Source organism: Hyperolius riggenbachi, chromosome 2 (assembly GCF_040937935.1).
Source record: "Hyperolius riggenbachi isolate aHypRig1 chromosome 2, aHypRig1.pri, whole genome shotgun sequence".
In the NCBI taxonomy this organism is placed as follows: Eukaryota; Metazoa; Chordata; class Amphibia; order Anura; family Hyperoliidae; genus Hyperolius; species Hyperolius riggenbachi.
In genome coordinates, this window is record NC_090647.1 from 557,153,505 (window position 1) to 557,214,452 (window position 60,948).

The window sequence follows — 60,948 nt, forward strand, 5'->3', positions numbered from 1 at the left end:
GTTAAACTGCAGAAATTGTACCATATATGGGGCACCATTACCCAGACATTTTATCATCAGTACACACCTTTATTCTGGCACTTAAAGAGACACTGAAGCGAAAAAAAAATGATGATATTATGATTTGTATGTGTAGTACAGCTAAGAAATAAAACATTAAGATCAGATACATCAGTCTAATTGTTTCCAGTACAGGAAGAGTTGAGAAACTCCAGTTGTTATCTCTATGCAAAAAAGCTATTGGAGAGGGCTGTTATCTGACTTTTATTATCTCAACTGTAATTGAACTGTTTACTTTTCCTCTGCTAGAGGAGAGGTCATTACTTCACAGACTGCTCTGAAAGACTCATTTTGAATGCTGAGTGTTGTGTAATCTGCACATATTATAGAATGATGCAATGTTAGAAAAAACACTATATACCTGAAAATAAAAGTATGAGAATATTTTCTTTGCTGCTAATCTTCTAGTAATTATTCATAGTACACAACCAATTCATTATATCATTTTTTTTTTCGCTTCAGTGTCTCTTTAAACACTGACATCTGCATATAGCAATGAACACACCTGCAAATGTGGCCACAGCAGCAGAGGTGTAGGGAGTGGGGGTGCAGAGTTGGCTGCAGGAGGCAGTATAGAGTGGCAAAGCACTTGGGGAGTGTATTTAACTCCCTTTTCTAGGCATTTCTATCATCTTCCCTCTCGCAGGGTTCCCCAGCCCCTCATCAATGTTTGTGGTGACTGGATAGTGTAACTTCTGCCCTAATCAGTGAGAGCTCTACAGTGGAACTTGAGTAGCCAACTACTGTACTTTTTGACAACTACATGGGAAAAAAGTAATGTTACATGCATTGTACTACTCCAGGACAAATGTACACCTTACTATATAGTATGTGTACTTCACATTTTTAGAGGGGGGGGGTTATAGCGGTCCTTTACATAAGAAAAGCACAGCTGAATCAGGTGCAGATTGATTTTGGGATGTATTGAGTGGGGACCATGCAGGGGCGTGGCTACAACCTACCACACCCCTCAGCAGACATCTTCCGGCCCCCCTCCCCGGGGCCCACTTCTGTCAGCAAATGCAGAGTTAAAGGCAGAGCGGCAGCAGTGAAGCATCAAACAATACCTGCTCCCATCGGTGGGACAGGTCATCTTTACTTTCCTCTTCTGTTTAGCTCTGCACTGTTCAGCCAATCACCATGCGGCTCCTGTCATGTTACAGGCATCCTAAAGCCCTATGGTGATTGGCTGCTAGGAGCACAGAAGAGGAGTGAGGAGGACCTGTCATGCTGCCAGAAGCAGGTAATATATAAAGCTCCCCTGCTCTGCATTTGCTGGCAGGAGTGGGCCCCCCGGCAATGGCAGAGGTTGCAGGGGCGATTGTCACACCCCTGTCACCGAGCAGGTGTGGTCCTACCCAGGCAGAAGAGACCTGAGGAGCCTTCAGGGCAGTCATGTTGTTGTTATTTCTCTGTTAATAATGTTATATGAGGATATTTATTTTAACAATCTTACATGGGACAGAACAGCTGAGTCAGTGAGATCACTGAAGATGCTGTAAGATCTCTGTGATGAACAGCTGAGCTAATAAGGCTTGCTGGGACTTGCAGACTTTCTAGAGATGAAATGTGACTTCTCTATAATGAATCATCTTTGAACTGTTTTTATTTAGGCCAGAAACATCTGTGGGTTTTTCAGAACTTTTAGACACATACGATCGTGTTGTGTGTGTGTGTGTGTGGGGGGGGGGGGGGGGCGGGACTAGCAGATTGCAGAGCCTCTGAGTCCCACATGATATAAACTGATCCGGAGCTGCGTGACATCTGCCGGGCTATTATTATTATCAATTCATATAACAGATCAAAACATTCTGTCTCTATGGAAAAGGGTAGGGAGTAAGGCATACATCCAAAAACGGCGCCGGGAAATTTGGGCAAAGGGTGAAACCGAAAAATGTCTCACCCCGCTTCTGCAAAAGTCCCGGTGGTGTTCATTTTCCCCCTCCAGACCACCATTGCAAAGATGCGATTCGGCTGCTGGCTGTTGCTGGTGGCCGAATAGCACTGTTTTTTTTTTCCAGAATTTAGGCTCTGTCTTTTGCCCGCGCCCAAATTACCCTTTGAGCTTCGCTATAGCTGTAGTTCACATTACAGCCTATGGTGGCGCCCAAATGTCTGTCTTGAGGAGAGAGATGGCGTTGGGCGTAGCGGAGTGGTTTTGCTGGGTGTTGTAAAAGAAAAATGGATTCAGCTGCCAGTTATTACTAAAAGTTCTGTCTTGCTCGATCAGGACCTTGCACCTTATTGGCCGAGCCATCAAAGGTATCGGTGGCTGCTGTGCACAGGCTAGATTCTTAGCAGAGGCTGTTGTTATCAGTGAGCATGTGTACAAGGCCTTAGGGGTGTCTACACTCATCATGTTTTGATTGGTCAATGACTGGACAATTTTGGCACCTCCATGTAGTATGACGGTGAACAGATTTTGAATACCATATAAACTCAAGTATAAGCCGACCAACTTTTCCCTCCCCTAAATATAGGGAAAAATTGATTGACTCAAATATAAGCCAAGGGTAGGGAAGTGGTAGCCTGGGGGTTTCTTGGGTGTGGATGGCAAATGCCTTCTTTGGCCTTTGGCCTTAGATCAGGGCAGCACGGTGGCATAGTGGTTAGCGCTATCGCCATGCAGTTCGAATCCCAGCCAGGTCAACATCTGCAAGGAGTTTGTATGTTCTCCCTGTGTCTGTGTGGGTTTCCTCCAGGCACTCTGGTTTCATCCCACATCCCAAAAACATACAGATAAGTTAATTGGCTTCCCCCTAAAATTGGCCCTAGACTATAATACATGCACAATACTTACATATACTGAGTGTATTAAATGATAAAGATGCTAATCCTGCAATGAAAACTTTCAAAAAAAATTCTGCTGTTATGGTTTGAAATTATTACATACCTGAGGAGCACTGCCCTTTAATAGCCATTGCCATTCAGTTGCATGGTTATTTTTTATTTAAAATCTATAATACAGGTAGTGTCCAACTTACAAATGCCCAGCTGATACGAATGACATGGATTCTGTGTTTCCATGGGAACAAGTCAAAAAAACATTTTTAAATTGGACTTGCAGTTTGATTTGTAGAAAATCGATTTTAAAAAATGTAAAGAAAAAATGGCTTTTAAACTTGTATAAGCAGTTACAGGGGACAGAGGTGACACAGAGGGGGACACCGGAGGCACAGGGGGGCACAGAGGAGGTACAGGGGACAGAGATGGCACAGAGGGGGACACCGGAGGCACAGGGGGGCACAGAGGAGGTACAGGGGACAGAGGTGACACAGAGGGGGACACCGGAGGCAAAGGGGGGCACAGAGGAGGTACAGGGGACAGAGATGGCACAGAGGGGGACACCGGAGGCACAGGGGGGCACAGAGGAGGTACAGGGGACAGAGATGGCACAGAGGGGGACACCGGAGGCACAGGGGGGCACAGAGGAGGTACAGGGGACAGAGGTGACACAGAGGGGGACACCGGAGGCACAGGGGAGCACAGAGGAGGTACAGGGGACAGAGGTGACACAGAGGGGGACACCGGAGACACAGGGGGGCACAGAGGAGGTACAGGGGACAGAGATGGCACAGAGGGGGACACTGGAGGCACAGGGGGGCACAGAGGAGGTACAGAGGACAGTGGTGACACAGAGGGGGACACTAAAGGCACAGGGGGGCACAGAGGAGGTACAGGGGACAGAGGTGACACAGAGGGGGACACCGGAGGCACAGGGGGGCACAGAGGAGGTACAGGGGACAGAGATGGCACAATGTTCTGACTTAAGAACCGTTTCAGTTTAAGAACGAACCTACAGTCCCTATATCATTCGTGAACCGGGGACTTCCTGTATATTCCTCCTCTTCCCTTTATTTCCCTGCCTAGCTGCCTAGCTGAAACATGATCCCCTGCTCACTTGTGTTAACAAGCAAGGCTGAGGTGACTCAGCGTAGAGGGGACAAGAAAAAAAAGTTAAGGGAAGAAATGAAATCAGTATTTAGCCCCAAACTACGGGAAAAACACATGGTTCCCACCAGGAACAGGATTCTCTTCATTTACTATATAAAATTTGCTGAAATCAAAACGTGGACAGTACAATACATGTGTTATGTAAGTAGATCAAGTATTTATCTACTTATATATGTGTTTTTTTCCCTGGCATAGTATGGCTGATCCTCCTGCTTTAAAGAGGAACTCCAGTGAAAATAATGTAATAAAAAAAGTGCTTCATTTTTACAATAATTATGTATAAATGATTTAGTCAGTGTTTGCCCATTGTAAAATCTTTCCTCTCCCTGATTTACATTCTGACATTTATCACATGGTGACATTTTTACTGCTGGCAGGTGATGTAGCTGCTGCTTGCTTTTTTCGCATTTGGAAACAGCTGTAAGCAGCTATTTCCCACAATGCAACAAGGATCACAGACCGGAAACTGCCAGGAGTACCATGGTCCTCAGAGTTTCCTGTGGGAGGGGTTTCACCACAATATCAGCCTTACAGCGCCCCCTGATGATCCGTTTGTGAAAAGGAATAGATTTCTCATGGGGAAGGGGGTATCCGCCACTGATTGGGAGGAAGTTCAATTCTTGGTCACAGTTTCTCTTTAAGTAATAGCTGCCCAATCAGGTGGAGCTGCCCCCTCTGTCACTGCTGATAAAGTGCTGGGATAGATCACTGCAAGCGCTCTGACCTCATATTGCCATGTAATGCCATAAATGTCTAATTAGGCAGGATGTCACAGAATACCCCATTAACAATGTGTTGTTCTTTTTAAGGAAGTATTGGTATTTTTTTCGGAAGCTACCCTCCTTTAAAACAATCATTTTACAGCCCCGCTGGGAGGTTGTTATTAAAGAGAGTTCCCATCACTAAACAATGTAACATCTGTCCTCACATTGCAGTTCACACAACACCTTCATGTCATAAGCTGCAGCTCTGAAACTCATAGCAACCTAGCAACCACTCAACGTTCATTGCACATGCTTTATGCAAATGCAAGCAGCAACTGCTATGAAGGAGGCTACATGTGCTGTCCTATGGAGAGGAGAGGCAGGAGGCTGCATGTACTGTCCTATGGAGAGGGAAGGCAGGAGGCTACATGTACTGTCCTATGGAGAGGGGAGGAGAGGCAGGAGGCTGCATGTACTGTCCTATGGGGAGGGGAGGAGAGGCAGGAGGCTGCATGTACTGTCCTATGGAGAGGGGAGGAGAGGCAGGAGGCTGCATGTACTGTCCTATGGAGAGGGGAGGAGAAGCAGGAGGATAAATGTAGTGTCCTATGAAGAGGGGAGGCAGGAGGCTGCATGTACTGTCCTATGGAGAGTGGAGGAGAGGCAGGAGGCTGCATGTAGTGTCCTATGGAGAGGGGAGGCAGGAGGCTGCATGTACTGTCCTATGGAGAGTGGAGGAGAGGCAGGAGGCTGCATGTACTGTCCTATGGAGAGGGGAGGAGAAGCAGGAGGATGCATGTAGTGTCCTATGGAGAGGGGAGGCAGGAGGCTGCATGCACTGTCCTATGGAGAGGGGAGGAGAGGCAGGAGGCTGCATGTACTGTCCTATAGAGAGGGGAGGAGAGGCAGGAGGCTGCATGTACTGTCCTATGGAGAGGGGAGGCAGGAGGCTGCATGTGCTGTCCTATGGAGAGGGGAGGCAGGAGGCTGCATGTACTGTCCTATGGAGAGGGGAGGAGAGGCAGGCAGCTGCATGTACTGTCCTATGGAGAGGGGAGGAGAGGCAGGAGGCTGCATGTACTGTCCTATGGAGAGGGGAGACAGGAGGCTGCATGCACTGTCCTATGGAGAGGGGAGGAGAGGCAGGAGGCTGCATGTACTGTTCTATGGAGAGGGGAGGAGAGGCAGGAGGCTGCATGTACTGTCCTATGGAGAGGGGAGGAGAGGCAGGAGGCTGCGTGTACTGTCCTATGGAGAGGGGAGGAGAGGCAGGAGGCTGCATGTACTGTCCTATGGAGAGGGGAGGAGAGGCAGGAGGCTGCATGTACTGTCCTATGGAGAGGGGAGGAGAGGCAGGAGGCTGCATGTACTGTCCTATGGAGAGGGAAGGGGAGGCAGGAGGCTGCATGTACTGTCCTATGGAGAGGGGAGGAGGCTGCATGTACTGTCCTATGGAGAGGGGAGGAGAGGCAGGAGGCTGCATGTACTGTCCTATGGAGAGGGGAAGAGAGGCAGGAGGCTGCATGTACTGTCCTGTGGAGAGGGGAGGAGAGGCAGGAGAATGCATATACTGTCCTATGGAGAGGGGAGGAGAGGCAGGAGGCTGCATGTACTGTCCTATGGAGAGGAGAGGAGAGGCAGGAGGCTGCATGTACTGTCCTATGGAGAGGGGAGGCAGGAGGCTGCATGTACTGTCCTATGGAGAGGGGAGGAGAGTCAGGAGGCTGCATGTACTGTCCTATGGAGAGGAGAGGCAGGAGGCTGCATGTACTGTCCTATGGAGAGGGGAGGCAGGAGGCTGCATGTACTGTACTATGGAGAGGGGATAAGAGGCAGGAGGCTGCATGTACTGTCCTATGGAGAGGGGAGGCAGGAGGCTGCATGTACTGTCCTATGGAGAGGGGAGGAGAGGCAGGAGGCTCTATGTACTGTCCTATGGAGAGGAGAGGCAGGAGGCTGCATGTACTGTCAAATGGAGAGGGGAGGAGAGGCAGGAGGCTGCATGTACTGTCCTATGGAGAGGGGAGGAGAGGCAGGAGGCTGCATGTACTGTCCTATAGAGAGGGGAGGCAGGAGGCTGCATGTACTGTACTATGGAGAGGGGAGAAGAGGCAGGAGGCTGCATGTACTGTCCTATGGAGAGGGGAGGGGAGGCAGGAGGCTGCATGTACTGTCCTGTGGAGAGGGGAGAAGAGGCAGGAGGCTGCATGGACTGTCCTATGGAGAGGCAGGAGGCTGCATGTACTGTCCTATGGAGAGGGGAGGAGAGGCAGGAGGCTGCATGTACTGTCCTATGGAGAGGGGAGGAGAGGCAGCATGTACTGTCCTATGGAGAGGGGAGGAGAGGCAGGAGGCTGCATGTACTGTCCTATGGAGAGGAGAGGCAGGAGGCTGCATGTACTGTCCTATGGAGAGGGGAGGCAGGAGGCTGCATGTACTGTCCTATGGAGAGGAGAGGCAGGAGGCTGCATGTACTGTCCTATGGAGAGGGGAGGAGAGGCAGCATGTACTGTCCTATGGAGAGGGGAGGAGAGGCAGGCGGCTGCATGTACTGTCCTATGGAGAGGGGAGGCAGGAGGCTGCATGTACTGTCCTATGGAGAGGGGAGGAGAGGCAGCATGTACTGTCCTATGGAGAGGGGAGGAGAGGCAGGAGGCTGCATGTACTGTCCTATGGAGAGGAGAGGCAGGAGGCTGCATGTACTGTCCTATGGAGAGGGGAAGAGAGGCAGGAGGCTGCATATACTGTCCTATGGAGAGGGAAGGAGAGGCAGGAGGGTGCATATACTGTCCTATGGAGAGGGGAGGGGAGGCTGCATGTACTGTCCTATGGAGAGGGGAGGCTGCATGTACTGTCCTATGGAGAGGGGAGGCAGGAGGCTGCATGTACTGTCCTGAGGAAGAGCGAGTAGCTTGAAAACAATTGTGTACAGTATAAGGTATATTGCCAAGCAAGAGTGGTTCCCTCATCTGTTTGTTACAGTCCAGTGAACGTTGTGATGTCCTTCTTTAAAATATATACCATACATTGTAGCTGTGCAATATAACCACACCCATATTCTGACCATGCCATAAACATGCCCTCCTCCAATAGGAGGAGATCACAGCGAAGCATCGTCAGAAACTAGCACTTTTGCAGTAGTACTTGTAGGTCCCCTATAATTGTGCTACGATGTATGTTGTTATTGATACGTTTTGCTGATGTGTTTCTCTTCTTCTTCTCTCCTTTGTTGACACCACAATTGTAGGTGAGAAGCCCCACCAGTGCAGCATCTGCTGGAGGTCCTTTTCCTTAAAGGATTACCTAATCAAACACATGGTGACGCACACGGGCGTCAGGGCGTACCAATGCAGCATCTGCAACAAGCGCTTCACCCAAAAGAGTTCCCTCAATGTGCACATGCGCCTGCACCGCGGGGAAAAGTCTTACGAGTGCTACATCTGCAAGAAGAAATTCTCTCACAAGACACTGCTGGAGCGACACGTGGCCCTTCACAGCGCCACCAATGGCACTGCCAGCATCCCAATCCCCGTTCCACCTACAAATTCCGCTCCGGGATCAGTGCACGTTCCCGCCACCACTCTGGGACAACCGTTGCCTCTGCCTCCCTCTATGGCTCCAGCACCGGGCTTGCCTCCAACTCCCGTTTTGACGCCTGCTCCAGTTTTGGCTCCAACCCCAGCCTTAGTTCCAGCTCCAATTTTGGTCTCTGCCTTAGCACCAACACCGTCACTGGCTCCACCCCCCAGCATTACTCCCGGCCCGGTTCTAGTCCCTCGTCCTGGCCCTCCAAACAGCGTGGGCCCAGTGTGCTCTGAGGGCACAACATATGTTTGCTCAGTCTGTCCAGCTAAATTTGACCAAATCGAGCAGTTCAACGACCACATGAGAATGCACGTCTCGGATGGATAGAAAAAAAAAACATTCATTCTTACGAACAAAAAATTTTTTAAAAGCTATGGCACTAGAATTTAAGAGTTTTCTTTTTATTTTTAGGTTTTATTTTGTTTTGGGACATTTTGTACTACATGAAGAACTTTATTGCCTGCTGGTACATTACATTTCCGGAGAGTGGGTGAATATATATATCTCTATATATCAAGATATATAACCTGCGTATATATTTTATCCAGTCTCCCCCAGATGGTGGCCTTAAGGCCTGGTAGATTGACCTGAATTCCACTGGTTGGAATTCACACTACTGGCCTCTAAATATACAACCCTTCTTTAAAAAAAAAAGCAAGAAAAAAATTACAAAAAGTTGTAAAAAAAAAAGTTAAAAAGTTCATGAAAAAAAATCTACAAACGTTAAAAATAACTGAACCATTTTCCACTTGCGTAGAGCACTACAAAGAAAAAAAATAATATAACGAGATATTACAAAAGGCCTACTGTCTCAACATGCCGCCTACAGTGTTTTTATTTCTTTATTCGTGACTTTTTAACTTCACATCGGTAGACATTATTTTCCGCATCTAACTACTCAGATTTCACGGTATCTGGAGGATAAAAAACTGAGCACTTCTCTATGTTTCTCTGTTGGCTTCTGCGGCATTACTCATCTATCATAGCTTTTTTTTTCCCTTCAGTTATTTTTTTGTTTTTTGTTTTTTTTTAGGGGGGGTTCAATGGGCAATGGATCCTGGCAGATGTACTTAAATCATAGCTGAGGACCCAGGCAGGAAATAGCACAGGCAATGAGCAGTCTCCCAGTCTGGGTTCGCCATGGTCCAACATTTTGCCTCCTCTGCCTGGATTCCCATAACCTCCCTCTCTTGGCCCTCCTACCCGTCCATGAATTTCATCTGCAGCTTTGAGGACAAGAAGGAACTTACATAGCAACATTAAAACACATAAGGGCAAAATACATGGGTGTTATTTTTTTCTTTTATTATTCTTATTATTTTTTCAAAAATAAGCAACTTTACAGTGACAGAATCAGCACTTCGATACTCCTGTCTACACACGTCATTTCTGGAGTTCCTGATGCAGAACAGGACAAGGACTGAAAACTGGGCACAGCCCACATATACTCTGTCTATGGAACCAACTTCACAGACTAGCAATTGAGGTATAGAATACAAAAATATCCTTTGAATTTGATACTACACGATAACATCAAAGGTGCACTATGGCGCCTTCAACTGGTGCAGGTCTTCAGTGAAGTACAAGAGGGAAAACCAAACGGGGGGTTGGGGGTTGTGTTGTCTCCTTGTGATGATGTAACCATGCTGATGTCATTCAAAGCAGACTGTCTCCTCTTACCGGTCATAGGCTACATTTGAATGTTTTTCATGTGGCGTTTCTGAGAACATTTCTGTCCACGTCCCTCACAGTTTCACGTACAGCATTAATTTTTTCATTGATACCTGTCTACCCGTTATATATGAAGTAGGAACAGTCTGCTTTCCTTCACATGAATGGTTATACAATTTTCATATTTGTTGCAGGTTCCAAAATAGTTTTTATTTACATGATTGAGGATTATGGTTTCCTAAGATTTTCTATACCTATACTACAAAGCCCCCTCAAGTCTCATCAGCAGATGTCTCTGTAGAAACCCAAATATCATTCAAAAAATTATTAGAATGAATGAACTGCGGTTTGTTCAACAAGTAGAAAAGCAGTGACTCCTAAACACCAAAGTGCCGTCCACGGGATGGTCTTCAGGATAAAAAAAAAATCTCCATGTAACATAGAACACTATCTACAAGACCAAGCTCCAAAATTAAGACCAATGTTTCTTAACCTCAAACAATGGGGTGAACTTCTGTCCTATCACCTGCACGCCAGGATATCTTGCTGTTCTTTGGGGTATTTAGTATGTGTTTAGAAAACTTTATGCTATTATTTCGACCGAAAACAAAATGCCATAAAGTAGGACTTGAAAATACGAATGAAGATCATTCTCAATGATGTCTGTAGCAATCAGATTTCTGTAAAAAGTGAGAGCTGGAAGTCTAGTGTTTGCTACAGACGGCACCAAACTTTTCCATTGAGATTGTTCTACTTAGTCTGTCCCACTGTCTCTACGAACATGTCTAAGAGTTTAACGGTTTTATCGCGTGATTGTCCTCATAGATGGAGGGGGTTACCTGTAAGGGTTAAATGACTGAATTGGAATTTAAGATGGATCTGCTAGGCCAGACTTAAACTGAATGTACAGTGGCACATCGTGGATTGGGGTCTATGGGAGGTCATTGTAGTTGATTGTACATCTCCTTAGCAAGACAGGAATACGTAAGTGAGTAAAAAATTCAGACTGATCATTTATACTGAAATCCAGATGCTGCTTTATGATGTTTTTGTTGTTGTTGTTGTAGTGTTTGAAGCTTAAGAGAGCAGTGCTATGTATGAACTCCATGCCTGGGTTACCAGTGCTCACAGTCGCCGCTGTTCAATGTTTCTATATTCAAATGTGATCGCAAACCTTCAACACTCTTCTCATTTCTTCTTTCCCGCAGGGAATCAAACTACTCGCAGAGTCAGAATGACCAAGGATGGTGCCCAATGGATGATAGGCATTTAGGAATCCTAGTTCATATGTAATCCTAGATGTTCCAAATCTTAGCTTAAAGGATACCCGAAGTGACATTTGACATGATGAGATAGACATGGGTATGTAGAGTGCCTAGCACACAAATAACTAGGCTGTGTTCCTTTTTTTTCTATCTCTACCTGAAAGAGTTAAATATCAGGTATGTAAGTGGCTGACTCAGACAATAAGGGACTACAGTGTGACCCTCACTGATAAGAAATTCCTCTTTTTATCTTTTTCCTGCTCTCAGAACCCATTTTCTGCTAGGAAAGTGTTTTATAGTTGAAATGTCTTATCACTGAGGGTCACACTGTAGTAATTTCCTGTCAGGACTGAGCGAGCCACTTACATACCTGATATTTAACTCTTTCAGGCAGAGAAAGAAAAAAAGGAACACAGCCTAGTTATTTGTGTGCTAGGCACTGTACATACCCATGTCTATCTCATCATGTCACATGTCAGTTCAGGTATCCTTCAATTTGTTTCAGTTTTGATATAAGACTGCCTGTTTTCCTTATTTTATCTAACGGTAGTTTCTTGAAGAATTAGTTCTTGTGAGTACTATTTCCCTCCATCAAATGCATCAGTATACTGATGTATCTTCCAAACTTATATCACATAATAAACTAATGCAAAATTTTGCTCCATGATCAATTTTTTAGAGGAGTTATGGAATGAAGCCAAAGGGTCAAGAGAAAATGGTCATAAAAGTGTGGGTTAGTGATTTTGAAAGTTTTGAGTGCAGTTTCTCTTACAATGAGTAAGACTATCATGCTGAGTTAAAAAGTTTTACTTTCTTGAATGGTTCTGAAATCACGACTGAAAACTTTTGACGCTGTTCCTGTTTCTCTTTCAGGAAGGTAGACATTGGAATGTTGTGCTGGTGTTTGTGAATGCCTCACATCAACATATTCGAACTGGCTGTTGGGTCTCTTTATACTTTATCATGACTGGAAGCATCTTGTATATGGTATCATAGCAGATGCAAACAAACAGTGTTAAGCTTGTAACTTTCCCCTAACACACTTGTTCTATATGCTTGCCGTAACGCTTTAAGAGTTTCATTACGCCTCACAAGTTTAATGCAAGCTCCAATCACACATCTCTGCCATACTGTCACATGACCATCGTCATCTACCATGGAAGTGCGTATGAGGTGCTCACACTTCTTGTGAAACTAGCTTTAGACGCATCTACGTATGACATTCACAAACACCAGCACTGTATTCCCACGTCTACCTCCCACAAAGAGAAACATGCCCAGTTTCATGGCTTTCCAATCAGCTCTTGAAGGAATTTCAGACACTGCTACAAGTGTTACTTCCAATCTACACTGGAGAAACATCAAAGAAATCACAAAAGAGAATGAACTTATATAGACACGCTATAACCGAATACAGGGAGAGATCTAGTCAATCCTGTGTTTCCCAGAGCGTGGACATCTGAATGTTATAATTTTTAGGCTGAAGCGAAAAAAATGATGATCTAATGAATTGGTTGTGTAGTACAGATAATTACTAGAACATTAGTAGCAAAGAAAATATTCTCATATTTTTATTTTTAGTTACATAGTGTTTTTAATAACATTGCATCATTCTCTAATATTTGCAGTTTACACACTACTCAGCATTCTAAATGTTTTTACAGAGCTGGCTAGTGAACTATTGACCTGTTCTCTGGAGAGAAAAAGAAACTTGAGATAACAAGCTTCAGAAGACAGAGCTCTCTTTGACTTTGAAAGTCGTGGAACTCAATGGCTCTTTTGCATAGATAACAACTGGAGTTTCTTAACGCTTCCTGTACTGGAAACTCATGTCTCTGCTCCTAATGTTTTATTTCTTAGCTGTACTACACATGCAAATCATTATATCATCATTTTTTTTTTTCGCTTCAGTGTCTCTTTAAGAAAATTCAAGAAGATAAAACCTTTGACTTAGGATAATAGTCTCAATATTGATGAAGTGGGAATGATCTTTTCAATTCACTATCTGATGCTTCTGTGATCACTTTCACTTCCATCTCTGCCTACATTGACATTATTACATACAGTGCACAACCTTTCTCTTGATGTTATGCACTAGTATATCTGAAAAAACTCATTTATATTATTTATATTGGTGCTGTTTGGTCACTGGCTCCAGTAAGTTACCTGCTAGATGCTTCATTGAAAACACAGTGGGTACTGGACTGTTTAATTAATTTGCTGTTAAAAAATGCACACGCACAAAAAATGAAAGCCAACAGGAGTGGTCGTGATATCAATGAAGCATCTGGCAGTAGGAGGTGCCAACAACATCAGTACTTCCCAAGGAGGATTCTAGTGAGAAAAACATCCCACCCCATTACCAGCCTGAAGCAGATGCAGGGCCAGTCTATTGGCTGCGTTCACAGTCCACCTACATCATCCACAATTCCTCGCTGCGCTCTCCTTTGAGTGACTAATCATGAGTGTATATGTACTTTTAGGGGTAGGGCAAGGGAAGGGATTGGGTACATAAATCCACCTCTTTCCTAACATAGGGAATACCCATCTACCCTGTGGGTCAGTGTGGCATCCCATCATGTTTGGTAGATGCCAACAAGGGAAGAATAAGTGACACCAGAAGCTGCTGAAAATAGAGATACCCTAAGTGGTGTCACCTTCCTCTCCTCATTGACTTTACAGACATTACCTGGGTTTGGACAATGCTTTAAAGGACTGCTGTAGGGGGGGAGGGGGAAAAAGAGTTGAACTAACCCGGGGCTTCTAATAGTCCCCTGCAGACGTCCTGTGCCCACGCAGCCACTCACCAATGCTCCGGCCCAGCCTCCGGTTCACACTTCTGGAGTTGACTCCTTTAAAGTCGGAAAAACCCCTGCACCTGGGCAGCCACGCCCTCGCTCCTGCTGATGTCACCAGGAGTGTATTGCGCAGGTCCAGTACGGTCTGCGCCTGCAGAGCACGCTCCTGGTGACATCAGCAGGAGCGAGGACACACCCGTGCAGATGCAGTGATTTTCCAACTTTAAAGTCGGAAATTCCAGAAGTGAACCAGAGGTGGGGCTGGAGCATCGGTGAGTGGCTGCGTGGGCACAGGATGTCTGCGGGGGACCATTAAAAGTCCCAGGTAAATTCAACTCTTTTTCCCCTTCCCCTACAGTATTCCTTTAAGTGTAGAGGGCAATTTCATCCCTTTAGCGCACTGAAGTGTCTGTTTATTTCGCTGAATACCTATCATCCATTGGCCATTTTTCCTTTCAAGGCTAAAAGAAAGAAATGTTTAAATTCCACTAATACCGTAGTGGTTAAGTGGGGGATAACCTGAAAACCTGCGGCATTGTGCGCGATTTCTCTCCTGTTCTGTCTTGACTGCTGGTCTCTTGGCTGTATCGGAATATTAGTAAATCCCCATTTATATCATTTTATAGAGAGGTAAGGGATCTTACTATACTATATGTTTTTTTGTGTCTACATTTCAATTCTGAAACTTTATTCAGTAGAGGTAAGACACTCTGGAGAGACCTGGGCAGTGGGTGGTCTGCTGTTCACTACTAAAATCATGTTTTTGGAAATTTTTTGAACTCTAGATACCAATTTTTTTGTACTGCTGCCCTTACAGGCTACTTACAAAGCATGGGTCCCCGTTGATTTGATCTGGTGCCCAGTGGTTGATTGGGTAGTAGAGATTACTGTACCACTTTGTCCCACTTGTTTGAGCTTGACGGACGATTTACAATCTATTGAGCAGCCTCTGGGATATCGTTATAATAATGACAACATTTTATGGTAAACCTTTTTTTTACGTATAGATAGAGTCCAGAGCTCTATTTTTTTTCCCCTGCTGGGAAATGTAATTATGCATCAAAATCTGCATCCACTGCAAGTGGGAAGAAATATGCATTTTGTAAGCATGATAAACGTGACAAGTCAAACTCTAGAAGTCTGTAAAGGTTCCTCCATTCAGGTGATCAGATTATTCTCCTAACGAGCAAATCTCCACTAAACCAATAACACAATCAACAGAAGCATCCAAAGCTGCATAGGTGCTGGTTAACCAACCAGCTTCCAGCCAGATTGGATGTTGTTGGGTGTGGCTGGCTGAGATTTTTTTTGACAAGTTAGGAGAATTGTTAGTTCATCATTAGTCTTTTTTTTAGATTCCCAAGGAACATGGAGGCTGTTATATCTCGCCCTCCTGACATATGGTGGTTACCTGGTTATCATGGCTTTAATACTAGTATATTGCTAACTTATTATGCAGATCAGATGCTCTGATGCTCCTAAGCTGCCTACCTGCTACAGGCGAGTGATTCACCAACTACGATCAATGGAAAATCAGCAAGTAGCATTTTAAAAAAAAAGTAAGTCAGAAATGGCATCCACCATGTTCTAGTAGGCTCACTTTAAACCTTGAACGTTTTTGTTTCTGTTCAGAAGTGATTCTTCTTCTTTGCACTTTTTATTTTTAAGTTGACAGTCAAGTTCACCAATTCACCTGTGGCAAAGTTTGAAAGTGCCACTGGAAAAAAAATAACAACGTGTCAGTCCTTGCTAGAGTACAGATCGAGTAACGAGCCCACCGATGCTTTCATACAACTAGCCAAGCGGTAGCCAAAGCTCTCTCAAGATGAGATCGATGAGAAATTTAACACACACACACACCCCCCCCCCCCCCCCCCCCCCAACAACAACAAAAATGTGTGTGGATGAAATTGTCATTTGTCTCTGGAAACTCTCAACGCCAAAAGTAGCTGCTGGAAAATGGGCAGCTTTGTTGTAGTCTGAGCATGAGTGAGGGGACAGTGGGATAGTATCACCCGTGAATCATCAAGTCATTTAGCCTTTTTGGTCTTTTGAAGCTGTATTAAAAGGGATATCCCGTTGCGCTCTTATAAAGCTGTGTTCACTGGGATCTTCCAGTCCTCTTTCAGAAAAATGCAGCCTTTTCAGTTCAGCTGTATACTAACATTGTTTCAGCTTACTTATGTGCCTATAAAACACAACTATCCCACATTGGCCTTAATTCACTAAGCAGTTTAGACTAGTCTACTGATGGTTTTTAGTCTACTGATGGTTTTTAGTCTACTGATGGTGTGGTGTAATCTTTCAGACCTGTTTTTAGACTTTAGTCTAAAACATTCGGTAATTAGGTCGGTAAAGCAGGGAAAATGATCAAAAGGTGCAATTCACAAAGGCAAACAAGGGTAACCATGTCACTTTTTTTTTAAAGAGATTAGACCAGCTGATTTCTGTCAGTCATAGCTACTCGTTTGTGAATTGTATCTTTTGATCATTTCCCCTGCTATACTGACCTAATTACAGAATGTTTTTAGACCAGGTCTAAAACATTTGGTAATTATTAGTGAATTCCCTTTTGATGCAGCTGATTTACACCAAACCATCAGTGGACTAGTCTAAACTGCATAGTGAATTGACGCCAATGTTTCTAACATAAACTGGTGCATAGGAATGTCAACATTGTCTGCCAGTCTGTGGGTTCTTGCAAATAGTGATGGTCATGTCCAGGAGAAATCATGGAGAAGCATGTGTTCACTTTGGTCAGGTGATAGCTATGCAGGTTTCTGATTTGCTAGTTATGATCATGTGCTAAAAGCAGGATGCGATCGCAGTAAATCAGAGCTGATCAAACAAATCACATGCTTCTCTATGAGTTCTCCTGGACGTGACCATCACTGCTTGCAAGTATTTAAAAGAGTAGTAATTTATCCACCTATATTCACCAAACTTATTATGCAGTATGGTGGAAGTTTATGCGCAGTCTGTTGTTCCAAACAGACCACTGTTGCTATGGTGGCAAAAAAAGGTGTAATTTGGCCTCCCAGTTTTTGGAAATTCTTTGTTGGGCGCAAACATTAAAATGAAAAACAAAATAATATTTAATACAGTAGTTTTAATAGACAAAAATGTGCATGCATCACCAGCCATGGCAGCTTTATAGTGAAAGTGGGGTTTCCCTTTAAATGTGTGTCCTTAAAGGAATATGGAGGCTGCCATATGTATTATATGTAGTACCTGTTAAGCAATACCAGTTGCTGTCCTGCTACTCCTTGTCCTCTAATGCTTTTAGCTATAGACCCTGAACAAGCATACAGCAGATCAGGTGTGTCCAATTGCTTGTTTCTGGTGTGATTCAGACACTACTGCAGCCAAGTAGACCAGCAGGGCTGCCAGGCAACTGGTATTGTCTAACAGGAAATAAATATGGCAGCCTCCATATTCTTCTCACTTCAGTTGTCCTTTAAAATAGACATTAGCCAATGGCATCAGCAACTGATACCCAAAGTTGACACGCACTGCCTTCTCATTTTTCCCCACTAGATGTCTCTGCCTTTCTCAGACCTCCAACACGGCAGCTTCCCCATAATTTGCTTGCATGATAAAATAATGTGTTTTGAACTGCTGCCTGTTGGGCAATCGCCCAGCATCGTTATCCTTTAAAATTTGCTGGCAAAGTGCAGATTAGCTTTGAAGAAGCTATAGAGCGGGCCAGAAATAATGATGGGTGCTTCAGTGTGACATATTTCAGAAAGTGATAGAACGATGTAGCACAAATCAGCCTAGACAGGCCCATCCGCTCCTGCACTTGGTATTATTACATTAGGGTTAATTTAAAGCTATAGCACATCTCCCGCCACAAATCTAATCAGCGTGGTCAGAGCCTTGTGCAACTAGAACTGCAACTGGCAGGAAGTGAATTTGATTGGCCCAATCCCCAGCTGCATACACTTTGCATTAAATATGCATGCAAGCCAGACTTGTGATGATCTTATTGTTCCATCTCTAAAGGTGCCTACTAATGATACAATCTTTATCTTGATTGTATAATCTTACCATATCTACATAGTAAAAGAGTAACCTGAGGGAATATACTTCTAGTTCACACTTGGGGCATTTTCGGCCTTTTTTCAAGGGCAGGCGATTTTTGGAATCACCCACAAAACGCTTGTGCAGTAAATCTTTATGAGAAGGTTCATATCAGCGCTGTTCCTGCGCTGTGTGTCCAGCAAAGCGCTGCCTGGACCATTTTTGGGGCGATTTTGCCATAATGGAAGGTATAGGAAAAACGCTCACAAAATTGCTTTGTGCAGCGATTGCGTTCGTGTCTTTAAGAATAAATACATTGTATTTATTATTTTCCGGGTCAAAGAGTTCACTTCCTGACTTGCATCAGGAAGTGAAGTAAAAAACGCTCAGGAAAAGCGCTTAGAAAAGCGCTTTTCACAAAAATGCAATGCCCACCCAAGCACCGGGAATCGAAAAAAAAATTGCAGCAAAAAAAGCCCAACGCGAATGCTAATGCGAGCGGAACGCAATGTGAATGAGCCCTCAGTGGATACTTTAAGAAGTCCCTGATGTGCAGGGACGCAATTTTTACGTTTGTAAGTAATCAGAAGATAATTCGATTGTTCCCATAAGCGGGTCGAATAGGGCATTTTCTCTCTTCCGATTCGATCGTAAAATCCAAAATTCAGATTGATTGAATTTTCTGTTCCAATCAACCATAGAATCGTTTTACATCAGTTTTCACCACACACTGCTTAGTTTTCTGTACAATTCGATCATAAACATTGCATTGAAAGATCGCATCTGATAAAAAAAATTGTACCGTTAATGAGCACTTAAAGCGAAGTGGTAAGATTGTACAATGAAGATTGTAGCATAGGTAGGCACCTTAATGATACCTAGGAGAAAAAAAGTGAATTGAATAAGGGCCTTTGTGTCCCGAAGTTGTGGATGCTAGATCGGGATCAGGTGAATACTGTATCCTACGAAGGCACGCTAACAAGGTGTAGAGGTTGATGTCCCCACTTATGCTCAGAATACATCTCTCTGTTGACTTCTGTAAGTCGTATTTGGTCCTCTTTTGAGATTTGGGTTTTCAGAAGAAATGGCCATAGACACAGAGATGACAATCCTGAGAGCCATCTGATTATTGTTAGTCTGTAGAAGGCTTGTGTTTGTAGAGGTGATAGACAACCCCCCCACACACCCTCTGCTGGTCCAATCTCTACACAAAAATTGGTCTTGGCCAGCTGTACTCTGTGGACTGGAGCCACTTAAACGTACGTGCCATTAAAATATGTTAAAACGAGCCCTGTTCATTAGTGAAGCATGCCAGCATTATTTTAACAGACAAGGCCTTCATTCCTACTATTTACAGTACAATTACTCTTTACCTAGCCCTGCTCAGTGTGTGCTGAAGTGCTGATAACAGCCTACATAAGAATGATAAGGAGTGCAGAGGGACTACTTACATAATCAGTGATAACATTCTAGAAACACAGGTTTGACGCAGGGTTCAGCACTCAATGTAGCTAGTTTACGATCAGTATAGGCACAGTAAAAAAAAACATTTTTGACTATGCATTGAGGTACTATACTGGAGTGTCATGATGCCAGTGTCCCGACATAGAGCCAATAGTCAATAATGCAAGTATGTGAAGTAATGAATCAGGACACCATTTTAAGACATACTTAAAGTGGCCATTTCCTCTTTGTTCTAAACTATTTACAGCATAAAATCTACTACCATTAAAAAAATTGTAGCAGAACAACAATCAAACTGTTAAACACAGCACTTTGTTCTTCAGTGGAACGTTTCTGACCCCATCCAAATAGGTGAAAACATTATCTTATGTTTACATTCCTTTGTCAGATACATTTAGTAAATATTCGCAAACTGCCGTAACGAAGGTGTACTGAGCTGAGAAGTGATCACTAGATAGATTTTAATATATAAAAATAAAGCAGTTTTACAATAAAATGCAATGGCAGCTTTCAGAACAGATAAACTGTACTTTGGGAATTTGTAATTTGTAGACAGACAATATAACTTGTGCACAAAAGCAAATATAATAACTGTATGGTTAAAATTAGGAAAACACTTTTTTATTGAATGTTATGTCAGAGTTTTATCCCACTTCAAGTATGAGTAAAATAGTACTTTTAAATGCCCCTATAGCTATAGTTAAAGCGTTAAAATGTAATAATCCCTTGAACCTTGGGTCACATGATCCTTGGCTGCAACTTCCTGAAAAGAAAAAAAATGTAACTTTGGACACTGACTCAGAGAAGAGCATATTTAGTAGAGTGTTTGGGCGGGGCAGAAACCCTGTGCAGAAGCTGCTCAGCTCATTCACTGGTTCTCCATACAGGAAATCAGAACGAAGGAGATTTTACTAAGCCCTGTTTTCATTCACTTTGTGGAAATTCTGGCAGGTATAAAAAAAAAAATCCAAAAACATAAAATAGACTCCATCTATAAGAAGCCGTCAGAGCTCCTATGCAAAGCTTATTTGAGTGTACCTGGTAGTCAGTTCGCAAAGGGCTAGGCAGTCTAGTCTGCACAAATATGGCTGGCTTCTCACTAGCATCAGAGGGCTCTGTCTCTGCCACGCTAATCCCATGCCACTGTTATTAAACGCATAGGATCTCATCTTTCTAGAGAGCTTGGCATTTGAAACTCATTTGAATAGAAACAAATCCCTTTGAGATGTGTTTCGCGTCTTCCACTGTGGAGCAGGTGTGGGCTTCGTAGCAGACCTTTATCTCGGCATTAAATGTGACAGTTCAGACTGAATGATTCCATTGTCTCGTATTACAATGAGAAGAGAGGAAAATTCATTTCTGACACATGAGCGCACCACGTTATCAGCTCCAATCCACCCCCACACACCGACGTCTCTATCCTTTCCCTGCCTAGATTGTCTTTCCGCGTCTAGCCTGGTCTAACCCGAGAGAGCAATACGTAACGTCACTTATTTGTGGTGTCTCAAGAAGTATTTTGCACTAAAGTTCCTAGATGGCCTCAATTCACCCAGCGTACAGCAGAAGCAGACGTCCCTGTAACGTTAACATTTCACAACACCCATCGAGAACTACGCCCTGATTTATGCCTTGATATTCTATATGTTCCAGGGAGGTTCTTTTCACCTGAAAGGTTTAAGTCCAGCTCCAGCTGGAAAGGGCTAGAACCTCTTTCAGGTTTCACATTTCCTGTCCTTGCGACTGCCAGTGTCCATGTTAGCCCTCCTAGGAAGTCCTGGTTCATCATGAGCTTGCTGGGTACTCTGTAAAATTCCATAGCATTTTAGTAAGAGGGCTTTTTGGTCCTTTGTCGCCCCTTACACACTCCTAGGAGTTCTGGTTCGCCGTGAGCTTGATGGGTACTCTGTAACTCAGAAAGCGTAGGAGACCCAAAGCAGTAAAAAAAAATATCTTACAGACCATCCTATTCTTCCCCACATTTGGCAAGAAGACATTGAGGACACAACAATTTGTTTCTCAGTTCACAAGCCATGTCCCACCAAGATCCAGTTTAATCACCTGACCTTATCTTTAGCAATAGTATTTTAAAAGAAGAAAACTTGAGTTAAAAAAAATGAAAAAAAAAATTGTAGAATAGTATTTCTGCAATTATTAAATTGCTTCCTATACGTACGACCCCATTGCTCTTAGAAGAGAGCAGGAGGAAAACTGTCCCAAGCACAGTTGTAGTGATCACTGTCCCTCGTTTAAGTCAACTTTAATGGTTATCTGAGAGGCTGGGCACGGAACATAAACTGGTGTCGTTTTGTGCTGCAGGTGTGGAGATATTGGGGGAGGGGAGGGGGGCTTGTGATTTATGTTTGAAGTATTTTTTATGGTTTCGTTGGCGGACCTTCTTCCGTTGGTCTCCTCTGGTGTGTGAGTCTTTGCCTTCGTTGTTTTGTGTTGTTAATTATTGCACTAAGTTTGACTGCACTGCATTGCACTACTGACAAGTCATTGCACAGGCCGAGAGTTAAGAGAGCAGAACCAAGTTCAATAGTGATGAACACTAGCTAAAAGCTGGAATGGGTCTAACCCACTGAAATAAGTTGATCTTCCTAGATGTAACCACAGACGATTGCCTTCCTTCTCTTCTCCCTAAGTGTAAACCTGCACTTGTCTATAAATGATAAAGTTACCCCAGTCTTTCTGCATCGTGTCCTAAGAGGGTGTTAAGTAAGGTGCCACGCCACTAAGACCTGAAAGAAACCGTGTACAATATACTTACCTGTCTGACTTCACCAAACTCTTCAAATGTTGACTGAATTTTACTAAGTAGTATTCTGTTATACAAAAACTGAAGTTGTGCTTCCTGATAAAAGACATGACTTAGTCGATGACAAACCTTGTCTGATTCTGTAATTCAAATGGTTGATTGGATTAGGGTGGGGGTGAAAACGAGACTAGCATCCAGTATTAAACGTTGCCTGGTGTGGTTGGAGAAGTGATCCCTCAGTGTGAGCTTCTAGTAAATATACGCACTTGTTTTTGTGATCTTCGGTCATCTTTTTCACAATGTAGTTGTGTTTGTGAAAGAGAAATTGTTTCTCGTCTTTTTAGTCAATTAACTCCAGATGTCCTGGAAAAGCAACATTTTGATGAACGAGTTGGTCCTTGAACAGAAAACTAGATATATTCAATGATAGGGCAGTAAATTAAATTGTGGTCTCAGCCTTATGCTTTTCTTGGACTATAACGCTCACCTATTCAGTTATTCAATGCCTGCTTGCTGCAATATCCTACTGAAATTCAGGCCTAAGTGTTCTAGCCTGGAAAAGTGGGATTACACGCCCGCAATGCTGTGATTAGTTTATATTTGCACTAGACTGAAAAAAAAATTACTTTTGCCTGGAGCTGGCAACTATGACATCACGCACAAATTGGATTGAGTGGCAAAGCGGTACATGTTGGTAATGCTTTGGTGACATGTCCTGACTTAAGCCACATCCCCAGGATTTATATTCCACATTGCACCCACCGACTGGCCAGTATCTGACTAAAACCCGGATAATCACACTAAATATACACACACAGCTCCAATTACTGCTTGCTGTCGTTTACAACTTCCCCATCTCGGTCTTGGTGTGATGGGGAGGCCTTTCTTGATGTGATTTTATCGGCTTGTTGGCGTCTCCTTTTCTTTGTGTGCTAATAATGAGGCATTGCACTTTTCCCCCTTGTAAAACATGGGGAATATGTAGTTATTTGTTTCTTGCAACAAATAGTAAAAAAAATAAAAATAAAAAAATGAAATAATAACTAAGCAGTTTGGAAGTTGACCAAATCAGCAGTTCACAGTAAAATTTTGGCAACTTACCATCTGGTGCTGGTCTTTATAGGGAGTGTCATTAGCTACTAGTTCTTTGAACCCATTCAGCCCCTATTTTGGGCAACTTAGCTGATGTCTATATTGTTGTAGACTGTCGATTCTGTTCACAAAAAATTAACACCTTTCTGCCTTTGTCGTAAGCGTCATGAAACATTGTAAATCCACCGGTTTCGCCAGACATTTTGGCTTGACCAAAAAAAAGACCAAAATACTTGCTGGTCCCCTAGTTGGTGTTTCTCTTTGTATTGTATGTTTGTCGGTAATATATTTTTGATTAGGTATAAAACAACACGAGCTAAAAACATAACCCCTTCCCTTCCCCCGTGCATCACTGTCCTCAGCACTAATTCACTAAATATTAGATATCAATAGAGCAGATTTTATTTTAAACATTTTATTAACCTTTTTTTAAAATTACTAACACCGTTCCTTGTATTTAATCTTTGCAAGCAGTATCAAAACTTTCATGTGAAAAGCAATGAATTAAAAAGAAAAAAATGTTCTATATTATTAGATTTTTTTTTAAACAATAAAAAATAAATAAAAGGTTTTCATTTGTATTTTTTTTTGTTGTTTTATCTTTCATATTGTTGATATGTATTTCTACTGTAGACCAAATATTAGAATGAAGGCTTAATTTCAGGCAAAGGCAAAACAGCATGTAAAGGTGCAAAAAGCAAAACGCGCCAAGAGCATTTCTGTGCTTAGCGTATCATAAGAAGCCTTACTTCTTTCTTCACTTGGGCTCACCAGGCGGGCTTACTGTTGGGTGTGCCCATCCGGTGGTCGGAGTGACAAGACAGCCCTTATCGTTGATAGGGAACGTTCTTAGCAAAACACTATTTCATGTTTTATTTTTCTTTATATAATCACATCGTTATGTTTTTGTAAATTCCTTCATTACTAAGACGGCGAAACATTGCAGGTCGTAGTGAGTTAAGGGGTTGAATATATCGTAGAGAGCCTTTTTGTGTTTTTTAGAAACCACCTTGACTTTTACTTCTATTGTACATATTTCTACAGTATATATATTCTAGCTTTTTTATATAATTCTAGTAGGAAAGAAGAAGCTATTTTGTTGAATGTTCAATGTGCACTAGAGGGTGTACCTGGTACCATACTCTGGTGGTGAAGGTCTACAGGGTGTAGCAGATACGCAGTAGTTGGCTGAGATGTTGTGCCAGGTACAACACAATACTGTGGTTATGTCTGTAGAGAAAACTGGCTTCGGCAACATAGCTGCGCATAGAGAATGTGCTGGTACTGCACTGTGGCTTCGTCTGCAGGTCATACTAGCATTCATACCTTAGATACCGAATGTCAGCAGTGTGTACTGTGGTCACCTCTGCAGTACATATCGGCTTCAATGGCTAAATGCAGACAATGTGCTAGGTACTGTTATGTGATTAAGTCTTGAGGGTGTACTTGTAACCATGTTATGGTCAAAAATATTCCCATTGTAAACTTTTTTTTTACAAAGTTCTAAAATATAAATAGAAGGAAGTAGCTTCAGGCTGTGAAAAATGACCCATAGTTCACTTTTAAAATGCACATTGGGGCTAAGTAACCCATACAGTAGGTTTCCTCTTAATAACTTTTAATGTTTTAGCAGTTTCAAAGGTCGCTGTTATTTGTCATGACTAAATATTGTTCCCAAACAACGCATACAAAATTACTGCAAATCTGAACATCGAAAAAGAGATATTTGTAAGTGATTTGTAATCTGGACCTACTCACTTCAGTCACTGAATCTGAAAATTAAAATTTTCTTAAATTAGGTACAAATTTATAAAGGCACCTACCACTTTTTATAAATTAACAATTATATGGAAATACATTCAATGAGAACTATTACGTGGGTGTGTTTTTCTAATCACAATGTACTTAAAGGTAATATAGTGAGTTTTTGATTTTATCTATCTATATAATGTGTTACTAAACAAGTAATTTTTTTTCTTTAATTCAGAAGTCTTGAAAAATAGAAATCAAACTGACTGTTAACGCTACTTTCATAATTTATTTCCAGCGGGGTTCTACTTGCTGGTTAGATTAGCAAAGTTTTGCTTTGTTGCTGCCACTGTGTTGCAAAGCAACTCTTAAAGTGTACCGGATGAGACATGCCACAGGATGAGATAAACATGTGTATGTATAGTGCAAAACAAATTAATAATTAGGTTGTTTTACTTGCTGTATTATGCTGCCTGAAAGAGTTAATTTTTTAACATGGAAGTGACAGCTTCTGTCTTGTCGCTACTTTATCAGGAATATAGTAAACATCACTGATAAGCAAATTACAGCCATAAACGTTTTCCGTTGCAGAATACAACTTCTGAGGGCAGGGAGAGATAAGAAACATGAACTATCAACTTTTTTCTAACTCTGGGACATTTATTAGGCTGCCACTGAGCACAGGCAACAAAACATTCAATCTAGTTTGTAAATGTTTAAATGTAAAATAAAACCATGAGATATCTAAAAAAAAAAAAAAAAAAAAAAGGTAATCTTGAGGAGTAGAAGCGTAAATACAATTGTATATCTCATCAGTTGATTGACTTTAAGCAAAAATATACTTACGAGATAAATGATTGTATCTTATAACTTATCTTGCATAGAACATTCCTAGAGTCTCATATTCATAATTTTGGTTTGAAAGGCCTAAATGCTAGGACATCAGTTTGAATAATATATAACATCACACTGACAGGGGCTGTTGTTTATTTAGCTTCTGTTCAGATGATGACCCACAGAACTTTTCACCACTGTCCTACGATCATAATTGTTTGTACAGCCACACAAAAGTTTTATGACCCCTTATTAGTTTTCAGGAGAGCTGCAACTGCAGTCTTTACCCACTGCAGAGTTAAGTCATTAAATTATTAACCTTTGCAATGAAGGAAGACAAAAAAGTAGGATTGGTACTATATGTACATGTTTATCTCATCGTGTCACATTTCACTTCAATCAATATAAAAACATTGAGGCTCTTAACTATTAATCATCAACTAAGGAAATTTGGCTTCTGCGTTCTCAGTGAAACCAAACACAGCAGTAAAAGCAAAATTCATCAATTTGTAATCATTTTATGCCTTCGTTATTTTAGCACACGTCAAAAAGTACTATAAATTTCCTTTAAGTATGTTTAGAGTTTTACCATAGTTGAAAAAAAAAAATAAAGCTTTGATCCGAATTTCTGTCTCGCAGTGTTCTTTGTCATAATGTTTCTCCAGTGTTGAGAAATATGACAAAAATATGAATTGAAATATTTGGTATTTTATGCAGCCTGTAAGCCTACTTCTAGATAATAATTTTTGGTTATTCAATTTATTGTGTTTAATTTTAACTATTTAACCCTTCTCTGGCTGCAGAGCCTGCAATGCATCAATAGGGTCACTAAACCATGAAAAATAGAAAAATATTTGTACATTGTGTGCCCTTGACTAAAATTGTCTTGCAATGAGAAGTAAATGTCAATTTTTTTTTTTTCAAAGTCTTTGGAAAAGAAGGATACTTGGTTGTGTAATATTTTCTATTTTCCAACACATTTTATTGGTATGAGACTGTTTTAGTTTGTTTTATTTCTCTTTTGGTGAAGGCATTAATTACAAAAATTGTAAAAAAAAAATAAAAAAAGTCTAATTAATGGAGAGACAATTTGAAACAATCTTAGATTGCCCTTATGGATATGCTGCAGTTCTGAAACGTTAAAGCTGATTTGTCAATGAGTGTTAAAGATGGATAAGATTTTTTTGTACTTGTTAAGATATTTGTATCCACTGCTGTTTATTTTGTGTTGAAAGGACATAGAAAAGGGATTGTTGTGTTTTCAATTTAAATTTTTTTATTGAGAAAAATATTATTTATGAGATGTCAAAAACACTGGACTTGGAGTTTAAGTGTAGAAAGAAGAAAAAAAGAAAAATATATATATATGTATTTCCAGTCACACATTGCTAAACGGTGTTCCCTTATATCTCAGTTTCACACCTTTCTACCTAACCAGTATCACATGCCCTTCTTCACAGGTCATTATTTATCAACCATCATTTCTTCAGCATAGTTAATAAATCATTTTCTAGGGCGCCCAGTTTGGTTGAACAGTAAAATTCCCACATTTGGACAAAACGTGTTGAGATAATTTTTTCAGTTAAAAAAAAAAAAAAAGAATTAGTGACTATGAGTCAACAATATAAATTTAATTCAGCAAATCTAAATTTATTCAAGACAAAATTTTAAAATCTTTGCTGCTTCCCTGTTTAAAAAAGGCAAATCTGTTTTATTTTTGTTTTTCAGCCCTTATTTGTATTGGATTATTAGGGTCATAAGAGTTTTATAAAAAAAAAAAAAATTACACCACAAAAGTGAAGGGCATGTATACCACATTAACTAGCTTTGGATGACCCACCCAGTCTGGATGACGCACAAAACTCCACACAAAAAAATAAAATTTCCAGAGCTGGGTTGGGGTTATTTTTTTATACAGCCACATTAGGGAACATCCTTAAAACCCAGTAAACGATACTTCCTGTTGAACAAGAAGGAAAGGAGGAAAGGGGACACCGTTTGACTAACACAAATATCACTACTATCTACTGGTTTTGAGCTGCGGAAATCCATAAACCATCTCTGGTCTTTCTCCATCCCGAGCTTTAATTTCAACCAAATTCTGAGTCACTTGGGACTGAAACCGAGAGGTCTGTTCTTCCCCGTTCATTGTGAGCACAAAAGAGCGCTTTACGTGAATATTGAGTATGGGCCCCTCCCCTTCCATTTTTTTCTGGTATCTTCCTTGAGCAGTCATACAGTTTCTAGTATGTGCCTTCTTTTCTGCCTAAATGGAGCCTCACTGCCCACCATTTCATAGTATGTCTTCTCTGAATCAGCACAATCAGTCCATATTGAAGCCGTGCTATGTAGCTGTGCATATTCTGCATGTCTAAAGTCCTGGCTTATCTAGAGATCTGTCACTACCGTGATAACCCATTTGTCACAACCATGAGGTTTTTAAAAAAAATAAAAAAATTAGAGTGTGGCCTTAAGCTCATTTTAAATTCCTGTGACCTAATTTACATTTATCCTTTTTTTCCATCAATTTCGGACCCAGGGTGTAATCGATTTTATCAGAGAGTTGTTGCTGACAGATCCAGCCGATTCCATAGACAGCTTTTAGTGCTTCCTACCGCAGGTGTGGTCCCACATATAACCTGTTGCGTTCCAGTGGGCCTGTAGCCACATGTTAAAATGTTTCCCCGTACTTGAGGATTGAGACTTCATCACTGCCAGATAAGTGTGTATCTTTCACTGTGAAAACTGCCTCCTTAAAGACTTGAATATATTGTCTTTTAATTTCAGACATCTTCTCATTTCTACCCTTCTCTGGATTCATCCCAAGTGACGTTTTTCCATTCAAAACCAAATACAGGATGGAAAAAGTTTTATCGTTACGTCATAAAGAACATAGTCTGTGCATGCCTGTAGTGTAACCTTATCGTTATGGTTGGTCATTTGCCAACCGAGAACTCTTCAGTTTTTACAAACAAGCAAATCCTTTCATCCTGGACCCGTAGACATTGCTCCAAAAATAATTTCTCTATGTCAACTGAATTAAGGCCTAAACTCCGTAGTGCGGAAAAGAGGCAGATCCTGTTTTATGTTTTTATTGCAGCTTTTTGTCATTGGGTTGCAGAATATCCAGGTAGCTTAGGGTGATCCAGAACCACTAGTAAAGTATAAAGGGCTAAAAGAGACCAAAAAGCCCTCTGTTTTAATATGGCAAATTCAATTTAGCTTTGATTTTTAACAGACGGTATTTGCAATTATTCAGCTTTAAAGTGAACCTGAGATGAGCAAAGTAAAGAATCGATACCTACCTGGGGCTTCCTCCAGCCCCATGAGGAGGCAACAGAGTTCATGGAGCTGGAGGAAGTTGTTTTTTTCCCATGCATAGCTCCCAAATTCTCCTTTGTCCTAATATTAATAAGTGAGACAATCTTCCCAAAATGAACAGACAGAGAAAAAAAAAAAAAAACATTGTTTTTTTATTTTGCTAGAACTAGAAAAGTTAAAATCTCTGTCACATTTTATTACCATACCTTAGTTCCTGGTGTCCACCAGGATGCACATTTATGCCAAGATAGCGACTAGATCAGGAAGCGATTGGCATTTTAATATCTGGGGTGCAAAACCAGGTATATTTTTGAATATATGTGCAATATAGAGTTAGAACTCCTATTGGCACCTTATCTACTTAAAAAAAAAAGTAATTTAGCTACATTAAGAGCACAATGAATTTAAAAAAAAATGGCTACATTGATGAACAACGACAGATTGAAATCGTAGAATATTAGGAAAAATAAATTAGGAATAATAACTGGATAAAGTTCCTATAAACAATTTGTGGATGAAAGGACTTGTGAACAACCACCGATGAGGGCTACAGAGCATACAGATGTCTAATTCCGCCTACTCAATTCCTTCCAAAACCAAGCTTAACTAACCCATGTATTACAGACTCCTTCACAAAGCAGTCCAGGCAGAGGTCACACAACCTCCAATACCGGATCACTCACTCGGAAAAAAAATAAATTGCACCATAACAGAGCAGCAAAGCAGAGCTAACTAGTCATCTACACACAGTGAACAGCTATCATTTCCAACCGGATCGTTGCATTAATATTTTTTTGTTGAAAGAAGATTTCAGGAGGAATAGGAGAAGTTGTATTTTTTTTTAAATGGGCAATGCATTACATAGCAAGACCGCCGCATCATTTCACTAACTTTTTTTCGGTACTGTTCAATTTTCTTCCTCTTTACAAGTGGGTGTTAATGCAGTATCTGTGTATATATATAGACTTAGATATATACATATATACTGTATGTACTTTGTCGTTCTATAAACATTTATGTATTCTATATGTGCGAGTTGACATGTATATATTTGTATTTAACAGAAAACTATGACAATTGGTTATGAAGAATCCAGTTGCCGGTGTTTTGTTTAACCGGTAACAGTACACTATCCCTCGTGTAAATGGCAAATACGTGGAACACCAGGAATTGTTGGCCTGCCTTTCGTACATTGATTTCATGTCTTTGATTTAACGTTCAAGGTGTGGTGAAGGGTGTACGCTAGTGGTCTTAAAATAATAACGAAACCTTCTCAATGCACCTTAACTTGGCACCCAACGTGTTGTTATTACACTGAGCACCTTATGCACGTGGTAATGCCAAAGTGTCACACTCGTGTTTTGTAGAATGGGTCCCTTTTCTGATTTCTGTTGTTATGTCAGCTTTCTCGGTCATTCCAATAGTTTCTTTATAATTATTTAAGTATTTTTTTTAATTTAGTGTCCAATGAAAGTCCATTCTGGACATTGTGTATGAAAACGCAGTTGTATTTTTGGATGACACTTGTACTCATGAGAAGCCAGACTTTTTTTTTACAAAAACATTGTGCCTCGTCACTCAGTTTTGTCTCTAGTTCCAGTGGAGCAAGTAACCTGACATAAAATTCCATCTCTAGTCATCCAATGACTTTGCACTTAGAACACAGAAGCACTTACTTATTTAAAAAAAAAAAAAAAAGTCAGGTTGACATTTTTGTTTTCCATTTTCCCATCAAAAAAGTATGAAAATGGTCAGAATATTTTATCTTTATTCATCTTCTCCCAAAAAGTCCATCACTGTTTCAAAATCAGCCATTATATCGTAACAGCCTAGTCATTTTTGCTGTTTCCACGTTAGTGGACATTGTCTAAGTACAGCTGTATACGCCAACACATTTCATTGTCAACCAAAGGCAGGCCAACAGTTCTGATTGTAGTTGGTGAAATGTTTATTGTCACTTCTCTCTTGTAATTGTTTTTTTTTTTTTTTTTTAGTTTCTCACTTTCGTTCAATAACATCCATCAGTTATAATAAAAATAAAAAATAAAAAAACATAGCTGAACAGAAAAAAATATAGACATTTAACAGTAAAAAACAAAACAAAAAAATATACATACGCCTTTTTTATCAAGTGCTTTAAAATATAGAATAACTACTCACATCTCGACAGCTTCTTTTTTTTCTTTCCAACAGTAAGGCAGCACCCTTAAGGCCATCTATAACTAGCCTCTTCTCTTTCTCACCTATATTTACCTGTGATTTGTATTGTTATTTAAACAGGACGAAAAAAAAAAAAAAAAAACACAATAAAAAAAGAACATAATTGTAGCGCTTCAATATTCTATTATATTACTATTGTGACATTTTTTGAATACTGTGAAAGTTTATCTCTTGCATATACTTTATACAGAAGTATTACGCCTTAAATACGAAAAAAAAAAAACTTTTACAAGTTTTCTGTTCTGTGTGGAAGAGTTATTGATGTTGCTAAAGGATGATGTTTTTTTGTTTAATTTTTTTTTAAATGTTACCAGCACTTTTTTGTAAGTTTCACTTTCTGAGGTATTGTAAATTCACACTGTTTGTGAAGTTTGAATATGAAGGAATAATAAAAAAAAAAATATGAAAGCATTTTTGTGTTGTTTTGTTTGTAAATGATTTGGTTTATGTTATCTTTTCAGTAGACTATAGCAACAAACAGCTAAACAAAGGGGATTCATTTGGTAAATTTATGGAAAATGTCCCATTCCCCTGATTTTCATGTTTACAAACTTTTAGGGCTGAAAAATCTTCCCCTATACAGATGTATTTTAAACGTTGAAAATTTTAGAAACCTATTTAAAACGAAGCAGTAATCTGTCTTTATTTACCTATTTTTAAAAAAATAGATTGAACTTCATCCCAATCAGTAGCTGATACCCCCTTTCCTATGATAAATATTTACCGTATATACTCTAATACAAGTCGACCCCGTGTATAAGTCAACTCCAATATTCAACCCTCTTAAGCTGGAATTTGTTATTGACTCAAGTATAAGTCTACCCAGCAAAGCTAATGCCTGCACTTGGGGCTCAGGAGGGGTTAATGACTGCACTGCATACAGTATTGCAGCCATTAACCCCTCCTGTCCCTTAAGTGCAGCCAATGCCTCCTTCAGGCTACTCAAGTGCGGAAATTATTCACTCCCTTTTATGCAGCCCAGTATTTCCCCCTGACTCTTTCCTTGTTAATTGTTGTGGCCAGAACTTTCAGACCTGTGTTTTCTTGGCATTTCCTTTCCTCAAAGTATCACTTACCACAGGGTAAATTGCTGCAAATTGGAACCGTAGTACCGTAGTACACGCATTACTCAGTAGTATTGCCTGTGATTCCTGTATAAGTCGACACTTACACTTTTATGAAGTGAATCTGAACTAAACTTCTAGACTTATACTCGAGTATATACAGTAACTTTTTTGGATAGATCATCGGGGAAGGGGTCTGTGTGGAGTTTTTCAGCCTATCGCATTGTTAGAGGGTGTGGTTATAGATCATGACAGTTGGTGCTGTCTAGTTTTTTTTCTTGTCTGCAAGTAGTAAATATGATGATGTGCAGGCTCATTGTGAATCAAATAACATGAACAAATTAAATGGTGAATATCAATAATGTCTTAATCTATCTTCTATTTTTTGAACGCCTCACTCTGCAATGTATTCATTTCTTTTTTCCCACCTACTACTCTTTCTGGGTAAAGTTCCTCTTTAAGATCACCTTTATAAATAAGAATATTATAAAGCATAACCCTTTTTTTTATTGTTTTATACATTGACCTTTGATTTAATACATCATTACCCTAATGTACCTATCTACCTCTCTATGCACTTGAATAGAGTCTTAGATCGCATTTTGCAAATGATCAAAAGGGCGAATTTATGGCTGCAAGTTGCCCTTCACTGTGTGCCATGTTCTTAGGAGCATCTTAACCATTTCTGCAGATGGGACGTGAGCTTTGCGTCCGAAGCTGCTACAGCCGCAGGGAGGCGCTAGCCAGGTCCATGCAGTTTGGGGTTCTGTGCAGGCAGATGCCCATGATCGTGATGTTGCCGGGAGCAGGGGGGAGGGGGGGGGTTGGCTGCAGGGGACAAAAGTCCCCTGAGCCAATCCGTACATGTCCGCCGAGAATGAACACTGTTTTAGTTCAAAAACAGTGTTCATTCTGAAATAGAGCCGCCGTGCTTCCTCCCTGCCACTGATTAACGCTCCTTACCGCTGTCGATCATTAAATTTATGAATGGGAACAATTTATATTTTCCCATGTAAAAAAATTAGTTGTTTTTGGCTCCGCCCACTATTTCTAACCTTGACATACAGTCACTCAATGACCAAGTTTATGAGCTTTGGGGTCCTTGGCATCAATAAGTTGCATTTTCCCATTGAAATTAAACAAATCTGATTGGCTGTAGCTTTCTGAATTTGAACCTCAGTCACCCAGTCATCAATTGTACCAGGTTTGAGGCCTCTGCTATTAACCGTGTAAGAATGGCAGCAATTTAAATATTCCCCTTGAAAATCAACAGGTCAATTTTTATTGGCTGGTTTAGGCTCCACCCATTTTCCTGAATATTAATCCCAGTCACCCAGTGACCAACTGTGCAAAGTTTGAGAACCCTACCATTAACGGTGTGAGAATGGCTGCAGTTTTCCCAGTAAAATTTGGTTTTGGCTCTGCCCACTTTTTGTAACCTGTACACACAATCACTCAATGAGCAAGTTTGTGAGCTTTCAGGTCCTTGACATCAAAAATGTGTGAATGGAAGCAGTTAATCCACCAAGGAAATCTGATTGGCTGTTTGTGGCCCTTTAATGAATTTGGACCCCAGTCACCCAATGACCGACTGTAGCAAGTTTGAAGCCTCTGCCATTAACAGTGTAAGAATAGCAGCAGTTTAAATATTCCCCCTGAAAATCAATAGGTGGATTTTGATTGGCTGTTGTAGGCTCCACCCACTTTTCTGAATCTTAATCTCATTCACCAACTGACCAACTGTGGCAAGTTTTAAAACCCTGCGATTAACAGTGTAAGAATGGCTGCAGTTTACAGTTTCCAATTTAAAATGAATGGCTGAAATTTGATTGGCTGTTTTATGCTCCGCCCACTTTTCCTTGCTTTGTAACCTTAGTTACCAAGTGACCAACTGTGCCAGGTATGAGGACTCTGGCTTAAAGAGGAGCTGTTAGGTATAAGGTCTCAGAGAAAATAAACACATATATCAGTAGCTAAAGATTGGCTGTACTTACATTACATATGCATTTCACTGTCCACGTTTGTACTTCACAGAATTTGTATATAGTATATGCAGAGATTGATGCTCCTGACAGCTCATGGCAGGCTCCATGTTTGTCTGTCTCCTATGAAGTCAAATGTGTCGTCATGTCCTGCCTGCTTCCTGATCACAGAAAAGCTTGTACTGAATAACACTAGTGTGCAGTGAATATTAATTAGCCATGTGGCTAGGAACAATAGCGGACTCCTGCAGTGTACTCTGCCCAGAGATGTATCTGTGCTGTGGCTGGACTGAGTTAGAAGCTGCTGAAACTTGATCCTGTCTTCTCCTTAGCAGCCGAGGGGAGGGCCCCAGAATGCTTTGCAGTATGGTATGCGGCTTGCGTCCTCTTGGGTCTAACAGCTTTGCTGATAAGCACACATCAAATGTAAGAGAGATTTTTATCTTCACTATTGCCTTTTTGGCTTCCGTCTAAACTGTTTAACACAGGAGAATAGAGGTTTAAATTAGCTTCTGCAGCCTGACAGTTACTCTTTAATTACTGTGAGAATGGCAGCCTTTTCCATTTTTCCCATTGACATGAATGGGTGAAATCTGATTTGCTGTTTGTAGCTCAGCCCAGGTGTGCAGGGGGGCTGCGAGACCCCCAGAAACTATCATCCCAGGTAGTAAGGGATCTGTGTACCAAGTTTCGTTCAAATCGGTCAAGCCGTTTTCGAGTGATCGCGGCACGCACGCACGCACACACACACACTTACTTTTATATGTATAGATAGATAGATCTTAAAATCTCCTACTGAGCTATGCTGAACTGTGTGCTGGTTTCAGGGTTGGATTTGTACATTTCATCACCCAAGGCCCACTGTCATTAACTGCCCTGGCTTGTGCTCCCCCATCCTATGTACTTTCCAGATCCTGTGCTCCCCTTTATTCTGTGTTGTGTTTGGGGGGAGCACAGTGGTCCACTGCTCGTCCCTGTGGAAGCAGCACAGCCACAGACTGGGTTTGTGACTGCTGCGGTTTACATGTTTGGCAGTTTAACTACCGTATTGTAGTGTGCCAGCCCGCTGCCCACCCCTTGCCTCCTGGTGCCCTAGGCCATGGTCTATGTGGCCTTGCCTCAAATCCAGCCATGCATGGTTGAAGCAGTGAGAGCTTGTTTTCAGTTATTACACAAAATGTAAGAACAGCGGAATGTAAACAAAAGATAATGTGGATGCTGATCTTACCCCCTTCGGGACCAGCTGCCTACCCCCCCCCCCCCCCTTAAGGACCAGGCATTTTACATGTGGGGGAGTGCGCGTTTGGGGGGTGAGGCAGCCGGATCCCTGCTAGGGCTTGCTGGGCTGTGTGTCCCCCCTGTCTGCAGATGTCCCCCCTTTCGCCAGCGGCCTTTACTCACCTCCCAGGCTCCAGCGATGAGCAGCTGCGTCAACATCCGCTCACACTGTCTTCCCCGCTCATACTGACGCTAAGTTCCAGGTCGCGGCTTGACAACGTCATCAAGCCGCGACCCGGCACTTAGCGTCAATACAGCGGGGATGCCGGCCAGAGGGGAGCGCCGATCATCGGGGGAACGGTAGGAAGGTGAGTGGATCCTCTTCCTCCCCCCCCCCCCCCCCCCTCCACCGCTGCAGCTCTGTCAGTAATCACTATGATCCACCGGCAATCATAGTGATCACGTGATCAGCAGCCATACACGGTGGCTTCTGATCACTGAGGGGAGATGTCAGCTGTCATATTACAGCTTAATCTCCCCTCTCCGGTGCACACGATCGCGTCGGGACACTTCGTTATCGTGGACGTTGAATCTATGTCCAGTCAGGGCGGCAGCACCACCTGCTGGACATAGATTCAACCTACATTGGTCCCAAAAGGTTAAGCTGAAGGAGCTTTCCAGTGCAGAGCAAAGTGGTGTGTTTAACTGTTTGAATGCTGACTTTCAGACCACTTTATACAGCAGAGGGCAACAGGTAGCCATGGATTAACACTGGATAACAAGGCTTTTTCAACTCTTCCCCGAAGCTTATGGACAGCGTACCTGAGGCTAACCTTGTGTACAAATTCATACTTAGCTTAGGGCTCTTTCACACCAGAGCCCTTTTTCAGCTTTTTAACGCAAAGTCTATACTTTGCGTTAACCAAGGTAAAAGGAAAGTCCATGGACTTTCATTTTTCCTTTCACACTCGACGCTGCGTTTCGATGGGTTGCGGTACGACGCACCCGGGAGCCGTTTCTCGTCGGGAATCTGCATTTTCCTGTTGGGTTAATTAATACTACCGCCACTACTCAGCGTCGCACCGCAGATTCAGGACGAGAGCCGCAGGCTAATCAACGCATGCAGGAGAACGGCTCCTGCATGCGTTGCCTAATGTGAAAGAGTCCTTAGAAGGCGGAAGCATCTGGATCCTCTATTTGTCCTCGCCATCCTTACCACCATTGTGCAGCGTGTGTATGGACAGAGCCCATGGCAGACACCAAAAGGTAAGTATAGCGCGGGGGGGGGGGGGACATTTTACATTAGGGGGAACAGCACCAGGGAATTTGTACATCGTCCTGATATCACTTGCCTTACCACTGTGCACCACGACGGCCCAACATCTTATGTCTGATGTATACATGCGCCCAATTTCGGCCCAAAATTGGTTGCATTGTCAATCAGGCATGCTCCTCGCTGCTCATCCGATTAGATAATAATTAATGGAATGGGATGGTCAATCGGCCGATGTTTGGTTACCTTACATTTACCTTTTGAGGATTTAAAGAGAACCAGAGATTAAGCACCCTCTAGTATTTTACCCTATAAATCAGTGGGAACATGACAGTAAACACCTAATCTGCTCTTTGTTTCATTGTTCTCTGTTTAATCCGACTGTTATCACCTCTGATAAGAATCCCCGACTGAACACTCAGTCTAGCTTTGCTACGGAAAGATTATAGCTGAGTCTGTCTTCTCTGGTGTCTTTTCAAGCCCAAGCCTGCCCCCGTGTGGCTCTGCTGTAATGACTCAGCTATAATTATTCCCTGCAAAGCCAGACTGAATGCTCAGTCCGGGATTCTTATCACAGCTGATAACAGACACTTTTAGCAGTGAGGATGAAACAGAGAGCCTGGTAAGTGTTTTCTCTAATGTTCTTACTGATATATATGGTAAAATACACAAGGGTGCTTCCTCTCTGGTTCCCTTTAAATGGTTTATTTGCAAACATGAGAAAGTGTTGTACCTGAGATCTTAATTGCACAGATTTGTACATACATTAGTTACCTCAAGGCCCAATCTGCAGCATTAATTTCCCTCTTCCTTCAGATTTATGCAATTCAGTTACCCCATTTAATGCATTCTTATTTTGGTCACTGCTCTCTCTCCGTACTTCCTTTTGTTTCCCTCCAATGACCTGAGAGGAAAGTGTGGAATTGACTTTCGATTATTTCTAGATGGAAAACAGAAATTAGTACAACACTACCCGGTACAGCGGAAAAAAAACATCTAAATGGGCAAAAGCTGTACCCCTCTCACACCCCAAAGAAATGGACGGTTCCAGGATAACCAGGCTTGCACAAGGCCAGGACCCATATGCAAGTCACTTTTTCTCCTAGGTGATATTCCAACACCTTGTCAATAAAATGCATTTTATACCACCAGCAAGCAAGAAACTATTAAAAATAATTATGACAGGACTTTTTCATCTACTTTTTTTTTTACTTTTTCAATTACAAAGTGCTGAAAAGTTCATTTTAAAAAAAAAAGTTGAAAAATGATCTCCTAGGAAAAAAAGTGAATTGCAAATGGGCCCTGGATCAAAAGGCTTGTAACACCTCTACTCTTCTGAATGCAATTTTATTTTTTTTTAAACTTTACATTTTTATTGAAGTTTTCTTATACAAAAGATTATAAGACATTGACATAGATCAGTATTGACAACTGAAGGAGCAAACATTTCAGTCTTAGGCCTCGTTCAGACTATACGCGCTGCCGTGCGCATTTTGGCAGCGCGTTATAGTGTGCGACACGCAAGAATGCATAGACAGCCCTTCTACCGTTCCCATCATATGCGCTGCGTGGCAGTGCGATTGCGCTAACGCGTGCTGCACGCATTTTTGGGAATCGCAGCGCAGATTCCATTCATTGTAACGAATGGGATCTGCAGCACAGTGCATAGTAGCGCAGATGGCGTGCGATCAGACGTGTTGCGTTCGCACATCCATCTGCACTAAATGATGTGAACGAGGCCTTATAGATATGCTTTTATATGATCCAACTTATAAGTGGATTAACCAGGGTTGAGTCACCCCCCAAGGGAACTTTTTTTTGTTACAGGTTCTCTTTAAACCAAACACAATAAACAGTAAATTGGGCTATTAAGGTGATTTAGAATAGCACCTACAACGCACTCTGGCTATGATATATAGTAAACATAAATTCTAACTGTTGGATAATGGTGAATGTTAACTGAGAATACCTCTGAGCCTGAACTCCATATTTAAGTTGAGATGAGGTAGATTTAAAATCTGGTTTATATGAAGGGCCGAACAGTCCTTCCAATTAGATACTATTAAGTGTCTTGTCGCACACAAAAGGTGGGTCTGAATGCAGTTTTAATAGGACACCAACAACAATAACATGGCTGACATGTTTTGGGCTAACACAAATCCCTCGCTCATAGCCTGATGATTACGGGTGTCTATCATACGTCCCTCTTTCTGGTCTCGCTGTATTGATGGTGATTACCAATCTTCATCTTTGCCCTCCTCTGCATTTCCACAAATATATATATATGGGCCATATAGACCATATAAATGACATCATGGCGTAATATAACCATCAGAACGGATCCTGGTGAAAACCCGGCTGGTTTGAATTCAGAAGCACCTGGATCCAGGCAGCAGCAATGCAGAGAGGTAAATGTATATTTACAGTACACTCCTCTCCTCTTCCTGAACTCTGCCGGTGGGATGTGGAGGACCGCTATACGTTTGGGGCCCACTGTTTGAACTCCATATATGAAGGAAGTATCATTATGTAATTATAAAGCGCTGTCATCTTTAGCACTTTCCTGAGTACATAGTCATGTCACTGCCTGTCCTCAGAGGAGCTCACACTCTAATCCTACCATAGTGCTAGTCTCATATCCTACTATATTATTATTATGTATTTCTATAGCACTGACATCTTCTGCAGCACTTTACAGAGTACATAGTCATATCACTGACTGTCCTCAGGGGAGCTCACAATCTAATCCTACCATAGTCATAGTCTAATGTCCTACCATGTTATTATTATGTATATATATAGCACTGACATCTCCTGCAGCACATTACAGAGTACATAGTCATGTCACTGCCTGTCCTCAGAGGAGCTCACACTCTAATCCTACCATAGTGCTAGTCTCATATCCTACTATATTATTATTATGTATTTCTATAGCACTGACATCTTCTGCAGCACTTTACAGAGTACATAGTCATGTCACTGACTGTCCTCAGAGGAGCTCACAATCTAATCCTACCATAGTCATAGTCTAATGTCCTACCATGTTATTATTATGTATATATATATATATATAGCACTGACATCTTCTGCAGCACTTTACAGAGTACACAGTCATATCACTGATTGTCCTCAGAGGAGCTCACACTCTAATCCTACCATAGTCATAGTCTAATGTCCTACCATATTATTAACCACTTAACATCTCAGTCGTTTTCAGCTTATGCATCCGAGCAATGTTCACCTCCCATTCATTAGCCTATAACTTTATCACTACTTATCACAATGAACTGATCTATATCTTGTTTTTTCCACCACCAATTAGGCTTTCTTTGGGGGGTACATTTTGCTAAGAGCCACTTTACTGTAAATGCATTTTAACAGGAAGAATAAGAAAAAAAATTAAAAAATTCATTATTTGTCAGTTTTCGGCCATTATAGTTTTAAAATAATACATGCCTCCATAATTAAAACCCATGTATTGTTATTGCCCATTTGTCACGGTTATTTCACCATTTAAATTATGTCCCTATCACAATGTATCGCGACAATATTTTATTTGGAAATAAAAGAGCATTTTTTCCGTTTTGCATACATCACTATTTACAAGCTTATAAAAAAAAAAGAGAGAGAAATATTTCATCTTTACATAGATATTTAAAAAGTTTAGACCCTTAGGTAAATATTTATGTGTTTTTGTTTTTTTTATAGTAATGTTTTTTTTGTTTTTTTATTAAACATTTTATGTGGGCATTTTTGGGAGGGTGGGTTTTACAAGTGTTTTATTTGGGGAAATATTGGTGTATTGTAATGGTTTTGGGCATTTACATGTAGTTTTACTTTTTGGCCACAAGATGGCAATCTCGATTTTTTTTACATGACGTCACTCTAAGCGTACAATGTACGCTTAGAGGGACACAGCTTCAGAAAGAGCGAAGCTTCCGAGAGAAGCTGTCGCTTTTTTTAGCGGGGGAGAGGAATCAATGATCGGGCTCCCCACTCCGCGGGTGGGAATGCGCGTGCACGCGCGCGATCGGCCGCGGGAGCGCGCCTGTCCTCCTTGACGTTTTTATACGTCAAGGAGGACAAAGTGGTTAAATATTATTATTATGTATTTACAGTATGTTAACGTTCCTGGTTTCAGCATCAGAAGCACTTCCTATATCTATATATTGCTTTATAAACCCTCTCAGTGATGTCACAGCCTAGGCTGTTTAGCTATGTAGAATTCTCCTCCCAGATTATCCTGGGGGACCAGGTATTATTTTCACTGGGTTTGGAACACGGAATATAGAAAGATTCTGCAGAGATCACCTGCCAGAACTAAAGATGTCACCACCAGTGATAAATGTCAGAATGTAGATCAGGGAGAGGAAAGATGTTACAATGGGCAAACACTGACTAAATAATCTATACATGAATATTGTAACAAAATAAACAATTTTATTTATTACATTATTTTCATACAGTTCCTCTTCAAAGAGTACCTGTCAGCCATACTATCTCAGAAAAAAAACCCACATATATAAGTAGATAAATACTTGCTCTACTTCCATAACATACTGAATGTATTGCACTGCCCACATATTGATTTTAGTGACTTTTCTACAGTAAAAAAAAGAGAAAATCATTCTTAGCATTTCCCATTTTAACTGTGGCTATTTGGAAGCCAATCCTGATGTCATTGCCCGCCCTTCACTATAGAAAGTGCATTGTCTCAGCATAAGAAATATTGACCAATCAGAGAGGAACAGAGGTGAGGGTGGGGAAAACAGGAGGGAAAGAGGCTTCAGCCAATCAGGCTGCATTAGTCAAGTCTGAGGGGAGGTACAGAAGCAAAAAAGGACAACCCAGCATGCTCTGCAACTTCCTTTTGTGTACCAAATTTTGTGTGTACCAAATAAGAGTCAGGTAAACTGGGGAATGATCATTTATCAACAAGAAAAGTAATAGTGATTGTAACTTTTGGATTGCCTGGTTAGCAACCTTATTACTTGTTTACCAGATAAAAATAAAGAATTGATTTTTGATTTTATGCCCGACAGTTTCTCTTTAAGTAAGTCACAGTAAGTGAGAGTAATGTTTTTTTCTTTACACCCCGTTATTGATGATGATGACATTGACATATTCTTGAGCTTCGCTATCACTGTCTCCTTTGTCAGAAGCGGATGGACCCGATGCAGAGGTTCCAGGAAAGGTATTTGATCTGACAGTAGAGGGCGTACTTCTTGATCTATACAAATACAAAACAAATTGTTTAGTGTGCTTCTGTGACCAGAAGAACACAATGGGGTTGATTGACTAAGAACAATAGTGCGAGTAACCTCGTGTTACTAGCGCTATTTAATCTGTGTGCCTTAAAGGGATTCTGTGGAGGCTATTAGAACCAAAAACAGACACTTACCTGGGGCTTCTATAAACCCCCTGCAGCTGTCATGTCCCGCGCCGCCCTATTTCGATCCTCCGCTCCCCGCTGCCGCTCCCGGTCTAATTATGCTTCTAACTAAACTGCGGCTGCGCGTGTGCTTGCTACCGCGCATCATCGGGAGTTTACTGTGCAGGCGCAGTACAAGAAAGCTTCGTACTGTGCCTGTGCAGTAAGCTCCTGATGACTGGTGCGGGAGCGCGCAGTTCTATTCTTCTAGTTAGACTAATAATTAGACTGGACCGGCGGCGGGGAACGGAGAATCATAGGAGGACGGCGCGGGTCATGACAGCTACAGGGGGGCCAATAGAAGCCCCAAGTAAGTGTTAGTTTTTTGCTTTTATTCGCCTCCACAGAATCCTTTTAATTTTGACTCTGCACGCTACGCGCGCTAATGGCAGCATAGCATGCATAATTAAGTTTGGATAGAGGAGCGTTTGCTATGCTAAGATCGCTAGTAATTTACGCCGGCTACATCCCAATAATGGGCTCATCCCGCCCTGAGCCCCTTCAGGTCCAGTGGTTTTAAAGCACGAGATCCCTGCTTGCTGATTGGCCCAATAGGCTGCCTGTCAATTGACTTGGGATGTAGCCGGCGTAACTTACTAGCAAACGCTCCTCTAACCAAACTTAATTACACACGCTATGCTGCCATTAGTGCGCATAGCGTGCAGAGAGTCAAAACTAAGGTGCGCAGATTAAATAGCGCTAATAACAGGAGGTTACTCGCGCTAGTGTTCTTAACAACCCCAATATATTTCATATAATAATGGTCTTGTTCATGCTTAATTTATTTAAGTATTTATATAGCGCTGACATATTACGCAGCGCTGTGCAGAGTATATTGTCTTGTCATTAACTGTCCCTCAGAGGGGCTCACAATCTAATCCCTACCATAGTCATATGTCTATGTATGTATATCATGTAGTGTATCTATCGTAGTCTAGGGCCAATTTAGGGGAGGCCAATTAACTTATCTACATGTTTTTGGTGATGTGGGAGGAAACCGGAGTGCCCGGAGGAAACCCACGCTGACACAGGAAGAACATACAAACTTCTTGCAGATGTTGACCTGGCTGGGATTCAAACAGGTGACCCAGCGCTGCAAGGCGAGAGCGCTAACCACTACGCCACCATGCTGCCCATGGTATTGCATATAAGCACAATTCAAAAGGCGGGTAACCGAGACGCCAATGTAAATGTATTCCCATCAGAGCCCCTCATAGTATCTGTCCCTTGGCACAGCTGGCCAGTAGCCTGGCAACCACGAGTGATGGGTGTGCGCACCCGAGCATGCGCAGAAGAAGATGCCCTGGCCGGGTTGTGGACTATTACGGAGTGAACAGCTGACTGCTGGCCGACTGCGCAGCAGCCCCGAGGGACACAGAGGCTACAAGGGGCCCCAGGTGAGTCAAACTTCATTTTTTAGCCACCTCATGTATCCTTTAGGGCCCATTTCCACTGGTTTGTTGCATTCTGCCCCAGTTTTTCTGGATCCAGATTTCTGGATGCGGCTATAAATCATTGTATGGGAAACGGATGCATGATGCAGAAATCTGCAGCATGCCATCCAGAATTTTCCTGCATCAGAAAAATCGTGTTTAGTGGAAACAGGCCCACAGGCATTCATTGGAGTCAGTTTTTCTGCATCCAGAATCCATGTGTAGTGGAAACAGGCCCTTAAAGAGACACTGAAGCGAAAAAAAATTTATGATATTATGATTTGTATGTGTAGTACAGCTAAGAAATAAAACATTAAGATCAGATACATCAGTCTAATTGTTTCCAGTACAGGAAGAGTTGAGAAACTCCAGTTGTTATATCTATGCAAACAAGCCATTAAGCTCTCCGACTAAGTTAGTCGTGGAGAGGGCTGTTATCTGACTTTTATTATCTCAACTGGTTCTGGACTATTTACTTTTCCTCTGCCAGAGGAGAGGTCATTACTTCACAGACTGCTCGGAAAGAATCATTTTGAATGCTGAGTGTTGTGTAATCTGCACATATTATAGAATAATGCAATGTTAGAAAAAAACACTATATACCTGAAAATAAAAGTATGAGAATATTTTCTTTGCTGCTAATCTTCTAGTATTTATTCATAGTACACAACCAATTCATTATATCATATTTTTTTTCCGCTTCAGTGTCTCTTTAAAGGCCATTTAGCGAGAGTGACGATTTTTTTTTTAGTGGGGAGCAAGGGTAATGCAAGTTTTTTGGAAGAGGAAACGCTGCCTAATTCTTTCTTTTTTTTCTCTTTGCTGAACAATGTTTTGGGAGGAAATGGGGCCCTACTGCCTTTGAGTTACACTGTTGGTTGCTAGGCTACAATTCAGTTGTCTTCAACCACTTCCTGTCATGACCGCACCCACTTTTTTACCACAGCACGCTCTCCTTCCTCTGTTGGTGCGCCAGATCGTTCAAGATTTTAGCAATGCCCCTAGACATCAGAGAACTGTATTATGGAGGGAGGGGGCACTAGACACCAGAGAACTGTATTGGGGGGGGAGGGGGCACAAGACACCAAAGACCTGTATAAGGGAGGGAGGGGCAACTAACACCAGTGAAATGTATGGGGGGGGGGTGACCACCCGGAAACTGTATAGGGAAGGGAGAAGGAACACTAGATACCAGGGAACTGTATAGGATGGGGGGGGGGGCACTAGACACCAGGGAATTATATAGGGGAGGGAGAGGGGCCACTGGACACCAGGGAATTATATAGGGGAGGGAGAGGGGCCACCGGACACCAGGGAACTGTGTAGAGGAGGGAGGAACACTAGACACCAGGGAACTGTATAGAGAAGCAAAGAGGTGTTTTGGATGCCCCACGCTGGACTGGCAAGGCGCTTCCCCCTACTTGGATAAGTATCTATTTATATGAATGTGATACACCTTGGATTAGTTTTCAAATGGGCGGTGCTACCACAAAGAAGATAAATAACGTATCCGTACAGCGATCTAGCTCTGCGTAGGCGTGTCCTAAAGCCACCCACAATTCCACCATTTAACGTATCTCTGCGTGACGGGAGTTTCCCAGAGTTCAGATTTCTCTTATATTCACACGCTTACCTTGTAGCAGCGAGCAGCAGACCAGCGCTGACCAGGATCCCAGCAGCTAGGGTGATCCATAGATACTGTCCAGTTGTCTTTGTGGAGCTGTTGGCTGGAGAAATATAAATACAGTTTTGTGAATGTCAGTCCTGATAGGGGAGGGCGTGGAGAAACTATTAATAGTTCAATCTTTCAAAATATACAAAAGCGGTACATCCAATGTGATAAATAAATACACTTAAAACAAAACCAAAAAGAAAGAAAAGTGTAAATAATCTTCAGTGCCACTTATAGTGACAAACAGTAGTTCATATAATGTGCCCCTGATGAGTAATGAGGTCACGACGAAACATGTCGGGCAGAGTTGTGAAATCACAATGAAATATGTTGGGTGGAGCTTATGCTTCAACTAGGAAGTGGTTAAAATATAATTTGTTTTTTGAACAGACGTGCCAGAAAGAGTAAAATTTTTAAAATCCATTTTAGAAGGGAGGAGGATTTACCCCCCAAGTAGACTCAAAACAGTCAATTTTCAGTAGAAAAATCACTTTATTCGTAACTCCAAAATTTACAACACGTTTCACCGGTCTATGCCCGCTTCATCAGGCTATAACAGGAGTAACTGTTATAAGAAGAATCTGAGCCAGCAAAAGTAGTTACACTGCATGAGGTAACAAGCAAGGAGAGGGACAGACACCAACTAAACACCTTGCCTGGGAGGCACACGGGGCAGAGCCCACCACTAAAATCTCTACACGCAGCAAAACCCCCCACAGTATCAGAGTGTATTTTAAAACTAACCTCCCGAGCGGTATGCCCGACACTGTGTCGGGCATGCCGCTTCAGGGGTTTTGCTGGCCTCAGGAGTCTGCCACTATAAAACTATTTCTACTGATAAATAAGCTGTTAGCTAGCACTAGGCTAGCTAGTATATGGGGCTGGAACCTCCCCCCCCCCCCCCCCCCCGATTGCCCAGAATCCCGCCGCTAAGTCCGCTTATGCATTACCCAGCCAGGCTCCAGCGATCGGGCAGGGCCGGATTTCTGGGAAGGCCACAAAGGCCATGGCCTAGGGCGATGAAAATCAGCAGGGCGCAGGACTTGGAGAGATAAGAGGTCACATGTCAAAGTCAATCACCTCTCCTGCTTTGCTCTGGTCTGCCTGAATTCCACAGATCACTGCATCTCTCTCACTTGTGCAAAGTGTGTGTGATGACAGTCAGCATCTGCTGTCACCTGATGAGCCTGTCCTCTGTATGATGAGAGGGCACAAACTCTTTCCTGACTTTTTTTTTGCCAGCAAAGCATTGTACTGTGTTAGCCATCAGTGAAAGCAGGATGTTTTGAAACAGAATGACAACTGTGTTACATTTATTTATATTTACAAAACAATCAATGCATCTCCTGTTGACTGTATATATAGCTGTGTGTCCTAACATCTTGTATACAGGAACAAAGTCTGAAGATGGCTCATTAGCCAAAGGCTCATGATTTTTCTTAAGTAGTAGAACACTATTTAAGGGAGACTCCAGACCTGAATGACAATATGGTGGAGTTCCTCATAGAAGCATTAGATTTTGCTATGAACCATAATTATTTTGCTTTTAATGGTACTTTTTATAGACAAATTAGGGTGCTGAAAAGTACAAATCCGGCCCTGGCGATCGGTGCAGCCTCCCCGCACAGCTCCGCTCTTCTCTGCTCTATGGGAGGATCGGGTCTGGGCATGATGTCAGTGACCTCATGACTTCATGTACGATCCTCCCCATAGAGAAGACCGGAGGCTGCGGCGATGAGTCTGAGTGGATTATGGTTCTCACATTTTCCTGGTGGAGGATTCACTCGTACGTCTCAATTCCTGACTGATTGGTGTTTGGAGCACAGAAGTGATTACTCTGGAGCTTAAACAGTTCAATATTCACTGAAGACCCTCCCGTCAGTCGCGGTATTAGATCCCCACTGCAGCTATAGTAGTAATGATCACGTCTGCTGTGCATGTGCTTTCTATAGCAGGATTCAGTAGCAGAATGTCCCATGTGTGGTCACTGTTAGTAAATAGCCTATCAATTATTAGTTGTGTGTTCAGAGTCATCTTAAAGCAAACCTGACATTAAAATAAACGTATGATATAATGAATTGTATGTGTAATACAGCTAAGAAATTGAACATTAATAGCAAAGAAAATAGTCTCATACTGTTTCCAGAACAGGAAGAGTAAAAAAAAAACCTCCGTTATCTATGCAAAAGAGCTTCTCTGAGCCATTTGACCCAACTTGGGTGGAATACAGTCCTGTTTTATGAAGCACTTAAACAGGCAAGAAACAGCGAGGGACAGCTTGTGATCAGGTTTTACTGCAGGAAAGTTCAAAGGGTCATTAGCTCTGTTTTGTTTTATAGCTTAACTACTTTGGCCTCCTGGACGTACTAGCTACGCCCAGGAGGCCATGTGCGCTGCCGCGCGCCCCCGTGGCCAATCGCGCGCGTGCACGCGCACTCCCGGCCCGCGGTTCGCTAGCCAGGCAATCAGTGAATCGGCCTATGGTGCCCGATCACTGATTGCTCTCCCCCCGAGAAAACCCATCAGCTTCGCACGAAAGCTGAGGTTTTTCTGTTCCTATTTCCCCCGACGTCACTCTAATGCTGGATACACACCATGCGTTTCCGCGTTCGATGCGGCCGTCGATACGCGTCGATTCGATTATTTCCGACATGTCCGATTCAAGCTTCGATGGATCGTTAGGTCGACTTGCCATACTTTACATGGCAATCGACCTAAAAATCATTGAAATTCGTTCGGAAATGCTCGGAAATAATCAAATCGACGCGTATCGACGGACGCATTCGACGCGGAAACGCATGGTGTGTATCCAGCATAAGCGTCCGTTATGCTTAGAGTGACGTCATTGTAAACAAACTCATGGCTGCCATTTTGTGGCCAAAAAGCTAACTGCATGAAAATGCAAAAAAAAAATAAAAAAAATAGACCAATATGTCCTAAAATAATTGATTTACATCCCACCCTCCCAAAAATACCCACATAAAATGTTTAATAATGAAAAAAAAAAAAAAAACATTACAATTAAAAAAAAACAACACATAAATATTTACCTAAGGGTCTAAACTTTTTAAATATCTATGTAAACATGAAATATTTATATATATTTTTTAATTATAAGCTTGTAAATAGTGATGGATTCAAAACGGAAAAAATGCACTTTTATTTCCAAGTAAAATATTGTCACCATACATTGTGATAGGGACATAATTTAAACGGTGTAATAACCGGGACATATGGGCAAATACAATACGTGAGTTTCAGTGGCGTAGCTATGGAGCTATGGGCCCCGATGCGAGTTTTACATTGGGCCCCCCAGCACTCTATATATACGGCGCAACAAAACCTGCCAAGGTCATCCACAGTATTAGAGGTGCAAGAAGGGGATGGGAAACAGTTTGTTAATGATTACTACTATTCAAAGCATCTATAGAAGTGATTATTACCACCACAGGACCAATAAACAGCTAATGCTTTCATTGAGGAAGGGCCCCATGGGGCCCCTCTGGCCCAAGGGCCCCGATGCGGTCGCTACCTCTGCAACCCCTATTGCTACGCCCCTGGTGAGTTTTAATTATGGAGGCATGTATTATTTTAAAACTATAATGGCCGAAAACTGAGAAATAATGCATTTTTTCCGTTTTTTCCCTTATTCTTCCTGTTAAAATGCATTTACAGTAAAGTGGCTCTTAGCAAAATAAAACCCCCAAAGAAAGCCTAATTGGTTGCGGAAAAAACGAGACATAGATCAGTTCATTGTGATAAGTAGTGATAAAGTTATAGGCTAATGAATGGGAGGTGAACATTGCTCGGATGCATAAAGTGAAAACGACTGAAGGCTGAAGAGGTTAAAAGACAGAGTGTGGTGTTAAAAATGCAACTGTGACAGTCTCATGCAATGTTATAATGTTATAAATAAATTAAAAAAAAATATATATATATCTTTGTGGTGGTAATGTTCTATTTCTTATCCATACTACACATACAAATCATTATATCATAAGTTTGTTTTTGTTTTTTTTGTTGCTTCGGGTTTGTTTTAAGCAAGTCACAGTAAGTGACACAAATGGTGTCTTTCTTCTCACCCTGTTATTGATGATGACGTTGAAGTATTCTTGAGTTTCGTCATCACTGTCTTGGTTGTCAGGAGATGAAGGAGATGATAGAGCTGATGTGGGGTTTCCAGGTAAAGTATTTGATCTGACAGTAGAGGGCGTACTTCTTGATCTTCTCTACAAATTTAAACAAAAAAAAAAATTGAGTGTTTTTGTGCTCAGAACTACATAATATATTTAATACTAGCTGATGACCCGGCGTTGCCCAGGTATATATTTGGCTGCTATTGCTGGGTGTCTGTGGGCTGTGGAGTGTCTCACACAGAGAAATGCAATAGTACTATCAGAATACAGTGAAATAATAATGCACTGGAGTGGTTCTGTGCCTGCAACTTAACAAGGCAACAGCAGTAGTGTGCACACAGCTCTGGGTGTCAGTGGGCTGTGGAATGTCACACACACAAAAAAACACAGGAGACCGATGTACTAGCCCTAAAAAGGGCTGTTTGGGGTGCTTTCACAGCAAGTGAGGAACAAGAACACAGGCCTAGCTAATTCTTTCCCTACCTATCTGCAGCAAGTCTGTCCCTGCTCTCACTAACAGCAGCCAGCAGAGAATGAATCCAGTATGACCACCGCAACTGCTTTCTGATAAGGGGGTGGGGTCCAGGAAGGGATGCTAGCTGATTGGCTGCCATCCGTCTCCTGACTGTGAGGTAAGGGGTCAAAGTTTAGCTCCATGAGGCCTCTTGCACACTGCAAGCGATTCCGATTCAGATTCCGCTTTTTAATCAGTTTTTACATCCGATTCCGATTCGTAGTTTGCTCCCTGCACACTGCAAATCGGAATCTGAATCGGATGTAAAAACTGATTAAAAAGCGGAATCTGAATCGGAATCACTTGCAGTGTGCAAGAGGCCTCATAATGTATAGGGAATCGAACACAGCAAATGTTTGCTATTCACCCCGAATGCGAACAGCCGATGTTCGCAGAATACTGCTCGCCGGCGAACTGTTCGGGCCATCGCTAGTGCTACGTAAATGGCACAAAGGCCAGTAAAATTGCCATGTGCACGTCACTTTGTGGGCTGGGGCACACTAAAGCGATTTTATGTGCGTTTTTATTCTGCCACTTACCTTATAGCAGAGAGTCCCCAGCACAGCGCTGACCAGGATCCCAGCAGCCAGGAGGAACCATAAATACTGTCCAGACGTCTTTGTAGCGCTGTTTGCTGGAGAAATATAAATAAAAGAACACTTCTGTGAATTTCAGGAAGTGCGTGGAGAAAGGATGATCAAGAGCCAGCAAAACTTTCAAGGTCGCTCTTGAGGCAATTCAGCTCCAGTCTTGTGTAAAAGATACCAGAGCTGACCAACATTTTAAAAACCTGGGGGGGGGGGGGGGGGATCCTCATGCTCGCCGCTTCCACTCTCACCTAAATGATTGCCCCCGAGGCTCTTCTGGGACAGCCGGGTCGGACAGTAGTGCGCAGGCGCTGACCCAGTGGTGTGCATCCTTGAACGCACGTGCCTGGCCGCACTGTGCATGGGCATGATGTCACGATTGATGTGCGCATGCGCAGAGTGCTCCCAGCCGTGGGCGCAGGATTAAGGAGGCGTGCTGCCTGGTCAGCGTCTGAGCACTAATGCCCGACCCGGCCGCCCCAGAAGAGGCTAAAGGGGCATTAAAGTGAACCTCCGGACTAAAAAAATCGACTCAGCAGCACTGAAAAGGCTTGGTGTTTGTTTAACAGTTTCACAGCATCAGAACTTTGTTTCTCTTATCCAAGCCTTATTTTCAGCTGCACAGAAGAAAACTGCCCGGGCATTTTTCCCCTGATGTTGTGCAAAGCATGATGGGATTTCTGATGTTGTTGTTCTCGTTCTGCTGTTTTGGTGCAATTTTTTTTTTGGGGACATTTTGAATTTGACATTTCAAGCCTAGCGTGTGCAGCTGGGAGGGGTAATCAGGACACAGGACAGTTGGAACTGTGTCTCCTGCTCCTTGTCGCCTCCTTTCAACCAAAAAGATGGCTGCCCCCATGAAGTCACAAACATTTGCCTGTTTTAAAACAGGGTAGGAAAGAGATTATATTACCTATCTATTCTAATTAACATACCTAATGTAACTTAATGACAGTATGTTTGTTTAGGCTGAAGTTCCTCTTTAAGGTGAAAGCTGAGGTGGGCAGAGGAGAATGGGGGGAGCGGTGGGCATGAGGACAGCTCCCATGCCTACTCCACCAGTTTGTTTTTTTTGTGTCAGCTCTAGTCAGTACACTTGAAGTGAGAAGGCTATGGAGGCTGACATATTTATTTGCTTTTAAACAATACAGACTGCCTGGCTATCCTGCTTATCCTCTGCTAATACTAATACTTTTACCCAGCCCCTGAACAAGCATGCAGATCAGGATCTCTGAGTGAAGTGTGACTGGATTAGCTGCAGGCTTGTTTCAGGTGTGTGATTCAGCCACTACTGCAGCCAAAGATGAGCAGGACTGCCAGGGAACTGGCATTGTTAAAAAGGAAAATATGGCAGCCTCCATATCCCTTTTATTTCTTTTTAATTTATAAAGTACACTCATTTTTTTGAGTGATTGTAGAAATTGAAAACTCTGATGTATCACACACACCTGTGTTTGATTATTCCCCAATTATGAACAAAAAATGATAGAAAAAACTGAAAAAATTTGCTTGGGTCTATAAATCAAGAAATGGACAGTCTATCCTACACCATGGGCCGGCGCCGTCCTGGAATGATCCTTTGGGCCCCGCCGCGGGTAAGTTTCGTTATCAACGGCTTGCAAGTTAACGGCCACGGCACCTGCGCAGCCTTGTTCGCACGCCTGTCACCGGGAGCGTCCTGCACAGATGCAGTACGAGGTGGCCGTCAACTTGCAAGTCGGCGATATAGAAACTTAGCGGCGGGGGACCGGAGGATCATTCCAGAACGGTGCGGGCCCCGGGTGGCTGCAAGGGGTTGGCAGGTAAGTTAAACTTTTTGTTTTAAAGCAACTTCAGGTTCCCTTTACAGAGACTCTGTAACATAAAAAAACGGGATACTTACATCGAGAGACGGGGAAGCCTCAGGGTCCCAATGGTGCTTCCCTGTCCCCTGTAGCTGCAGGGAATCCAGCGCTGGCTTCCCCTGTCCCCCCCCCCTCCCGACAAGTGATGATGTATTTACCTTGCTGAGATCCTGCGCAGGTGCACGAGCAGCTCTTCATTCCGGCTAGGCGGAAATAGCTGAGCCCGATTGTATCTGGTCTACTGCGCAGGCACAAAAGGACTCGCGCCTGCATAGTAGAGCGGATCGATCGGTTTTGGCTATTTCCGCCTTAACCCGAATGCGCAGGATCGAGGCAGGTAAATATTTACCTCACCGTGATTCGGGAGGTCCAGGCAGGCAGGATGGGGAAGCATCGTCAGGATCCAGAGGCCTCCCCCTCCCGAGGTAAATACCCCCCAGGAGCCCTATTTTCCTTACATATTTTCTTTAAAGGGAACCAGAGACGAAGCACTCTCATGTATTTTACCATATATATCAGTGGGAACATCAGAGAAAACACCTACCCTTCTCTCCGTTTCATTCTTCACTGCTCAGCCTGCTTGTTATCAGCCCTGATAAAATCCCCGGCTGAGCATTCAGTCTGGCTTTGCTCAGGAATCATTATAGCCAAGTCTGTCTTCTCTAATGTCTTTTCAAGCCCAAGCCTGCCCCCACCTGGCTCTGCTATAATGACTCAGCTATAATGATTCCTGAGCAAAGCTAGACTGAATGCTCAGGCGGGGATTTTATCAGGGCTGCTAACAAGCAGGCTGAGCAGTGAAGGATGAAACAGAGAGAAGGGTATGTGTTTTCTCTAATGTTCCCACTGATCTATATGGTAAAATAAATGAGGGTGCTTCGTCTCTGTTTTTTCCTAAAAATGTGTATCTTGTGAAATCTCCATTGTATTTTCGTTAACATTTTGAGTCAGGCAAAAATGCAAATTTTGATGTGAACATGACTTTGGCAAACATTCAAGCTCAGCCCTGGATACAAACCCCATGCAGACACTGCCCTGGCGGTGAACTGGAATCCGTACTTCTTAGTCTGTTATCCACTTCATATATTGACCTCGCTCAACTTCCAGCTTACCTAAAACTTCCAGGTAGATCTTCCCGGTGAATTTCCCATGGGGAAAGATGTTGAACTCGCAGCAGTAGGGTCCGGCGTCGCCAGCGCTTACATTCGAGATCACGATTCCGTAATCCTCAGCCAGAGACACCCGTTCCGCGTATTTGGGTTTCACGGTGCCCCGAGTGTCATGGTCATTCACATGGATGGCGATATACTCCTCGTTGCAGAAGTGCCAGTTCACCTGGGTGACTTTGGCGCCCTCTACCTGCAGGTGACATTTCAGGGTGACGTCACTTCCGGAGGCAGCGGTGATGTTGTGTGTTTCCACGGAGGCGGAGACTGACACACCTACAAAGAAGGAGGAGTCTCAGTGAGAAGAAGTAAATTGCTCGTATCTCAGATATCACGACAGATGGTCAACCAGGTGATAATAAATCAGACTTGCAAGCAAATTTAATGTAAATTTAAATTGTATGCAGCTTGGATATGGGCCAATCACAAACCAGAATTATCAGAATCTCATAGACAATCTCTAAATATTACATATTGTAGGAAGAGAGTCCATGTTATGAATTTTTAGGAAATACGAATTTATCGGCTAACTAAAAATACTGAGGTCCAGAGGCTTCCCCGATCTTCCTACGGCGCTGCGACCCTCTAAACAAACTGCGTGTACGGGCATGGCCGCACCGTGCCAGCACCAAGTACAGCTCATGCCTGCGCAGCAGTTCAGAGATTTTTTTTTGTCCGTGAACAAGTAGTGAAGGATGAAACAGAGAGCAGGGTAGGCGTGGTACCATGATTCTGCCCAGCCGTTAGTGTCTACACTCATGCACGACGGGGGGTGTGGCCGTGAAGATGAAGAGGGTACCAGCTGGCAGTGGAGGAGTTTACAGGCAGTGAGAGGGATATGGAGGCGGCCATATTTATTTCTTTTTAAACAATGCTAGTTGCCTGACAGTCCTGCTGATCCTTTGCCTCTAAAGCTACATGCACACGTTCAAGAAGCGCACAACGTGCAAACGACCATCCGCACAACACGACGAACCGCACAAACTGTATGTCCACACGTCCAGACGGATAAACGACCAACTCATTTACATACTGCGCACGATAGCGGAACAACGGACTACACATTTAACAGTCGTTCAAACGACTTGTACACACGGATTAACTGCACATTGTCAGACGACCGTAGGCCAACATAGATCCGACAGATCGGGCGCAACACCGGTTATCAGTCGCTCGTCAAGTCGTTTGCTTCGTACATACGCCCGATTGGCAGCCAACAGTCTAAAACAGACTAAACTCGGACAACAATCAGGCAGTTTTGTTGAGCATGCATACGGGCCTTAACTACCTGCCGACCGGCTAACGCCAATGGGCAAGGCCGCGGCGGCAGCACCAGGACCGCCTAACGCCGATTGGTGTCAAGTCCTGGGACTCTGTTTTGAAGTATCTCCTGCTCGGGGGGCGGAGCTCCGACCCCTCTTCAGTCTCCAAGCGGCAATTGCCGTTTTCACACATAGTACAGCTCTGTGATCAGCAGCAGCGCTGTACTGGGGGCAGGAGAGCGATCGGCGTGATTGGCTGGCTGCAGGGAGGGTAATAAGAAATAAAAAAAAAAGTTAAAAAAACTCTCAAATTATATATATATATATATATATATATATATATATATATATATATATATATAGATTATATATATAAAAAAACACCTGGGGGGCGATCAGACCCCACCAACAGAGAGCTCTGTTGGTGGGGGGAAAAGGGGGGGGGGATCACTTGTGTGCTGTGTTGTGCGGCCCTGCAGCTTGGCCTTAAATTTGCAGTGGCCATTTTAGTTAAAATTGGCCTGGTCTTTAGGGGGGTTTACCACTGTGGTCCTCAAGTGGTTAACCACTAACCCCCCTTAAGGACCAGGAGTTTTTGCATGGGGGCCGGGGGCGCGTTTGGGGGGAGGGGGGGAGAGACGGTCAGGCAGCCGGTTCCCCAGTGTGGCATGCTGGGCTTTGTGTCCCCCCTGTAGCTGGCAGCCTTCACTCACCTTCCAGGCTCCAGCAATAAGCCACAGTGGACCCCTCTGCTCCGGCCGGCATCTCTGCTCCTACTGCAGTTCAGTTCCGTGTCGTGGCTTGATGACGTCATCAAGCCTGGACCCAGCACTGATGTCAGAGGGAGCAGAAATGCCGGCAAGAGCGGTGGGGGGTGCCGATCGTCGCGGGAACGGCAGGGAGGTGAGTGGCTCCTCTTCTTTCCCCCCTACCGCCGCAGCTGTTACTGGTGATCATGTGATCAGCAGCTATACACGATGGTAGCTGATCACTGAGGGGAGATGCCAGCTGTCATATGACAGCCTAATCTCCCCTCTTGGTTGCGCACGATCGCGTTGGGAAGTGGTAACGCCAGCCGAATAGATCCTACCCTGCATCAGGCTAGAACGGCCACAAGTGCGGCGTAGGATCTAATGTAGGTGGTCCCCAAAAGGTTAATTACTAATGCCAAATATAATTTTTTTTTTCCAGAACAATGGACATGATTCACAAACCTTTTTCACCTGTTTTCACCTTATTTATGTCACATCACATGTTTAAGCTTCCAAAGAGCAAAAATATAATAGGATTAAAGTAATGAAAGTAATATTGAAATGAAGTTAATCAGGAACAACTTACTTTGAGTGACTATTTTGCCTGTAAATGTGCTGAAAGGTTAATTTTTATCAAATGAATTTAAGTGAAAATGACTTAACCTCCCTGGCGGTTTAATTATTTTGCCAGGGAGGCTGCGGGAGGGTTTTTTTTAAATTAAAAAAAAAAATATTTCATGCAGCCAACTGAAAGTTGGCTGCATGAAAGCCCACTAGAGGGCGCTCCGGAAGCGTACTTTCGATCGCCTCCGGCAATCGAAAGTAACAAGATAGGCCGCAATGCGCGGCCTATCTTGTTTCGCTGTGAGCGGAGTGACGTCATGGACGTCAGTCGACGTCCTGAGGTCAGAGCCGCCCGATCCAGCCCCTAGCGCCGGCCGGAACTGTTTGTTCCGGCTGCGCTGGGCTCGGGCGGCTGGGGGGACCCTCTTTCGCCGCTGCACGCGGCGGATCGCCGCGGAGCGGCGGCGATCGGGCAGCACACGCGGCTGGCAAAGTGCCGGCTGCGTGTGCTGCTTTTTTCAGAACTCAAATCGGCCCAGCAGGGCCTGAGCGGCGACCTCCGGCGGCATACCCCGAGCTCAGCTCGGGATTACCGCCAAGGAGGTTAAGTCATTGTGAGAAGTTTTGTGAATAGAGCCCATTGTAGGATTTCTTTGGGTAATATTTTTTTCCCCAAGTATTGCTCAACTTTACAGGCATTTTACAAATAGAAAAATAGGCTTAAAATGCAGAAAATACTGATTTTAGTTTTCATTTGTTATTCTTCCTAATTTTCACGTGACAAGTGCCACGGTTATAGAACACATCAAGATATATTATTTGGCCATATATTATCATTAGCGCCTCGCAATCGCGCCATACACTGGCAGATCTCTGGGGAATTGTGAAGGTGGAAATGGTGGAAATGTAACCCCCCAACCCCCCCCTCCCTTCCAGCTTATCTTATCCTTCCCTTCTTGCCATTTTCTACTTCTGCAGCCGAACGGTTACTAGAAACTCAACTCGCTGCCTGGCTAGATTACCAATACTTTCTACAGGCGTCTACTGCATCCCCACGTCTGCATACCTCCCAACTTTTTGAGATGAGAAAAAGGGACAGTTAAGCCATGCCCATGCCACACCCCTGGCCACGCCCCTAGTCACGCATAGCATAAAGATTTCATAAGAAAAATATGTTGTTTTATAATTCAGACCACACTGGTCCTTTCTATCCTTGTTCATTTTCCTTCATATTAACATTTTAAAATTAGTAATGTATCAATTTCAAGGATGGGAATAAAGTTTAGAGTCAAACACATTTTTAGTATAGAAATATATATATTTACATAGAAAGAGGGACAAAGTCCTGAAAGAGGGACAAATGAGGGGGAACGAGGGACAAAGGAACAGGGCTCCCAAAAAGGGACTGTCCCTCCGAAAGAGGGACAGTTGTGAACTATGCGTCTGAATAGCCTACTTCGTGACAGGGCTGCCTATAAGTGTGAATACCACTCCTCTGTACCGACTGGCACTGGATGCACGGCTGGCTCACTAACGCAAATGATCTGCTATTTGCTTTCCTGAACTTATGCATTATGGGTAGTGCTGTATGGACAAGAAGTGGAGTTCATATCAGGGCTTGGGAGTCAGTACAAAAATCATCTGACTGACTACTCAGAGTCCAGGTACCCAAAATTGCTCTGACTCCAAAGCATATGTTCATAACTTTTAGGCTTTAACCCTTAGTCTGCCAGTTATTTTTTTGTAACCTCCTGGGTGATGCAATAATATCGCCAGGGGGCGGCACAGCACTTTTATTTAGCCTAGCGCTAGCTACATGATAGCCGCTGTGCAGCAGCATACCCCCACCCCTTCCGATCACCTCCAGTGATCAGAGCAAACAGGAAATCCCGTTCAGAACAGGATTTCCTGTTTGGCTTCCCCCGTCGCCATGGCAACGACGGCGTGACGTCAGAGGGAGTCCCGATTCACCCCTCAGCGCTGCCTGGCACTGATTGGCCAGGCTGCGCACGGGGGGGGGGGGGGGGGGGGGGGGGTGCGGCGACCGGTATATACACACAGCTAGCAAAGCAAAAAAATTATGCAAATCGGCATATTATCGGCAATTATGAGAAATCCTTCGCAGCGGCTTACCCCGGATTATCGCCCAGGAGGTTAAGCAGGTTTTTTGTTGTTGTTTTTTAAAGCTATAGGCCAGTGCTTTTCATGTTTGTATTGTGTTTATTCTTGCTCAAATCTACATGATCACATTAGTCAGTTGGGATGTTATTGGGGTGATTTAGAATTATGTTAATTATTATGATACATGAATTATACTAATTATTGTGAGAATCTAAACTGCATTGAAAGCATTTCACAGGTCCACAGCAAAGCAGCATAGATCTGCAGTAACATTTGCATATTTCGGCATCAACTTAGAACTATTTGAATATTTCAAGTAAAGGAGAAAGTTGGCACCGTCCGCGGCGCAGGAATATGTGAAAACAAGAATGCCCATAGACGTCCGCTGCAGGCGAAAGTAGTTTTGTACTAAAATGCCTTTAGTATGGATGAGGAAACACACAGAACATCTATAGAGGTCTGCGGCAATCTGAGGGTTAAAGTGGGATAAAACTCTGACATAACAGTCAATAAAAATGCGTTTTCCTACTTTTTATTACTCATACGGTTATCATATTGGCTTTTGTGCACAAGAAAGGTTGTCTGTCTACACACGGTCCCCTCCCTAACCACTCACCTGTCAACCGCATCCTAGAAGCTGCTGTTTGTTGCAGTTGGCATTCAGTTTAGAGGTGGTGGGGTGAGTTCCCTGGAGGTGAGAGGTCCAGGGCTTGCCCGCACTTCCCTCTAGGTGTCGCATGGTGGTTTGGGGGTCCCAGTGAGTGAGAGAGACCTGGGGCCCCTGGGCTGTCATGTGGACCAGTGTTTGTGATTTTAAATTTATTTTTTGCAGCTTCTAGGATGCAGTTGACAGGTGAGTGGTTAGGGAGGGGACCGTGTGGGAGATGTGCCTACACGGGGCGTCCCTGTAAACGACGCAATTCACGATTGCGTCCAACCGAAGCCTCCCACCTGAATGCTAATCTATGTAATTCCTGCTAGGTATGGTACAGCAGGCAAAGGGTGTATGACAGTGCACCTGATTGGCTGACTAGCGTCTGCTGGCCAGATAGAGGCATGATATTGCTCTGACTGGAAGTTAGCAATTGTGTTTGTTGCAGTTGGCATTCAGTTTAGAGGTGGTGGGGCGAGTTCCCTGGAGGTGAGAGGTCCAGGGCTTGCCTGCACTTCCCTCTAGGTGTCGCATGGTGGTTTGGGGGCCCCAGTGAGTGAGAGAGACCTGGGGCCCCTGGGCTGTCATGTGGACCAGTGTTTGTCAGCCACTTACATACCTGATATTTAACTCTTTCAGGCAGAGAAAGAAAAAAAAGAACACAGCATAGTTGTTAGTATGCTAGGCACTGTACATACCCATGTCTATCTCATCATGTCACTCGTCACTTCGGGTATCCTGTAAGTAGGCATCCCTGCACTTTTTAGTTGAAAGGCTGGTGAGTTGTCTTACCTGTCAGGTGGAGGAGGTAGCAGAGGGTGAGGGGGACGATGAGACCTCGCGGGGACATCATGAAGACATGGTGCTGAGCGAGGGAGGATTACATCACAATAGGTCCCCCGCCGGAGCGCTGAGAAGTCATCGCATGCGACAGCTACCTGCAGATGAGTGAGCTCAGAGTCCAGCGCACAGCACAGAGGAAACAGCAGCAACCACAATACCAGATGGGGGGGGGGGGGGGGGCTGCAAACTAAAACTACACGCAACTGCAACACAAGGCTAATATATACAGAAATGGCATCATTTCCATACACCGCTAGCTAGGAGAGTTTCTCCTTAAAGAGGAACTGTCATGAAAATCCTAAAATTTAAAACAAATTTATACAAATAAGAAGTATGCTTCTTCCGGAGTTAAATGAGACATAAATTACTTTTCTCCTATGCTGCTCCGTCCAACTGCCAAAATAGTGTGCAGCATCCTTGTATGAATCATTTTTAGAGAATGTCTTTATAAAGAATTAAGGCCATGCTGAGAATCCCCCATGAAGAGTTGGACTGGCCCAAACCTATCGGTAATGTCAGATTTCTACTGCCTACTGTGAGTGACAGCAACATAGGAGAGAAGTAATTTATGTCTCATTTTACTCTGGGAGAAATGTACTTCTTATAAGTACTGTATGTGTTTTAACCACTTCACCACTGAGGGGTTTTACCCCTTGAACACCAGAGCAATTTTCACCTTTCAGCGCTCCTTCAATTCATTCGTTTAGAACTTTATTATTACTTATCGCAATGAAATGAACTATATCTTGTTTTTTTTGCCACCAATTAGGCTTTCTTTAGGTGGGACATTATGCCAAGAATTATTTTATTCTAAATGTGTTTTATTGGGAAAATAGGAAAAAATGTGGAAAAAATTATTATTTTTCAGTTTTCGGTCATTATAGTTTTTAAATAATGCATGCTACTGTAATTAAAACCCATGAAATGTATTTGCCC

General features: G+C 42.9%; 2 protein-coding genes across 11 annotated transcripts in view; one reads left to right on the forward strand and one right to left on the reverse strand.

Annotated features, from left to right (window-relative positions):
• Positions 1-11,330, forward strand: part of ZBTB20 (zinc finger and BTB domain containing 20) — a 1,072,531-nt gene extending 1,061,201 nt beyond the window's left edge. For all 10 annotated transcript variants that reach the window (XM_068270868.1, XM_068270867.1, XM_068270865.1 and 7 more), the window contains one exon: positions 7,966-11,330. In XM_068270868.1, the coding sequence (XP_068126969.1) occupies positions 7,966-8,630 (665 nt within the window). In that variant the 3' untranslated portion in view covers positions 8,631-11,330. The remainder of the gene's footprint in view (positions 1-7,965) is intronic.
• A 29,908-nt stretch (positions 11,331-41,238) lies between these two features.
• Positions 41,239-60,112, reverse strand: TIGIT (T cell immunoreceptor with Ig and ITIM domains). The gene is made up of 6 exons (XM_068266242.1): positions 59,962-60,112; positions 53,765-54,094; positions 50,761-50,855; positions 49,654-49,800; positions 45,533-45,626; positions 41,239-42,265 (listed from the first exon to the last, which is right to left on the reverse strand). The coding sequence occupies exons 1-5, from the start codon at positions 60,020-60,022 to the stop codon at positions 45,579-45,581; spliced, it is 681 nt and encodes a 226-aa protein (XP_068122343.1). The 5' UTR covers positions 60,023-60,112; the 3' UTR covers positions 41,239-42,265; positions 45,533-45,578.
• Positions 60,113-60,948: the final 836 nt, after the last annotated feature.

Excerpts from the sequence above, each read along its gene's own strand:
- TIGIT (XM_068266242.1), bottom strand. The coding sequence starts at position 60,022 with ATGATGTCCCCGCGAGGTCTCATCGTCCCCCTCACCCTCTGCTACCTC. Across the intron at positions 54,095-59,961 it reads CTACCTCCTCCACCTGACAG|GTGTGTCAGTCTCCGCCTCC; the intron begins GTAAGACAACTC and ends CCTTCTTTGTAG. Across the intron at positions 49,801-50,760 it reads TGGGGACTCTCTGCTATAAG|AGAAGATCAAGAAGTACGCC; the intron begins GTAAGTGGCAGA and ends TTAAATTTGTAG.